The 72,089-nt window shown below is 38.0% G+C and overlaps 1 long non-coding RNA gene across 1 annotated transcript; it reads left to right on the top strand.

The window, feature by feature from the left end:
- Window positions 1-23,595: 23,595 nt before the first annotated feature.
- LOC149747834 (uncharacterized) lies at window positions 23,596-53,656 on the top strand. The gene is made up of 3 exons (XR_016395125.1): window positions 23,596-24,987; window positions 45,067-47,166; window positions 50,808-53,656. It is a non-coding gene; the product is annotated as an uncharacterized LOC149747834 (long non-coding RNA).
- Window positions 53,657-72,089: the final 18,433 nt, after the last annotated feature.

The following is a 72,089-nucleotide window of genomic DNA, read 5'->3' as shown; positions in this document are numbered from 1 at the left end:
TGGGCCCAAAAGGAGCCTTTGTTAGAAGGCTCAGATGAACTATGGGATCTGAAAACCCTTTGTAAATTACAAAGGCCTATAGAGATATTAACTGTGTTATTGTGACGGAAGAACACACAGAAACTTTTCTACTTTTATAACATTGTAAATGATGTCTGACAATTGTATTTACTCACCTATTACTAATGGTGGATCATTGTGTCTATTTCTGATTTACCGTTTGTAGTTTGATACACAGAAATCTCTGAGTAAAATTATCTTCATTCCTTTAAAATGTCTTCCCTGTGTGTAAAATTCTTTTCAAAACAATCCTATTTTTTAGATTTGAGGAAGTCCATATATTTGAGCAGGACGAAGAGAAATGATCTGATAATTCCTAAGAACTTTCAAAGCAGAGATATTTTACTTCCCTTTGCTTGCTCTGGTAGTGTTTCTCTCTTGGGACAAATGTTTTTAAGTAAGAAGTTGTTGCAAATGAATAACTTCTTAAGAGAAAGAAATAAAGTCATCTGAACAAAAATCAAAGTTTTATACTATAATAAAGATAGGAATAATACAGAAAATATGCTTTCTCTTAATGAGAAGTTTTATATACACATATTTGAAAAAGAAAAGAGAAAATAAAATGTTATTTTTATCTCAAGGAACAAGAATTCTTTCTGACATGCTTGGGATGTCAAAGAGGAAATTCTGTTTGCAGTAATAAGTAGGAAATTTATAAGATCAATTTCCAGTGCACACTACATTTTTAGAGGACATAATTATGCTCCAACTTTTTTCCTTTTTCCCCAAAAAGGGGCATCCCTATGTTTGAAAGGGGTGCACTTAGAGTGACCTGAGGTTAACCCAAGCCTCACTTTTCACATTCCTACTTGGGTCCCAAATGAAGGGCTTGCCTCTGCCATTGGCATCCAGGCACACCCATGCAGACTGTCAAATCCTAGTGAGAAATGGCAAGCAGATTAAAAGGAAAGTGGCATGAAAACCTCCCATTGGTAACCAGGAGTAGAGCCAACAGTGAAAGGAAGTGTGGCTGGGAGCAGCCCAGTGGTTGGCCAAGAAAAGAAGGGACTGAGAGACTCAGGGCCCCTTTGATATGTGGTCAGTCATAGGGCTTAGTCTGTGAGCCTCTTTCTCTCTCTCTCTCTCTCTCTGTCTCGGCATTTTTCAGTGGACTTAAAATGTGAAAAATATTTATGCAAACGAAAATGGTGTTTAGTGTCAATATTTTTGCTTTGATATACACCAGCTTGTTTTAACTGTCTGGGTTACTTGCATTTTGTGTCTGAAATAAAGAGGTTAAGAAAAGAATGCTTTTAATTCAAGAAAAACTTCAGGAGAGAGAGACCTCTTCGGTTGAGGATTCTTCTGATGAAGACTATCTTAATTGAACATTCTGATGTTTATTGACTTACTGATGACATTGATGAGCTGTCAATTTCTGAGAAATAGTTTGAGAATAACTTTGAGAATGTGACGAGTTTCAGTCACCTATGCTTTCTGTAACTAATCATCTGGCTCTGAGGCTTCCATTCTGGCCTCTGCTCTCACCTCAGCTGCCTTCTAAGGCCCCTACTGGGAGCCCATGAAATTTCTAAAGGTTGGGAAAGAATGAGCAAGGGATAGGGTCATTCGGAGTATTCTAGGCAGAGGCAGTAAGAGAAAGTAGTGGGTTTGAAGGTCTGAAGGAAGCTGTTGATGACTAGAGCCTAGAGATGGGAGAGGGCCAAGTCATGAAGGACTTTGCAAAGGAGTTAAAAGATTTGGACTTTATCCCCAGGGCCATGGGAAGGGTGTTAATCAGGGGAGTACATGACTGGATTTTCCTAGGCCAAGGCTTGGATCTTCTAGAAAGCCAATTAATCTCAAATGAGTCTTCACTATAAAATGAGGTTAAAAAAATGTTAAATTGCCACCACAGAATAGAGTACATGAATGTCACGAAGGGGTTCATTCTGGTCCCCTGATGCCCTCCCCCCACACACATCTCATGTGTCCTCATATTGCGATCCGCTTTGGAAGATGTGAACACAAATCCAGTACTCATTTGTCCCTCAGAACCACCAGGGCTCAGGTGGCAAATCTGAAGAGCAGGGGAGTTGAGTAAACTGCTCACAACAGGGAGAGCAGAATGATGGTAAAAGAGTGCCAAAGCACATTTAATTTGATGCAATGCAGCAAAAAATTTATTGGGCACCTATTTTGTTCTTGACACAGTGAAAATGCTATGGTTAGCAAAAATTTTAAAATCAATCTCAGTGTAACGTGGACATATCGCTACACAATTACAATTCAATATGATGACTGTTATAAACATGCCAAGAAAAGTTGTGAAATGTAAAACTATGTTTAAAGTTATTTTCCAAAATGGTTTGAAAATACAAATGGTAGTACTGTTAACTATTAAGAAAAAGAAAAACAAATGTTTATAAAAATGGCCAAGAATAAAGTGGAGGAAAGAAAATGTTTTTTGTAATTATTTACTAAACACCCTTCCATTCATGATTCAATTAATGATTCAATCAATCATTCACACATTTATTAATTTAATTAACTCCCCAATCAATCAGTTGAACAGTTAAGATTTATTTAATACCAAATATGCCAGGCATTGTGTTAGGTGCTAGTAATTCTGAGGAAATATAGCAAAGTCCTTGCTCTCATGGAAGCACAGATAAATAAGACCAGTCCTTGCATTTATGGGGTGTGGTAGTTAATTTTATATGTCAACTTGACTGGGCCACAGGTGCACAGATATTTGGTTAAACAGTATTCAGGGAGCGTCCATGAGATTGTTTCTAGATGAGATTAGCATTTGAATCTGTAGACTGAGTAAAATAGATTGCCTTCCCAGTGTAGGTGGACCTCATCCAAGCCACTACAGGTCTGAGTAGAACAAAAAGGAGAAGTAAAAAATAATTCATTCTCTCTGCCTCACTGTGTTCAAGCTGGGACATCAGCCTCTGCCTGGGACTCAGACTCAGACCAGAAGTTACACCATCAACTGTCCTGGTTCTCAGGTTGTTGGATTCAGAATGCAACTATCCCACTGGCTCTCCTGGGTTTCCAGTTTGCCAACTGCAACTTGTATATGTGTATATGTGTGTGTGTGTGTGTGTGTGTGTGTGTGTGTGTGTGTGTGTGTGTAGAGCTTCTCGTACTATAAAGTATTTTTTAACATCTTTATTGGAGTATAATTGCTTTACAATGGTGTGTTAGTTTCTGCTTTACAAAAAAATGAATCAGTTATATATATACATATGTTCCCATATCTCTTCCCTCTTGCGTCTCCCTCCCTCCCACCCTCCCTATCCCACCCCTCTAGGTGGTCACAAAGCACAGAAATGATCTCCCTGTGCTATGCGGCTGTTTCCCACCAGCTAACTACTTTACATTTGGTAATGTACATAAATTCATGCCAATCTCTCACTTCATCCCAGTTTACCCTTCCCCCTCTCCATGTCCTCAAGTCCATTTTCTACATCTGCGTCTTTATTCCTGTCCTGCCCCTAGGTTTTTCAGAGCCATATATATATATAGGCTTTCAATCCTGTTCCATTGATCTATATGTCTGTTTTTGTGCCAGTACCATACTGTCTTGATTACTGTAGCTTTATAGTATAGTCTTAAGGCAGGGAGCCTGATTCCTCCAGCTCCATTTTTCTTTCTCAAGATTGCTTTGGCTATTCGGGGTCTTTTGTGTTTCTGTACAAATTGTGAAATTTTTTGTTCTAGTCCTGTGAAAAATGCCATTGGTAGTTTGATAGGGATTGCATTGAATCAGTAGATTGCTTTGGGTAGTACAGTCATTTTCACAATGTTGATTCTTCTAATCCAAGAATACGATATATATATCTGTCCATCTGTTTGTATCATCTTTAATTTCTTTCATCAGTGTCTTATTGTTTTCTGCATTCAGGTCTTTTGTCTCCTTAGGTAGGTTTATTCCTAGCTATTTTATTCTTTTTGTTCCAATGGTAAATGGAAGGGTTTCCTTAATTTCTCTTTCAGATTAGTCATCATTAGTGTATAGGAATGCAAGAGATTTCTGTGCATTAATTTTGTATCCTGCTACTTTACCAGATTCACTGAGTAGCTCTAGTAGTTTTCCGGTAACATCTTTAGGATTCATGTCATATGCAACCAGTGACAGCTTATTCTTCTCTGATTGCTGTGGCTAAAACTTCCAAAACTATGTTGAATAATAGTGGTGAGAGTGGACAACCTTTTCTTGTTCCTGATCTTAGAGGAAATTCTTTCAGTTTTTCACCATTGAGAACGATGTTTTCTGTGCGTTTGTCAATCGGCCTTTATTATGTTGAGGTAAGTTCCCTCTATGCCTACTTTCTGGAGGGTTTCTTTCATAAATGGGTGTTGAATTTTGTAAAAAGCTTTTTCTGCATCTATTGAGATGATCACATGGTTTTTATTCTTCAATTTGTTAATATGGTGTATCACATTGATTGATTTGCATATATTGAAGAATCCTTGCATTCCTGGAATAAACCCCACTTAATCATGGTGTATGATCCTTTTAATGTGTTGCTGGATTCTGTTTGCTAGGATTTTGTTGAGGATTTTTGCATCTATGTCATCAGTGATATTAGCCTGTAGTTTTCCTTCTTTCTGACAGCTTTGTCTGGTTTTGGTATCAGGGTGATGATGGCCTCGTAGAATGAGTTTGGGAGTGTTCCTCCCTCTGTTATGTTTTGGAAGAGTTTGAGAAGGATAGTTGTTAGCTCTTCTCTAAATGTTTGATAGAATTCGCCTGTGAAGCCAGCTGGTCCTGGGTTTTTGTTTGTTGGATGATTGTTTACCACAGTCTCAATTTCAGTGCTTGTGATTGGTCTGTTCATACTTTCTATTTCTTCCTGGTTCAGTCTTGGAAGGTTGTCCTTTTCTAAGGATTTGTCCATTTCTTCCAATTTGTCCATTTTATTGGCATATAGTTGCTTGTAGTAATCTCTCATGATCCTTTGTATTTCTGCAGTGTCAGTTGTTACTTCTCATTTTTCATTTCTAATTCTATTGATTTGAGTCTTCTCACGTTTTTTCTTGATGAATCTGGCTAATGGTTTATCAATTTTGTTTTTCTATTCAATGAACCAGCTTTTAGTTTTCTTGATCTTTGCTATTGTTTCCTTCATTTTTTTCTCATTTATTTCTGATCTGATCTTTATGATTTCTTTCCTTCTGCTAACTTTTGGTTGTTTTCTTCTTTCTCTAATTGCTTTTGGTGTAAGGTTAGGTTGTTTATTTGAGATGTTTCTTCTTTCTTGAGGTAGGATTGTATTGCTCTAAATTTTCCTCTTAGAACTGCTTTTGCTGCATCGCATAGTTTTGGGTCTTCCTGTTTTCATTGTCATTTTTTTCTAAGTATTTTTTGATTTCCTCTTTGATTTCTTCAGTGATCTCTTGGTTGTTAGGTAGTGTATTGTTTAGCCTCCATGTGTTTGTATTTTTTACAGATTGTTTCCTGTAATTGATATCTAGTCTCATAGCATTGTGGTCAGAAAAGAAACTTGATATGATTTCAATTTTCTTAAATTTATCAAGGCTTGATTTGTGACCTAAGGTATGATCTATCCTGGGGACTATTCCATGAGCACTTGAGAAGAAAATGTATTATCTTGTTTTTGGATGGAATGTCCTATAAATATTATTTAAGTCCATCTTGTTTAATGTATCTTTTAAAGCTTGTGTTTCCTTATTTATTTTCATTTTGGATGACCTATCCATTGGTGAAAGTGGGGTGTTAAAATCCCCTACTATGATTGTGTTACTTTTGATTTCCCCTTTTATGGCTGGTAGCATTTGCCTTATGTATTGACGTGCTGCTCTGTTGGGTGCATAAGTATTTACAGTTGTTATATCTTTTTCTTGGATTGATCCCTTGATCATTATGTAGTGTCCTTATTTGTCTCTTGTAATACTCTTTATAGTCTATTTTGTCTGATATGAGAATTGCTCCTCCAGCTTTCTTTTGATTTCCATTTGCATGGAATGTCTTTTCCATCCCCTCACTTTCAGTCTGTATGTGTCCCTAGGTCGGAAGTGGGTCTCTTGTAGACAGCATATATACGGGTCTTGTTTTTGTATGCATTCAGCCAGTATATGTCTTTTGGTGGAAGCATTTAATCCATATACATTTAAGGTAATTATTGATATGTATGTTCCTATTACCATTTTCTTAATTGTTTGGGTTTGTTGTTGTAGGTCTTTTCCTTCTCTTGTGTTTCCTGCCTGGAGAAGTTCCTTTACAATTGTTGTAAAGTGGTTTGGTGGTTCTGAATTCTCTTAGCTTTTTCTTGTCTGTGAAGGTTTTAATTTCTCCTTCAAATCTGAATGAGATTCTTGCTGGGTAGAGTAGTCTTGGTTGTAGGTTTCTCCCCTTCATCACTTTAAATATGTCTTGCCACTCGCTTCTGGTTTGCAGAGTTTCTGCTGAAAGATCAGCTGTTAACCTCATGGGGATTCCCTTGTATGTTATTTGTTGTTTCTCCCTTGCTGCTTTTAATATCTTTTCTTTGTATTTAATTATTGATAGTTTGATTAATATGTGTCTTAGAGCAGTTCTCCTTGGATTTATCCAGTATTGGACTCTGCACTTCCTGGACTTGATTAACTATTTCCTTTCCCTAATTAGCGAAGTTTTCAACTATAATCTCTTCAAATATTTTCTCATCCCTTTCTTTTTCTCTTCTTCATCTGGGAATCCTATAATTCGAATGTTGTTGCGTTTAATGTTGTCCCTGAGGTCTCTAAGACTGTCTTCAATTCTTTTCATTCTTTTTTCTTTATTCTTCTCTGCAGTAGTTATTTCCACTATTTTATCATTCAGGTCATGTATCTGTTCTTCTGCCTCAGTTATTCTGCTATTGACTCCTTCTAGAGAATTTTAAAATTCATTTATTGTGTTGTTCTTCATTGTTTGTTTGCTCTTTATTTCTTCTAGCTCCCTGTAAACATTTCTTGTATTTTCTCCATTCTATTTCCAAGATTTTGGATCATCTTTACTATCTTTGCTCTGAATTCTTTTTCAGGTAGACTGCCTATTTCCTCTTCATTTGTTTGGTCTGGTGAATTTTTACCTTGCTCCTTAACCTGCTGTGTGTTTTTCTGTCTTCTCATTTTGCTTAAGTTACTGTGTTTGGGGTCACCTTTCTGTAGGCTACAGGTTCATACTTCCCGTTGCTTTTGATGTCTGCCCCCAGTGGCTAAGGTTGGTTCAGTGGGTTGTGTAGGCTTCCTGTTGGAGGGGACTAGTGCCTGCGTTCTGGTGGATGAGTCTGGATCTTGTCTTTCTTGTGGGCTGGACCTTGTCCGGTGATGTGTTCTTGGGTGTCTGTGACCTTATTATGCTTTCAGGCAGCCTCTCTGGGTGGGGTTGTGTTCCTGTCTTGCTAGTTGTTTGGCATGGGGTGTCCTACACTGTAGCTTGCTGGTTGTTGAGTGGAGCTGAGTCTTAGCGTTGAGATGGAGATCTCTGGGAGAGCTTTCGCCATTTGATATTACATGGAGCCAGGAGGTCTCTGGTGGACCAGTGTCCTGAACTCAGCTCTCCCACCACTGAGGCACAGGCCTGACACCCGGCCAGAGCACCAAGAACCTGTCAGCCACACATCTCAGAAGAGAAGGGAGAAAAAAAGAAAGAAAACTAAATAAAAGAAAAAGAAATAAAATTATTAAAATAAAAAATAAAATAAATTATTAAAATAAAAAAATTAAAAAGAAATAAAATAAAGAAAAAATAAAGGAAGAAGAGAGCAACCAGACCAAAAAAAAAAAAATGCCACCAATGATAGCAATCTCTAATAACTTCTTAAAAGAAAAGAAAGTGACAGAATCCCAGGACAAATGGTAAATGCAGAGCTATGCAGACAAATCACACAAAGAAGTATACACATAGACTCACAATAAAAGAAAAAGGAAAAAATATATATATATATTAAAAAAAAGGAAGAGAGCAACCAAATCCATAAACAAATCTATCAATGATAATAAGCTCTAAATACTAAACTAAGATAAGCATAAAACCAGAAGCAAATTAGATGCAGAAAGCAAACCCCAAGTCTACAGTTGCTCCCAAAGTCCACCGCCTCCATTTGGGATGATTCGTTGTGTCTTCAGATATTCCAGAGATGCAGGTACATCAAGTTGGTTGTGGAGCTTTAATCCGCTGCTCCTGAGGCTGCTGGGAGAGATTTCCCTTTCTCTTCTTTGTTCTCACAGCTCCTGGGGCTCAGCTTTGGATTTGGACCCACCTCTGCGTGTAGGTCGCCGGAGGGCATCTGTTCTTCGCTCAGACAGGACGGGGTTAAAGGAGCCGCTGATTCGGGGGCTCTGGCTCACTCAGGCCGGGGGGGTGGGGGAGGGAGGGGCACGGATGCGGGACGAGCCTGCAGCGGCAGAGGCCAGTGTGACATTGCACCAGCCTGAGGCACGCCATGTGTTCTCCCAGGGAAGTTGTCCCTGGATCCCGGGACCCTGGCAGTGGCGGGCTGCACAGGCTCCCCGTAAGGGGGGTGTGGATAGTGACCTGTACTTGCACACAGGCTTCTTGGTGGCGGCGGCGGCAGCAGCCTTAGTGTCTTATGCCCGTCTCTGGGGTCTGCGCTGATAGCCACGGCTCATGCCCGTCTCTGGAGCTCCTTTAAGCAGAGCTCTTAATCCCCTCTCCTCGTGCACCAGGAAACAAAGAGGTAAGAAAAATTCTCTTGCCTCTTCGGCAGCTCCAGACTTTTCCCTGGACTCCCTCCCGGCTAGCCGTGGTGCACTAAACCCCTGCAGTCTGTGTTCACGCTGCCAACCCCAGTCCTCTCCTGGTGCTCCAACCGAAGCCCGAGCCTCAGCTCCCAGCCCCGGCCACCCCGGCGGGGGAGCGGACAAGCATCTCGGGCTGGTGAGTGCCGGTCGGCACCGATCCTCTGTGCGGGAATCTCTCCGCTTTGCCCTCCGCACCCCTGTTGCTGCGCTCTCCTCCGCGGCTCCAAAGCTTCCCCGCTCCTCCACCCGCAGCCTGTGCCCGCGAAGGGGCTCCTAGTGTGTGGAAACCTTTCCTCCTTCACAGCTCCCTCCCACTGGGAGGGAGGTGCGGGTCCCGTCCCTATTCTTTTGTCTCTGCTTATTCTTTTTTCTTCTGCCCTACCCAGGTACGTGGGGGGTTTCTTGCCTTTTGGGAGGTCTGAGGTCTTCTGCCAGCGTTCAGTAGGTGTTCTGTAGGAGTTGTTCCACATGTAGATGTATTTCTGATATATTTGTGGGGAGGAAGGTGATCTCCGCATCTTACTCCTCTGCCATCTTGAAGGTCTCCCATACATCACTCCTCAACCATACCTGATGACAGGTGTGTGTGCTTGGTGTGTGGAGATGATTTTAAACTTAGAAGTCAATAAAGGATTAGTAGAGAGTGAATGTACTGCATATAACTCAAAACTCTCCACATATACATACTCATATTCTCAGATATAATCACAAAGCTCAGGTAAGTGGTAGTATAATCCTAGTACTAAATACAAATTTCTGTAACTAGAAAATTTTGGTGAAATTCATAGTATTGGATAAGAGAACATGTTTTCATCCCATGTATGTCCAGAGCTTGATTCCATGTGATTTGTGGTTGCTTATCTGTCTCCACACTTGTTCACATCTACATTAAAAGAGGTCCTTTGTTGTATCAGAGCTAAGAAACTCATTATACAGATTTCTGTGTGGGTTCACAATTATACAACATTCATAATGTAAGTCTAAGATTCTTCATCATTTTGTTTTGGTAGTTCTAGTTGCCGCACTTCCTAATTCGTTACTGTACGTAACATTAAAATTCTGACATTTAAGCAAGTTTACACTCCTTCAGTGAGCACTGTAATATTCCCTTTGACTTCAAATAGCTTCTTTCTCTACCTCATTATTGGGTGGTACATGACCACCTTAGTTGTCCAGCCCAGCCCAGCATCTTTTCTCTGTCTCTGCTCTTTCTGTTTCTTGGTCTAAGGCTCTCAGTTGGCCCTTTCTGTAGGGCACTAAGTGTCCTTCTAAAAGATAAAGAGGCTGCTTCCAAAACTCTAAAATGACAAATGAGTATTACACCTGGGCTGCAGTTCTTAGAGCCTGGGTTGGCCTCAGAGTAGAGCTGCTCTGGCCAGAGGCTCCAGAGTAGGGAACTATGGGAGATGGAGGGCTAAAGCCTGGATCAGGCCAACTGGCCTTTTCTGCTGAGGTATGAAGGGCCTGGGAAGTAAAACAGAGCAGGACAGGAAAGGCGGAAACTAGGACACAACAAGCTGACTTGGAATAGAAAGTGGAGAGTAGAGCCTGGAGACTGCCTCTAAGGGGCTGTAGCCACTAGACCTTTCCATAGGATACCTGCAGGCTTGCTCAGGGATGGAAGGGAGCCACTGAAGGGACTGAGACTTCCTGGACACCAGCTTTAAGTGAGGGATACCTGCAAAAAATGTGTTTCCATTGAGCCCGTCACTAACAAGACATTTTCTACGTTGAACTACCAAATATCCTTCATTCCTGCGCCAATGTAGAAATTCCCCACTGTACCGTCAACGTCTGACTCTCCAGGGCTCTGTCCCTGGGTGTTATTTCGTGTTTGTGCTTGTCCTATATCTCAGGGCCCGTGGTCTGCTCGTGGACCAGTGAGGTTCAGATATAGTTCAGTAGAGAACTGAGAAAGAATTTTTAAAGATCATTATCAATGAACCAAAACCAGGGTGGAGGAAATATTCAAGGCATGTTAGATTTCATGGTTTTAGATAATGAGAACTTAGCTTCAACACTTTGAGGATTTGTGAATTTTTATTTGGAAACTCTAAAGTACAGATTGGAACTCTATTGCTTCGCTGTTCTCTGACAGAGGTGAGGACACAACATGATCTAGCAATTCTTCTACTCATTTCTAGTCAGGAGGTCTTTTATGAGAAGTATGTCATTTTCATAAAACTCTCACCCCTCAACCTCATGTTCTATTTTACAAAGAGAATAAAAACCATTTAACATTTATTTTTTTCAACAAATATTTATTGAACACCAACTATATGTCACAATCTGTGTTACAGGCGAGGATACAGTGGTTGGAGGACACAGGTAAGTAGGCACCTGTAATAAATATGACCCAGTCCTGACTAATTAGACATAAAGAAACCTCTAAAAGGCTTCTGGGAGAGATGATCTCCCCTGCCAAAGGGCAAGGACACTGCAAAAGAAAAGTTCTTGGCATCCCTTCCCCTTGTCCCTGCTTTTGGTTCAAGTCAGATGTCTCTGAGGATAAGATGGGGTCCATTTTGCAAACAGTAGAGACAATATGGAGGATGAAAGTCAATACACTGATTGTGGTGAACCAGAAGGGTGGAAAACCCTGGGTCTATGTGAATACATTGAGTTGCTGAACTAACGAGGATCAGTCTACCTCTAGGCACCCCGAGGACAGGCATTTAATGTTCTTATGATTTAAGCCACTGATAGTTAGGTTTTCTGTTACTTGCATCCAGAAGCATCTTGACTGACAGAATGTCATGGGGGGGCTTAGGAAGGATGCCTACTTCAACCTTCCTGGAGAAGTAGTATCTCTGATGGAACCTGAGAATCGACTAGGAGATTGGTATTCCAAGGAGGGCCAGGTCTGAGGGGGAAGGATGTTCCAGGCAGAGGTAACAGCACTCAGAGGGGCTCAGAGGGAGAGTAAGAGCGAGGAACTTCAAGTAATTAGTGTGAAAGGAAAAAAGAACATGACGGGAGCCTTCCAGAGTGATCTTGTCAATCCTCTCTTCAAATCTCTGCAAGCACTCCCTGGTTCCCTCTTAGCAGAAGCCAGAACCCTTGCAATGAGTTTTAAGATCTCACGGTCCAGGGCTTCCCTGGTGGCGCAGTGGTTGAGAGTCCGCCTGCCGATGCAGGGGACGCGGGTTCGTGCCCCAGTCTGGGAAGATCCCACATGCCGCGGAGCAGCTGGGCCCGTGAGACATGGCCGCTGAGCCTGCACGTCCGAAGCCTGTGCTCCGCAATGGGAGAGGCCACAACAGTGAGAGGCCCACGTACAGCAAAAAAAAAAAAAGATCTCATGGTCTGGCTCTAGACGCTGCTAGGGCTTCACCTCCTACTATTCTCCCCTCACTCTTTCTTCTTAAGCCACAAGGACCTAATTTCTCCCCCTCAAACATTCTTAGCTTGATCCTGCTTCAAGGCCTTTGCACCTGCTGTTCCCTCCACCAGGAGGAATGCTCTGTCCACACATATCTGCGTGGCTTGCTCTCTCCTACTTTCTTCAGTTCTCTGTTGAAGTATCACCTTTCCAGGGATGCTGCCTCCGACCACTCCATGTACAGTAGCAACTCCCAATTACCTCTCCCAGCATTCCAGTCCCCTTTATCTTGTTAACTTTTCCTCTAAAGCATGTGTCGTTATCCTATCCTATATAAGTTTACACATTTATTTATCGTCATTCTTCCCCTGTGTGAGCAGGAATTTGTCTGTTTTGTTTTGCAATATATCTCTAGGACCCAGATAAACTGTTTCACTGCGCATCCCTACCACTCCAGCCCTTATCAGAGGCTCAAAGCAAATATTTATTGATAAAATGCGTGAATGAATAAGGGTAAACCAAATCTTCTAGGTTTTTGCAGGCTATGGTAAAGACACATTAACTACCTTAACTTGCCCCTTTCCTATGCATTTCCAAGCTTAACCAACTCTTCTTTAATCCTTTCCTTCTGAGAGGTTTGTAGGGAGGTTGTGGGCATGAGGATAGAGAAGTAGGCAGATAACAGCATATACTATGGTTGCATAAAGGAGCTCTGGTTTTATACTGAAAGGTTTTATAGCAAGACAGTGATGTTTATCAATTCACATTTTTGAAAGGTAACATTTCCTTCAGTGTAGAGAATAAGTTTGGAGTGGATACAAGTGTAGAAAATGAGACCCATGAGAAAGCTATTGCAATAATACAAGTGAGAAATTATTAGGGTCTTAACTAAATAAGGGGCATCTGGAATTGAGAAAAGGATGTTGATTGAGACTTGATGGTGAGGGAAATGATAAAGGATTTAGTGTAAGATTAGATGAGAGGGTATGAAATACAGGGCAAAATCTGAAATGCCCCCAGCTTTGGGTCCTGGGGACCTAAATGACAGTTCATCAAGATGGGCAGGTGGCAAGAGGAAGTGGAGTTCCAGGAAGTGACACAGTGAGCTTGATTTCAGACATGCTGACTCTGAGGTATCTGCAGAGATATTCTCAGGCAGCTGGATACGTCAATCTACAACTCACAAAGAATCAACCACTAATATCTAATGGGTGTGCAGAGGCAAAAGAATTGCTGAGAGACTAAGAAGAGAGCTTCATAAAATGAAGATGAAAGTGGGCAAAGTGCTGCACAGAAACCAGGCATGATGAATACCAAAAAGATATTACTGTATTTGACAACCCTAAGAACCCTAATGACATTTGATGGAAACATTTCAATAGACTAACACGGACAGAAGCCAGATTCCACTTGGTTGAAGAATAGGAACAGTAATAGCTAACATTTTCTACTTATTTATTGAGTGCCAGGCACTTTCCTCCATCCTCTTTAAGTATAAGTGCATTTGATCCCCACAACTGCTCTGTGAGGTCAGTCATGCTATCAGCATATCATCCCCATTTTTCTGATGAGGAAATGAAGCACAGAGATAGTGATTTACGAACATCACACAGATTAAGAAAAGTAGTAGAATTAGGGTTTGAACCGGGCCGTCTGTGCTCAGAGCCCATCTTACCACCATGCTCCACTGCTCTCTGATGAATGAAGAATAAGGAAACGGAGACAATAGGGACAGGGGTTTCTTCGAAATATCTGAAATGAAGGAAAAGAGAGACAGAAAATGTCAGCTAAAGAAGAAGGTAGGGTCGAAGGGTACAAGATGCCGTGCAGAGGGTGTGAGCTTTGAAATCAGAAAAAGGTAACTCCACCACTTGCTTGTACTGTTATTTCAAGAAATTAACCCTTATTCATGTTCTTCGTGTATAAAATGGAGATAATTACAATGAAACATTAGAAATGTTGCAAGGGTTAACTGAACAATAAATACAATGTTCCTAACATAGCTCTAGATATACAGTAGCTGCAAAGAAAAACTATGCATTTCCTTCCTTCCCCACACAACCAGCCAAGGGGCTGGTGCCCTGCCAATCACAACACCCGCTGATTTCACAGAGGTTGTCATGGTTTGCTCCTACTTGGCCACGAGCTCTTCTAATTCTACTAAAAGCATTCCTTTTTTTTTTTTTTTCAGACTCTTCACCTCTCACTGCTATCTCTTTCATACCAGCATCTTATCACCCTGGGAAAGCTGAGGGCCCACTAACTGCCTAACGGTGTCTGCCTCAAATGGCAGGCTGCATTCATGGCTCCAATTTTTCACCTACTTTGTGTCTGTGCCCTTTGCCATGGCTGGCCGTGCGATTGCCTTTGGCTAATGGGATGCTGGCAAACTCAATAATAGATGAGGATTAAAAAATGAGGTTTTGTTATCACTTTTGCCCTCTTGTGCCTCTCTGTCACCAGTGTAAGAATATACACGGGCCAGCCTGCCAAGGAATGAGAGACACATGGAGGAGAGCTGGGTCACCCAAGGTGCCTCACTGCCCCATCCATCTAAATTGCTAACCTACAGACCCATAAGCTAACTAAATGCTTCATATTTAAAGCCACAGAGTTTTGGAGGGGTCTGTTATCCAACACTACTTTGGCCACAAATAACTGATGAACTCTGTCCAATTTGAGCATTTTTTCAACTGCCAATAGGGTCCCGGTGAAGCTGAATTAGTTACAATTTTTCCATTGAAAACTTCTGGCTCTGTTCTGCCATAAATGGAAGCCAGACTTTACTCAGTAAGATTGAGGCATGTTCTTGGGGCCCCATCCTGGCTTAACGGCCCCTGATGCTGCAGCGTTCTCCCTCTTCTCTCCCCCTCCCCCTTTGAGGGCTGGGTGGGAGAATTAACTCAGCCTAATGGTCTTTTGCAGATCATACATTTCTACCTCTCCCAGTTCTGTGGTGGTTGGGTGTTAGACTTAAAATCTCAATTTCAGTGTTTTGACGACTCTCTTTTAGTAGAATGGCAGAGATCGGCACACATCCTCCTGTGGAAACTTCATTAACCAGCCTCTCTTTAGCCCCCAATACTCTGCGATATAAACAAATGAATAAACTCTAGAAAGACTGGGAGCATGTCCGAAGTTCTGGCCTCCACCCGCATGAGAGCTTTCAATTGCTGCTGGGTCCTTTGCCCTCGTATGTCTGGGAAATTATTAGAGGCTAACAAAATTCTTTTCCTACGGCTGGTGCAGGATAGCCGCAGTCACAGAAGGTTCCACTGTGAGAGGCAGTGAAGCCAGTGGATGAAATTACCTGCACTTCCTGACCCTCATCTAACGCGTTCCAGGCAACGCAACTCTCTCAGCAGTTGCCCTGGTGCTAGTGCTAGCCTTTGGTCTCCTTTGCTGAAAAGTAATATTATTTTTATACAAAGAGTATGTAATATAAAATAGGTAACGTCTAACTCTGCTGTCTTTGTGAAACTCAAAATGTAGAAATTTAAGGTCAGAAAGATGTCAGAATAATAGCATTTAAACATTGTGGCCAGTGTGTGCAATTCTTGGGCATCTTTTGGGGGGTGTGGAGCAGCTGGAGAGTATGTATGTGTTTCACACTTGTCACACCACACTTCGTGTCTCCTGTCTGTGCTGTCATATACCCACCTACCATTGAAATAACTCAGTAACTTAGCTTAAATATATTTGCAAGCTGTGCACCTTGGTTTCTGTTATGACAGGCCTCTCTGTTAGGCTTTCTGCTATTTAAGTAATGGCAGTTTTGCTTGGTAGGCGAGAAGAAAGTCATTCTTGATCTTTCTTTAAAAACTAGGTTAATATCTCCTAGATTAACAGAAATTTTGAGGGTACCATACCTACTTGGAGATTGTTTTGGAAAGGAAAATGGCATTCGTATAAAATGCCCTTAAAAACAGTAGGAAAGTTCTTAGACTAAAGACTGAATATTATTCCAACCTCAAAGACTAAAACTTAAAGTTGGAAGCTCACACACACACACACACACACACACACACACACACAGGACCAGTCTGATGTGTCCTAAACCTTCTTGGCTGGCCCCTAAGTAGAATCCCAGTACACTGGGGTCGAAGACAGGCCAAGATCAAGATCAAGAGCTAAGTTTTTGTTTTTAATTTTTTCCTTGAATCTCTTTATCCTTCTTCCTGTGTTTCACTTACAGGGAGGTGAATACAGTAACGAGTAACCTATATTCTTTATTTTCTTAGTTACTCACAGCGTGATTCCCCTTCTCTCAGCCCCCTTCCCTTTTTCTTGCTCTTTTTCTTCCCCTCCCTTAAACAAAGACGTTTCCTCCCGGAGAACTGCCTCTGCTACTGTTGCGGTTCCTCTCTTCGCCTCGCCTTCTGGAATGTTTTATGAAATGCCAGACAAGATGACTCAGGGAGAACAGGGAAAAAAAGCCTGTGAGTCCCTTGGTCTCACATCGCGTATGTAATAGAATACTATTTAGGAGAATTCACTTTGCCAAAGTAACTAGAATAAGATGCTGATAATATTTTCCACTATCAGGTACAATACCACGAGGACACGTAAATGATGAATGTGAGTGTGAAATGTCCCTGATGGCTGAACTCATGGAAGGAACGTGGACATGAGGTGTCACAGGCTGGCTGGAAGCTCCGTGCACATTTAGACACAAAAAAATAATGTGAACTTGGTCTAAGGAATGAGACCAAATGAGGAGCTACAGACTTCAGAGACGTGTGCTTTTCATTTAGTGCAAACATGCCCTTGAGTTCTCTCAGTGTAATTTGACATGTACCGTTTAGTATGTGAAGTTTTGCCTCTGTTTCAAAGAATCCTCAAGGATGGAAACTCAACAATTCCAGAAATCCCTTGATCTCAGTCTCCCCGTTTTCATGCTTCAGAAATATTTCCTTCTTGGGTGGAGACACAAAGAGGACCAGGGACAGGGAGGGCTGGGGTTGGAGGGTCGGGTGAAGAAAGATGAAAGATGAGGAAAACAAGTCTCCATAAATAGGCCTTGTTTTTGCCAGGCTTTTCACTAGGAAGTGAAAAATCACTAGGAAGTGACTTTTATTTTATTTTACTTTACTTTTACTGTATATTGAAGTTGACTTCATGGCTAGAGAAAAATAAGTTAATGGTTAGTTATGTCAAAATTTCACACTTTAATTTCCTTTTGTCATAACTGCTAAGATTATATTTTTGGGAGGAGGAAGGAACAAATTATTACTAATAATATCACTTCAGGTTATATGATGATTTTAACTTCTCAAAGTAATTTTATTATTGACAATCTTATTTTATCCTTTGTAAACCAGAAATATTTTCTTAATTTGCATAATGTCAAAACCCTGAAGGGAGAATCCTGGAATAATGAGCAGATCTGTAGGATAACCTAATTCCTTCCAAGAGACGTTGATGTACTGTGTTCCATGTGACATTCTACTTGAGGATGAAGTTCTCCATTTACTCATTCACAAAATCAGAGGGCTGGACTAGATGTCTTCCAAGAGTATTTTCCTTTGAAATTCTGTGGTTTGGTGACACTGTAAAGACACATGTCTCTCGCCTTCCATACCAAGACAGGTATCCTTCTGTGTGGAAATATCCAGTTTCTGGAATTTGCCAGAACACAATCAAGTTGCTGTCCTCAGGTAGAACAGCCTGTTAATACTTCAGTATATTCTTGTAGATGTGTATATTCTTGTTGTAACTACCTCAAATTCTTCATGGGTAAATCTGGAGGGAAAATAAATAAGAAACAATCAAGACACCTACTTCGCCAGTTTCCAGTGAGGATAAAAAGCCACAGTTAAAGCCACAATCCTTGACTGGAAGGGTAAGATCATGTCGACATCCTTGACTGACAGTTCCCAAGGAATATATGAAATTACTTGGAAAACAGGTGAGGATTACCTGTATCAAGAGAAAATAATAAACAGCCCACAGGGGTGCAGCCTTACCAGGTGGTTCAATGAATGGATGGCTTTTGGTAAAAATGTTCTTTTTCTGGAACACGTAGACAGGGAGTCAAACTGGTTGCCGTCAATGAAATGTGCTATCACCAGGAAGATAAGCTGGGCCTTCAGGTCTAGGCATGTAGCTCACTCGCTAGGGGAAGTCAGAGCCTTCCAGCTCTTTGGACACAGAGGACCCCACAGGGAGGCCCGGCTAAGAACACAGGATGCAGCGTGTGTGCTGCAGTTCTTCTGATGATCCTGCATCCCTTAACTCTCATTCCTTATTAAAAGGTGAAGAAACAGAAGCTCAGAGAAGTCATATAAATGGTTTACCAAAAGATGTTTACTAATTAATGACCAAATTGTGACTCGCAGGCACAGGCTGGTTTGAAAGTTTTAATACAGATGGTGGCAGGGCTCATCTAAGTACTTAGATGGAACTCTTTACACTTCAAGGACACTTTTAAAGCTCTTTTCCCCCTCTGCTCTATATTAAACTTAACTTCACATCCAGGTGGCTAAGTGGCTTACCTTAAATCTATTGACACTATTTCTCATCGGTTCAAATCATGCAAATTGCCTGGAAGAGGAAGGCCATGGACTTACTGGAGAAGAGATGGGTTAAAGAGGAATGACACAGGTTTTGAATCAGCCTTGAGGCTGATTCTTGACTCCACTGTTCACATGGGTGAGACATTTAAACTTCCAAAACCTCTCCTTTCTCATACATTTAATGGAAATAATAATACACTATAGGGCTGTAGTATGGTTAAAGAAGTATAGGAAAGATGTAGCACAATTCCTGGCAGATAATAAACAGTAGGTAACTCTCATTGCGATAAATGCTAAATCTGTTTACCTATCAAATCAGAGACAAAAACTGGGCTTGACAAACTTTTCCTATAAAGGGCAAAATAGGAAATATTTTAGGTTTTTCAGACCAAATGGTTTCTGTAATAACTACTCAAACTTTCTTGCTGTAGCACAAAAGTAGCCAGACAACAAGGAAATGAATGTATGTGGCTGCGTGCCAGTAAAACTTTATTTAAAACATGGGAGGTTCACCAGATTTGGCCCATGGGTATAGTTTGCCCGCCCCTGAGGTTAAGTGGTAAATAGATTAATTGTAAGAACATAAATATCTCAATATAATTGTCGAACTGTGTCTAACAGTCTCTAAATGAAATATATCCAGAGTTAAAGTGCATGTAACTTGACCTCCACAGGTAAGGCCCAAGGGTCTGGGTTGGAAGGCAAGCCTCGTGAACTGTACGTCACTTCCCTCGTGAGTCGTCCTTTGCGTGGGATGGCATTTACCATTTTATGTCTGTTAATCATTTTTGTTGACTAACTGCAGATGGACTCAGCTGTTCAAATCACATGCTTGGGTATACCAGGAAAATCTGGGATTCAGAAGATCAGTTTACATGGCATTTCACAACAAATCCATTACTGAAATGCCACATAAATTTTCCAGTTAAGGGAGTCCTTGGGAATTTGAAGCTTTTCTGACTGAATGTACAATTTGGCAGACCCCGCCTTGTTTGAAACCATGAAAGCCTGAGATATTTAAGTGATGCAGTGCAATTAATAAAGTTCTATTAATCTTTCTGAGTTTTGTCCAAAGCTTTTAATAACTCAGTTCTATTTTTTCTGATCACTTTATCTTCTGTTCCTATGGGAAGTTTTTGGGCTATCGATTATAATTTGATGTGATCAAACTGAATTCTGTTTCAACTGTGGAGGGAAAAAGTTGAATTGAAACACAATGCAATCAATTTTATATGTACAAACAGCTTAAAAGAACGAAGTAATATCTAAAAATAACTATGATTCGTCATTAACCAATTTAAATGAACAGTTTTATTAAATTGGTGTCTCATACTCAAATCTCAACCTCATGGAATGGGAACTATGGCATTGAGTTCTCAGGGGTTTCTGTACTTGGGGGAAACTACTTGGCTTCTCTGCTCCAGAGTGAAATGTGATTGCCCCTGAAATGCTGAGTTTTCTTGCCAGAAAGGCATTCTCACACCAGAAAAATAAAATATTCCCTATGATCAGCCATAAGCTAAATTGCTCACTTTGGAACGTTAGTTTGCTTATAAAATCTCCCTTTTTCTGCTTTACATCATAATCCAAAAGTTTCATTAGTTTTTCTTTGTTATCACCCTATGTTACCTCAATTCATCTCACTTCTGACACTGGCTACCTGGAGTTACATCACATCCCACACGTTAATATCTCAGTCCCACAAGACTGCCCCCAATTTCACTTCAGATGCCAATCACAGGTCCAGGTTGTTAAGACCCACTGGTGATAAAATCAAAGATTCCCACCTCCCCCCCCACACACACACTTAGGTTCCATTAATTTGCTAGAGCACCTCACAGAACTCAGGAAAACAGTTCACTTCCTAGATTACCAGTTTATTATAAAAAGATATAACCCAGAAGCAGCCAGAAAGAAGATATGCGTGTGGGCAGGTAAGACGGAAAGGAACACGGAGCTTCCGTGTTCTCCCTGGGTGCTGCCTTCCCAGCATCTCCACGTGTTCACAACCAGCAAGCTCTCCAGACCCTGTTGTTTAGGATTTTTATATACGATTCATTACATAGACCTGATTGATTAAATCATTGGCCAATGGTAATTGATTCAACCTACATCTCCTTTCCCATTCTCAGAGGTCAGAGGGTGGGGCTGAAAGTTCTAACCCTCTTAGTTACAGGGTTTGTTCCCCTGGCAACCAGTCCCAATCCTCGGGTTATCGAGGAGCTTTCCAAAAATCACCTCATTAGGGCTTCCCTGGTGGCGCAGTGGTTGAGAGTCCGCCTGCCGATGCAGGGGACACGGGTTCGTGCCCCGGTCCGGGAAGATCCCACATGCCGCGGAGCAGCTGGGCCCGTGAGCCATGGCCGCTGAGCCTGCGCGTCCGGAGCCTGTGCTCCGCAACAGGAGAGGCCACAACAGTGAGAGGCCCGCATACCGCAAAAAAATAAAAATAAAAATAAATAAAAAACCAAAAAATCACCTCATTAATATAAACTCAGGTGTGGTTGAAACCAAGAGACACGCATTTCACTTTTATTACTCTGTATCTATTTCAGGAACTGGAAACAAAGTTTAAGTATTGTAACAAAAGATGGCTCTCTGGCTTTTGTCACTTGGTGAATTACAAGGAATGTAGGAGCTGTGTGTCAGGAGCCATGGACGAAGACCACAGTATGCATGTCTTATTATAAATCAAAATATCTCAGGTATCTTTCTATATTATAGTAAAAATATTACTCACTGAGTTTAAATCAGCTAACAAGACTTAAACATCAGGAGATAAATTAGGAGTTTGGGATTAAAATATAGACATTACTATATATAAAACAGGAAACCAACAAGGGACCTACTGTAGAGCCCAGGGAGCTGTACTCAGTGTCTTATGATAATCTATAATGAAAGAGACTGCTCAAAAAGAATATATATATACACACATATATATGTATGTATGATAGAACTGAATCATTTTGCCGTGCAACTGAAAATAACACATTGCAAATTTTAAATTTACATTGTAAATTGTAAACTATATTTCAATAAAAAAATTTTTAATGGAAAAAAATTAAATGGAGACTTAAACATCAGTAAATTGTACATAAATACCCTGATTTATTGCTGTCTTGGAAAATTACGATGTCAAGAATGTTGGGATGGCCTTCCTTCTTGTGGTTTTTAAGGGTGCAGGTTTGTTTCAGTGCTGGGGGGCGAGGGGAGGCCTTTGGTTCTGGGGATGGTCTAGTTTTTGTGCTCAACTTGTATTGCAAAAACAAAAAGTGGCAGTCTTTGAGTAAAATCTCTGTAGGACTTTGTGATGTCTTGCTGTCATCAGTTTTGTTTTGCAATGAGGGACTGGGGTTCTCTCTTCTCCTGCAGACATGAGATTTGAGGGCACGTTTGTTGCTTTGGCATCCGAGGTGACAGGAGATTCCACTGCAGCAAGCAGGAATCGGGGCAGGGAAATGTGGGTGCTCATTAGTGGCCGAGGACACTACTGTATAGCACATTCTTGGGTGGGTTACACCTGCAGTTCCACAAACCATTGAGAGTGGCTTTTGTTTCTAATGAGAACTCCACAAAACCCCACAAGGAACTACTCATTATGATTCTTTTTTTAATTTATAGTTTGATGTAACTTGAGAAATATTGGGTACTTAGGTTCAATTTTACACTACCTCATCCATCTCTGATCAAAGGATTTCTTAAGGGCCACAAACAATTTACATTGCAAAAGAGTACCTGATACATGGTATAAATATATTAATTATTATTATTGTCATTACTATTTTAGCATTATTCTGCATTTTTAAAAGGACGGGGTGTGTGTAAACCTTCAGTCCTCAATGTAATTCTTGTATTCAGAATGTTAACAAAAGAAAAATCGCTATAACATGGACTGTCGAGATTAACTATTAAATTTTATAATAAAAAGTTTTAGTGCTTTTTGGGTGAAGGCAAGCCAATTTCAAGTCCTTATGTCTTTTGAGGTAAATTCTTACGAAGAACAGTACTGAATGCTTGAGGTTATTTAATCAACACTTACACAAATTTTGTATATTTAAGGACAGACTTTGCCAAAACCATGCTCATTAAGGTAGAGTTAGCATCATCATAGGATGAAAGAATTTGGTAGCGTTTAAAAAGTTGAGAATGCCAGTGGTATTGCTTCTGCAGACTGTTCTGCTCTTAGCGCTCTGACCCATTAAACACACCAGCAGCCTGCTGACAGACTGTCGAATAGAATTTCCTTTTCAAATTTCCATCTTAGCCAGCTAAATAATATGAAAGCTATTTGTCATGCCACATAGATCAAACACAAACTTGCAAAATAAATTACCTTTGAGGTTATTTGCAGACAAATATGATCCTGGAAAAAATGTGTATATGGAAAGATAATGCAAGTCAGTGAAAGAAATAGCTGATATCCAGAGTGAAGAACAAGTATTAAAGAGTTTTCCAAGTTGGAAAAAGTGTATAATTAAAAAAGCCTTTACTTTCCATTAACTCTCTTAAGGGCAAGAACTGTGTGGAGATACAAGTGAAGCTGCTGTTTCCTAGTCTAGCATCTGATTTTGTCGCTCACGCTTTGACAAATAAGAAGATGAGATAATTTTTTCTGCTGAGGCCAGGTGTTTCTGTGGTTATATCTGGTTCTGATGTTTACTTAAAGAATAGAAAAATTAATATCAACCATCCATACAATTAAGGTTGTTATGAAGTACATATGTGTATGTTATGATTGCTTGGATGTGTGTGCAATTAATTCTGCAAACAGAATTTTTAAAGTTGAAACATGAGGCTTTTGCTGTGCAGATTATGAAACATTTTCCCAGAAATTATTGCAATATTTTTGTGCTTGTGTAAGGCAGAGAGTTCCTTGAATGCCAGAACAGTGTTCGTTTGTCTTTGGATCTCAAGCACCAATAGAGTGGCTACCTAGTAGATGTTCAATAGATCTTCCTGATAAATAAATCCTGTGACCAGAAACTGCCGGTGAGGGACCATATGATAAGAGCATGGGTGTCATCTAAAAAATATTATAATTTGAGGTGGCACTATAATGGGGGGAAAATGGATATGAAGTGAAAAATAATGAAAAGAGCTGGATTCAAGTTCTGGTCCCCATAAGTTACTGCTGTATGGCCTAGAGGTGAGCATTGTGTCTTCAGTGGAAAAAAGTGGGGTGGGGAGAGGTGAGGAAGGGTTAAAAAATTAGAAGAGGATCACTGATTTTTAGGTAATTTTTTTCAGTCATTCCAAAAAATTTTTTTTAATTAAAAATATTTTTTAAATAAAAATAAATAAAAAATTTTAAAAAATAATAAACAAAAACAAAAGTTCTTACTATATGTCAGGCACTGTTGTTTACAGGTGATGGAAGGAAAGTTTCATTCTCATGGAGCTTACATTGTAGTGATCTATTATGTCATATTATGTTATACGTAAAATGTTATATTTTTCTACTTCATGCTACGTAGTATGCAGTATATTAGATAATATTGTATTGATTGATATCTTAGAAAATATGTTAACTAGTGCAATATTATAATAAGCAGTATGAAGAAAAATAAATAATCGTCAGGCAATGGTGCTGCCACTTTAGAGGAGCTTCTCAGGGAGATGACACTTGAGGAGAACATTGAATGAGGCAGGACAGGAAGTCGTGGAAGAAATAGGTCTGGAGTCCTCCAAGCAGAGCACATCTCAAATGAAAGGTCCTGAGGAACAACTCGGGTTTATTTCTTCAGGAAAAAAATAAGAAGCCCTGTGTGATTGAGGGTGGAGAGTCAGAAGAGCAGGAGAGCATGATAGAGAGCGAGGCAGAGGCCAGACCATGGAAGGGCTTTTCTAGAGTCATCAACCCTTCGAGACCAGCGAAAGTAAACAGCGAAGAACGATTTTCGATGACTGAACCCTGGAGAACAGCTGAATTTGGGATTTGGGATCCAGATGAGCATACAGCCGCGGAGACTCAGGAGTGGGCGTTGAGCTGGGGAAGAATGGGGAGAACGTGCCTCTCACACAGCAAGTATTTGAAGAAGGATGAGTCACCGTCTGTGCCCAATTCCCCTGCAAGACTGAGGAAGGCCAGGATTGAAACCACCCTTTGTACTCACGCCCTTCACAGGGAACAGTTTAGTGACGTGGTGGAGACAGAAGCTGCCTGCAGCTGATTTGAAAGAGAATACGAAATGAGGACTCTGGGACAGAGAAGAAAATACTCTCAGGAGAACGAGAGATGAAGAAATAGAGCTACGGAAGGATGAGCACGTAAAGGAAGAATTGTTTTCCCAGGATGGGAGATATTACACCATACTTGTAAGAAAGACAGACGGATGGGACAGATGGAGAGTGTGACGGGCAGAGTGTCTGGGAGAGCAAACACAGGTGAGCCATGGTCACAGGTACGGTGGATGCTGAGGGTGAGTGGAGAATAAGAGCCATATTGTCCGTGATCTTATCAAGTTTACAGTCTCAAGTTTCCAACCGTAATTGCTTCTGAAAGCGCTTTGCATTAAATCGAGATGCAGCTATAACCTAATACTTTCTCGGCTCTTTTAAAGTCATACCCCATTTAAACAGCTGAGAGTAGCATACCATAGAGACCAAAGACAGGGAACAGTCCCTGTTCCTCCTCTAAGTCAGTTTTTCTCACGACCAGTGGAGTATTGATAAATATTTAACCACCAACCCTCTGGAGGGAAAAACACCCTAATTTGTAGTAGAAGCTGGCTGCAGCATTCCACTGTCAGTCACAGCTTCAAATTTACAATCCCTCCATGACTCTAAGCTTCCTGAAGATAAGAAATGTGTCTGATCAACTTTCTATCTCTTTAAGCGCTAAGCACATTGATTTATCTAATAGAGCCACACACCAAATATTTGGGGAAGGAAAGAAGAAAGGGCAGATACTCTGATCAATAGCTGAGATAAACGACATCTGTGAGCCACTCGGCTTAGAACACACCTCCCCATTCTACCTGCCTGTCTCTTTGCCTCACATGTCTTATCTTAAATGCTGCCTTGATAGAAAGGCCTTTCTGCTGATTCTATCCAAGCAGTCCCCACAGTTATTTCATAACTCTGCACTCTGTTGCTTTTTTTCATAGTACTCATAGTGATCTATCATTTTCCACAATTTATTTCCCTCCCAATTTACCCCACCATACTATAATTCCCAAACAAGATGGGGCCTTGTTTATTGTATTCCCAGTGCTTAACTAGCAGTCTGAATGGTGCCCGACTCATACTACATACTTAATAAAAATATACTTTGAACAAATAAGTGATTTTACATGATTTATTAGTAAAAAGCAAGCTATTTAACGAAATGCTAATCTTATTGGTAAATTATTTTGATATCTACAATACCATTATGATACTTCGTTTTGCATTTTTCTTATTTGTCAATTATCAGAGTGGGAAGTTAGTGTTACTAAAATGTTCATCAACTTTGTTTTCTACACAAAGATGTCATTGTCATTTGGAAACTGTAATTTTACATGGTTTTATATTCGAGAATGTTATCTATGTTCTCTCTGCTTTTCATCTAAATTTACATACACACACTAACAGCCATACATGTATTAAAGATGGAAGCAAATACCAGTAGAGGAAAGTTTGGACTCATCCTGCTAATAATCACGAGGGAGTACAAATTTCTATATAGAAATAAAATACCAAAGACTCCTTTCCTGTTATATCTATAGTCCTCAAGCCTGTCTTAAATCATAGAGTGTTGCTTCTATGCCCTTTGCTCATGCTGTTTGCTCTGCACTTTTCTCAGGTTGTTTGCTTTGAAACATCCTCTTCATCGCAGTCTCCACTCATCAAAATTCTATTATCCAACAAATTTCATCTCTACTGCTCTCTCTAACCATGAAGTGTTTCTCATTTTCATATATCACTCCTTAAAGAGACATTTGCTGAGACTGCTGCGTCTCTGGCACTAAGCAAGTACTAGGTACTCAGAGATAAATAAGATACAGCCCTGCCATGCGGAGCTGACTGTGTAGCTGGGGGGTCAGACCAGCAAGCCTAGTGGGCTTCACACAGGGTCAAATGCGAGGCTCTGGTCAAGAATGAGTTGTCAGAGAATGCTTCCTAGAAAAGAGTGCCTCTCCTGAGTTACAGTCACGCTAGATGGATTTCCTCTTCATTCAGGTCCAGTAGGATGTTTCTTTTTCTTACGGCATTTGTAGAGTTCCTTATTTTATTATAGACATTATGGGCATTTTTGTATGTTATTGATGTATAAAATATCCTTATATTTTTATATGTGTGTGTATTTATTGTCACAATCGAGTTTGTTTCTCATTCATGTCAATTAATTGTCAGGTGGCCAAAAAGGTGATTCAGGGACCCAGGCCCCTTGCACATATTGGTTGCTCCAAATACTCCGTTGGCTACTCTGAGTCTGGCCTGGAGATGAGGGGAGAGAGATCAACAGCAGAGAATCTCAGGGACAAGTTCAGAGGCCACGTGCAATGCTACATACATTCAATTGGCCAGAGGTAGGCACGTGGCCCTAAGTAATTTGTACCTATTATCAAACTGTGAACTTGCTAAGGCTACTAATATATAATGTAACTGCAATACACTTCAAAATACATGTATTTACAATAATTTGAGCATTTTTTCCTCTGGAAAAGAAGTTCGGAATGTTTCATAATATACTTTTCAGTAATGTACCTGTGCACCATTTAATCTACACACCTTCAGTACCTTCCATGCTGGGGAGTGAGGCATCCAAGAGACATTTCTTCCTTGGGTTAAATGTGCAGCCAGGCCCAGCGCTAGCTATGGGTCACCAGAAGGCTTGCCTGTTGAACATAACTCTTTCTGTCTGCTGGTTTGTAAACCAAATTCAGCATTGTGAAGTGAGATTTTTTTTCCAGAATTTTATGGCATGTGGTATTTTTCAAAGCATTCATCCAAAAGAAACCTAGCTAAAAACTACCTATGATAATACCACCATGTCTCCCAGCTTTTGCCTTTAAAATCAAATGCGTTTGTGTTACCATGCCCCCCTAGGTAGAAACTGTCCCTGGGTACATTCCAGTAATACAGAGAAGGCTAGTGACAGCTGAAGGACTATTTTTTCCTAAACAACTGTGTAAATTGAGAATGGACATAACCTCTAAACAGTGCGTAACCATATTATTTATCATCTTGTAAGACTATGTAAATTAACATCCAGTCAGCTTATCAGCACAGTCAGCAGGAATTACACATTGTGAATTTGATAAATATGGAACAGACATGTGAGGTGAAGATCAAAGTGTGCAATTAAAATAGTAACAGAGAATCATTTGTAGCTCTAATCCAGGAAACCTCACATATTCATTAGGCAAGGTGGTTTAATGGAAGAAATAGGTGTGAGAGTACATAGCTTTCTGTTCCATTCAACTGTTTATAACCTGTGATCCTAAGGAAATCATTTAATTAATTCTCATCTAGACAGAGGTTTAAAACACATACTGTAATCGTTAATTATAAGGATGTAAATTAACCTGCAACAGTACCTGATACAGGGAAACCTCTTGAAGGAGATATAGTCCATCCTAACTAATTTTATTTATTTATTTTTATACATCTTTATCGGAGTATAATTGTTTTACAATGTTGTGTTAGCTTCTGCTATACAACAGAGTGAATCAAAGCATACACACATACACACACGCACACAAATGCAGACATTTTTGAAGAAAAAATAAATATCTCCTATGAACTCCAATACCAAAGAATGACCATTATAAGATTTTGTTATATTTGGCATATATTGTATGTATGTATGCATCTCAATATTTTATAAGTGGCAATATTTCAAAATATATTTTAAATAAATGTGGGCGTCATATAGTTCTGTATGCTTATTTTTTAACAACATTAAGAATTTTCCAACTTTTCAAACATGATTTAGTTGAAAACAAAACTTAGAGCACATCAAATAAAGTTCTTTTGTCAGCCACAAATACTGAATTAACATAGCAAATATAAAATTAAAGGAAAAATATGCATGAACATACAAGATCAGAGGGACTCGGGACAGGAAGAAGAAATAATATTCAAAATATTTAAAAACCTGAATAGCGTGGGGCACTGTATCTTTCAGAATCCACGTCAGGCGTGGAGCTGCTGAGCTAGGTATTACACCGTTATTTGCTCAATTTGGGGGCCGTCCACGGGGTCCTGCAGGAAAGGCTGAGTTAGGGGGGAAATGAAGGGCTCTCGGAGCAATGGCTGTTCACAAACAAGCACGGAAGCGTCAGGGAGGGGGAAATTTCCCCCTACCTTTCTTGAGTTCTTTTGGCTGGTGTAATAATTAAATTGACACGTGACAGATCAAAAGGAGAAAAACATTTAATTTGCTCACATGGAGGTCTCAGAGAAGTAAGACCCCAAAAGTGGCCAAAGCAGGCAGCTTTTATACTTTTTAGATGAAAAAACAAAAAATTTGTGAGGAATTGACTGGACAAAGAAACTTAGGGCCCTTCATTAATAAAGACTCTAAACAAGAGTTTGGGCTTGGAATAGTAAATTAGTAAAGAAGTAACAAAGTATGTTCACGTAGGCTTCTTGGCCCCAAATTCCCTATCTCTGGCAACAACGGTATGGGAGATTTGTTTCCTGCTTTCAGGGACACAGCAAGGAGGGTCAAAGTGTCCCTCTTGTATTGGCTGTTTCTTAAGTAATCTTAATTCAAAATAATCAATATACTGCTTTTGCATGTTTTGGGCTGGCCTGCCCTAAGCCCCAACAGAAGTAATTAAATATTTTGACAGCAGAAGGCAGAACAGTAGACCCAGCATGGTCTCATCCACGGCAGGAGCCAGGCAATCTAGGGGAACCTTATGAGCAGAAACTGCTCAAGTTCCTGTCTAAGGACCTGCAATGAAGTGAATAAACTATGACTATCTCATTCTTCTTTACATCGATCTGAAAATATTCAAATTTGACGGAAAGACTCCATTGGCCTAGCTTGGGTCAAATGTCTATCCTGTGACTAAGAGAATACAGAGCACCCAATCTCTTATGGGGAGAGATTTGGGGAAGTATAATTACCAAAACAAGATGGAATGAATATTGTCATTTGTGTGATATAATGATTCATTTAATTACTTCCCATTGTTGGACAATTAAGATGTTTCTAAATTTTGTTATTGTATATAACACGGTATACCATATTTTATATATATAATACTAATACGTATTATATATGTGTACATATATAATACGTATTAGTATTATATATAATTCTATAGCATCTTTACTCCCTTCTCTGATTTTTTAAATTATTTTCCTAGGAGGATATTACTAGATTAAACAGATATGAACATCATTAAGCTTTTCAGACATAATGGGAAATTGCTTTTCACAAAGATGGTACCAATTTGTATCCTGATGAGCAATGATCAAAAATGCTCTCAAGGGCACCTTGATACTACATTTAACAAATATTTTTTCGTGGTTGCAATGGGCCGGTAACCATTACAGTCTCCAGATAGACAGTGATAAACAGGTGTCTCTGCTAATGTAGAGCTTAAATTATAAATGCACAAGAGCATTTCAGAACTGAGGAATCCTATGAAGAAAATTAATCAGGGGAAGAACATTAAAAGGTATTGTCATGTGAGTGTGGAGAACATTAGAAAAAGTGGCCAGGAAGGCCCCTCTGAGGAGGTGACATTTAAGCTGAATTCTGAACGATAAGAAAGTTCTGTCACATAAGATCAATGGGAAGAGCTTTCTAGACTGGGGGAAGGGCAAGTACAAATGACCTGATGCAGGAAGGATTTTCCTATATTTAACGAAGGAAATAAAGGCAGTGTTGCTGGAGGTGAATGAACAAAAGCAGGATGAGAGAGGGCCAGATAACGCAGCAGCTTCTATGCCCAAGGAAGACGTTTAGATTGCATTTAGTTGTTGAAATATTTTAAACAAGACATGGACATTTTATTAGTTTGCTAAGGCTGCCATTACAAAGCACCATAAACTGCATGGCTTAAGCAACAGAAATTTAATTCCTCGCAGTTCTGGAGGCTAGAAGTCCAAATCAAAGTGTTGGCAGGGTTGATTTCTTCTGAGGGTCTCTCTCCTTGACTTGTAGATGACTATCTTTTTTCAACATCTTCTCATGGTCTTTCCTCTGTGCCTGTCCGTGTCTTAATCTCCTCTTGTAAAGACACCAGTTGTACTGACCCATATGACCTTATTTTACCTTAAATACTTCTTTACAAGTCCTACCTCCAATACAGACACCTTCTGAGGTCCTGAAGGTTAGGACTTCAGCATGAATTTGGGGTGACATAATTCAACCCGTAACAGATGTGACCTGATTCCCAATTAAAAAAAAACCAAAACTTCTCTACTTGCGTTGTGGAAAACTGATTGTAGAGAAACAGGAGTGGAAACAAGAAGATGAGCTAGAGGTGTTCACAGTAATTCAGGTAAAGGATGATAGAGGCTAGAACAAAGGCTGTGGCAGGAAATGAAAACTATTAAACAGGTTTGGGATATATGTAGAGACAATAGAACCAGCAACTCTTCTCAGTAATATAGTAACCTTCAGTACAAAATAGCCTCACGTAGAGAGAGTTAAATACAAGAGAACTTTATTTCTCACTCATGTACCAATAAGTATGTATCTGGTGAAGTATTTTCCAAAGCATGTTCTGTGGAATATAATTAACGGAATCCTAAAAAAAAAAGATTCTCTGATCCCTTAGGTTGAAAAATGCTGGTTTAAACAAGACAGTCTGATCTATTTACTGACACTTTTTGGAATCTTCAATTACTTTAAAATACAGCACCAAGAAAAGGCTACCTTTCCCAAAATTATTGATCAAGTAGTCTCCTTTGTTTAAGAAAACAGCGTGTGAGATTGTGCACCAAAGACAACTGCTTGGGAAGCAGTTGTCTATCTCTAATTAAGTATGAATCTGGCTATTACTTTAAGATACTTTTTATTATACTAGGTATGGAGCTTTCTAGTCCTACTTTAGCTAGTTTTGTTTTTTTAATAATGAACTGGCATTACATTTAATCACAAAACACATAAAAAACTATTGCTATTATCATATATCTATTCTTCTCTAATCTATTGATAATGATATACTATGCTAATAATTTTTGTAATATACCATCCTTTAACTCCTGGTATAAATTCTATTTTATTAGAGTGAATACTTCTTTCTAAGAACTGTAGAAATATACCTATTAAGTATTTATCTAGAATTGATGTATCACACAAGTGTAATTGCTCTGTAATTTTTTTTGTGCTATTGTCAGCTTTTAGTATCATGATAATGCTGATTCACGAATGATTGATTGAAGCAATGGCTGTGCATTGTTTTTAATCATTTGGAACAGTTTATTATATTTATTTTATTTTTATTTATTTATTTATTTTTTGCGGTACGCGGGCCTCTCACTGTTGCGGCTTCTCCCGTTGCGGAGCACAGGCTCCGGACTCGCAGGCTCAGCGGCCGTGGCTCACGGGCCCAGCCGCTCCACGGCATGTGGGATCTTCCCAGACCGGGGCACGAACCCGCGTCCCCTGCATCGGCAGGAGGACTCTCAACCACTGCGCCACCAGTGAAGCCCAGTTTATTATATTTAAATTTGAACATATGTCCTATCATGAACCTGGAGTTATTTTTATATGTAACTCTTTGAAAACTTTTTCAATTATTTATATGATTATTTCTATCTTTATTAGATTATCTCTACTTCTTTTTTTCTGATTTTGCTTTATTTTGACTAATTTTGAGTAATTTTTATTTTTAATATGCTTGTCTACTTTGTGCATCTCTTCAAATTAATGAGCAAAAGCCATTATCTGGCTTTCCTTACACTTAACAAATCTCTGTAACTGCTGATACCTTCACATTCTCCTTTCTGCTTTTGTGTTGTGTTTCTCCTGTTTTCTATTTTTCTTAATTTTATTATAACTTTCATTAGTTTTTCTATCTCATTGCTAGTTTTTTCTCAAAAAAACATATTTTGGATTTATAAATATTTAAATTTTCTCTTTGGTAATTTATTTGTCATATATTTTTATGTATGAAATCATTCTTTGTCCGCATTTATTTAAACAATATTAAGAGCTTAAGGTTATAACAGACAAATGCCTAGTGCATTTTCGGGCAGTCTGAATTATAAAACTCACTTGCCATTTTCTTTGACTTCTGATTTTTCTATATTAATTATGACTTAGTTACTTTAATCTTCTTCCATGAGAATCATATGTATGTAATATTTTAAATTATGTAATAGTAATGTTTAAGTTTTTGAGAACGAAGCTTTTATCCATATTTTTCTAATTATCAACATCAAATATAATTTTGACTACTGCATATATCTATACTGTTCAACACTCTATTACATTCCCATCTCTCTACTTTACAGTTTCAAGCTATGTAACCTGGTTATCTTCATTGGATTATTATTTCATTAAGCATATTTTAAAATATATTTTCAGTTGTATTAATGGTACTATCATCCTTCTATTTCAATAGTCCCTTTCCTTTTTTGAGTTTCTTCTTCAGCTCATCTTTTTGTTAGTTGGCATGTATGTTCAAAAAAGTTTTTCCCAGAGACATGCAGATGACAATGGAGTTTTTCTTGGAGTAGAAAGAACCCACTTCTGCCTCTTTCCTTACTGGTCATTTCATGCTCTCCCAGAGGCTTACATATAAACTAGCCAAAGAACATTTCTTAATCCAGCATGTTAATTCTATGGTTAGGGTGATTCCTCATGAAAACTAGTAAACCATTGGTCAATATCTTGTATTTCTAATTTTCTTGATATTTGTGAATTTTTTTTTTTTTTTTTGCCGTACGCGGGCCTCTCACTGTTGTGGCCTCTCCCGTTGCGGAGCACAGGCTCCGGACGCGCAGGCTCAGCGGCCATGGCCCATGGACCCAGTCGCTCTGTGGCATGTGGGATCTTCCCGGACCGGGACACGAACCCGTGTCCCCTGCATCGGCAGGCGGACTCTCAACCACCACGCCACCAGGGAAGCCCGATATTTGTGAATTTTTAAGTGAGTTTTAAACATGGGAAGTTAGAGGAATTAGCCTCAATCACACTCTATATTATAACTAAATGTTTAAGGTTAAAAATAAGACAATATCTGTACGATTGTTTCGTCTGTATTGTAAGGGTCTGAAAACCTTTTCTACAAAGGGTCAGATTGTAAGTATTTTAGGCTTTGTGGGACATACAATCACTGTCACCATGACTCAACTCTGCTACTGCTGTGTGAAAGCAGCTATAGAGAATATGTAAACAAGCAGATGTGGCTGTGTTCCTATAAAACTTTATTTTCAACATCAGGTGGTATGCCAGATTTTGTTCCAAGAGCAGTTTTTTTGCTGACCCTTCCTGTATACAATTACAATGTTGTGATTTAAATGCGATTATTCTGTGAAACAGTTTGTCATTAAGTTTCTGTGGCTGATGTGAGGCATTGGGATATTTATAATAATTCACAATTTAATAAAAGTTTCAGATTTTAGTCATGTGTATAGTCTGAAGACCATAAAGTGATTATAACCTTTGTTTTCAGTATAAATAGCTCAGCTACAATGCATTGACTCATAGTTTTTTACTGAAATAATGACAGACAAGATGCATATGATAAGTTTCCTATGGAATATATGATTGGCAGAGCAGCCGATTTTCCTTAATTACTATACTCAATGAATTCTTATTCTCAAGGAAATGAATCTTGGCTTGAGGAAGCCCATTGGTAAGCGAGATCTTCTGTACTGTTGCTAACTAATAAGAAGAAAGATTAGATTAAGGTTAAATTAAGTCACAAGCAATCCAAACATGTACTTTCTGTTTGGTTAAATGTGCGTTGATGCTCGGGGAGAGCTGTGAAGGCAAGAGTAAGATAAGATGCTGTAAAGACTGGAGTCTGCGTCAGGCCTCTGAAAGCATTCCCTTGCCCACTTCGAAAATTGTTTTACACCAATTCCATAAATGAACATACCTCGGGGATTTTTGTTTGCCTATTTGTTTTCAGGATTGTGTTAGTTCACAATTGCTGTGTAACATATTACCAGAAACTTGGTGGCTTAAAACAACACAAATTTATTTTTTTACAGTTCTGGAGGTCAGAAGTCTGAGATGTTTCACTGGGCTGAAATGAAGGTGTTGGCAAAGCTCCTTCTGTTGGCTCCAGGAGAGAAATCCTGTTTCTTTGCCTTTTCTAGCTTCCAGACGTCACTTGCATTCCTTGGCTTGTGGCCACCTTCCTCCATCTTCAAAGCCAACAATAGAGGGACGTGTTCTCACATCACATCAATCTGACCTTCTCTTCTGCCTCCTTCTTTCACTTGTAGGGATCCTTGTGATTACTTTAAGCTCACCTGGATAATCCAAAATAATCTCCCTATCTTAATGTTAGCTGATTAGCAACCTTAATTCCATCTGTGAACTTTATTCCCCTTTGTCGTATAGCCTAACATAATCACAAGTTCCAGGAATTAGGAGTTGGCCATCTTTGGGAGACCAGTATTCTGCCAAACGTAAGGATCAAATTATACACAAAATTAAGTAAACTGAATTGAATTTTCCTATAGAAGAGTTGATCAGCCCTGAGTCATCCTTACATCTGAAGATGTAAGGCCTAAAGAACAAGGCCATAAATTTGCTGGAGAGCTAGTATATGTACTATTTTTTTTTTAATACAAAAGGCCTAATTTGGATACATTATCATTTACTTAGTGGTTAAAAGGGTGGCCCTGAAATAATAGAACCGGGTTCACACGCTAGCACCACCATTTACTGGCTGTATGGCTTTTGGTAAATCACTTAGCCCTATGTTTCAATTTCTTCCTCTGTAAAATGGGCATGGTAAAAGGTCTTTTTTTATGGAGTTGTTGGGATGATAAAATGAGACAGCACTTAAATCTCTTACAAGGATGTCTGTAAGAAAGGGGCAAGGTCACAGTTACCAGGGGAATAAAAGGCACAAGTGCCTGACTTATTGAAAGGCTCTTTATTTCTCGCCTAACATTATTGAACTGGAGAACACAGAAAAGGAGATGGGGAGCAGACCAGAATGTGTTTTCTAATTTTAATATGGTGCTTGTATTGTTTTTCAGGGTGGATGAATGAAGGCTTCCATGTTTGATAGTGTGAATGCAAATTATTTTCCTAGACTTTGAGAACGATGAACAGATCAGTGGGCATGTTCCATGGACAAGAGCAGCATGGACACGATGCGTAAGACTGCTCTGCCTTGAGGTGGCTTGTGTCTCCTCATTTGGTGCAGTTGGATGTATAAAGTGATAGAATTTGGAATATTGGACTTCACCCATTTTCTTGGTACCCTCGGCCCCTCTGACATTCTCTTAGCCCCCAAATAATGATTAATATCTACATTGATAGACAGAAATATTTCTATATATTCTGACTAATATAACTTCGTTCTTTAGAGCTTTGACACAAAATCCATATCCTAGGCAATATTTCCACAGAATTCCTGTGCCAAAGGTGGTTATAAAATGTAGGAAAAAAAACTAGGGAGGTCTCAAATAATTAAAGGGTTCTCCTCTGAGTCTCTCTCTGCCATGGTTTACATTTTTAGACTCAAGAGCTATCAGGGGAGAGGTCATCTGAGTTCTTATAATCAGCCTTGGCTTCTTTAATACCTCATTTTAAACAACTGAATTAAATTCACATATTAATTCTAAGAAGATGGTATATCTGTGTTTTTTGTACCTTTTAATGAGAATTTATTACTTTGCATGCCTTTCTGTTGTAATTTGAACTAAATCCACTCATCTGAAAGATGATGAAAAACTAATATTAACATTGCTTATGGTACTTCCAGTAGCCTCACCAAATGGTTTTATGATTTCACGTTCTTCTGTTTCTCGCAACTGGATTGAAACAAAAGAACATCATTTTATTTTTTAATAAATAAATAACTTGAAAAGATACATGCACCCCAATGTTCATAGCAGCATTATTTACAATTGTCAAGATATGGAAGCAACCTAAGTGTCCATCAGTAGATGAACTGATAAAGAAGCTCTGAGATATATATATATATATATATATATATATATATATATATATATATATATATATACAATGAAATACTACTCAACCATAAAAAAGAATGACATTTTGCCATTTGCAGCAACATGGACAGACTGGGAGGGTATTATGCTAAGTGAAATCCAGACAGAGACAGACAACTACTGAATGATATCACTTATATGTGGACTCTAAAAAATACAGCAAACTAGTGAATATAACAAAAAAGAAGCAGACTCACAGATATAGAGAACAAACTAGAGGTTACCAGTGGGGACAGGGAAGGGGGAAGGGGTAATAGAGGGGTTAAATGGGAATAAGGAAGTAAAAACTATTAGGTATAAAATAAGCTACAAGGATATATTGTACAATAAGAGAAATATAGCTAATATTTTATAATAACTATAAATGGAATACAACTTTAAAAATAGTGAATCCCTATATTGCATACCTGTAACTTATAGAATATTGTACATCAACTATACATCCAAAAAAAAGAGCATTGTTTTATACTATTTTTGTAGCTAAATGGTATAAAAAATGTGTAAGGAAATAAGATTTATTGTTTAGCCTATATGTCTTAAACAGCTTATTTTATTTAAGGCTTACAACAATCATTCAACATCCCGATTGCAAATTAAGAAAATTAAGACCAAGAGGTTAAGCAACTAATCCAATTAAGACAGCTGGTGAGCAACTAAGTGTGTATTCCTGAGTAATCTTCTCTGAAGTCTTTGACTTCAAGCTCAGGTTCTAGTACCTGTACTGCTCTGCCTCCTTCAGATCCCATGTATCAGACTGAACGTGCTAGCCAGAGTGATGCTACCTGACAGGTATTCAGTATGTCAGTCACTCTTAAATCAATTTTCCTGTGGATTTTGAGACCCGTATATAGCACTCCCTGTAACCTGGCAGTGTATGATTAGAAAGTCCTTGTACACTGGCAGAACATTTCCATTACTCTGCTCATGCAAAATGTTACATAGACTTACATAGCAGGAGTGACTGAATTATATGTGCATGTCAGAGGAAGTTCAAAGAATATAATAAAATATACACTTAGGAAAAAAGAGGTATGACCCTACAGAATTCAATATTAAAAGTTGCTTAAAATAATATATATTTACCTTGCTTCAGTTATATTTTGTTAAAAAAAGTGAAACAAATCTATTTTTATTTGGTCAAAAATCATCTAGGGACCATTTGCACTCACCAAAAAAGGTCTAAAATGGATATGAAAAGATTAAAGTTAACCTATTTTACTTGGAATTTTATAAATTCCAAATAAATGATTTGTCTTGTATGAAATTATTTCCATTCTACTAAGGCTTTAAATTCTGCTTTTGATTATTACATTTTATTGAGAAAATGCTTATTCTTTTCCCTGAAAAAAGAATTCTACTGTCTCCACTTCAATAGTCATCCACAGTCTTCCATAGTCGCTTATAGTAAATATCTGGTATTTCTAAATGAAACATCAGAAACTCCCTGAATCATAGTCTGAAGAACTAATTAAAATATCAAATGCTGTATAATGATATACTTCACAGAATGGGAAAATAAAAATCCTGCTCAATAGAAGAGAGATCTTGAACAATGCCTACATTATTGATTCTGTGTGGAATGGATCCTTTATGGAATTAAAGGCCTAATTGTTCTCCCATTGATGCACATGTGTAACTTCCTTTAGAGAAACTGACAATGAACCCCTTAAGAGGCTTCAGCACTCATATCCTCCACTGTGTATGTGACAGCGAATTGGGGCAGCGAGCTAAGACTCCAATCGCTTACCACATGGTTCTGATCAATGTCTAAGAGACTTTTAAAACCCTACTTTTAGGAGATTGAGGGAAATAACAGATTCCTCTAGGTTCTCCACATCTTTTGCTTTTGGGCGGACAAAATGGGCAAAACTGTTTAGCTCCTTTTCTTAACTTATGTCAATAAAATTACATACTCTGATCCTATAAAACATAATCAAACTTGATACATAAAATAGTAAAGATCCACAGAATTCCTATCTTGGCACCTAACAATTACATTTTAAATTCAAATAATACAAGAACTGTTTGTTCATGGAACACATTTTCTTGACCAATAAAATAACCAGATTCCCACAGAGCACACCTGTTCCACCAGTCTGCACATATAATGTCCACAAAACCAATATTAAATAGTGAACCCCACTCACCTGGGTCCTGCTAACTGCCTGCCTGCTCCATCTTCCTCCAGATCACCCACTGGCCCTCAGAGGCCTGCCCAGCTGTACTTTCATTTGGGTACCACAACCCATCTCCCTTCCTGTTTCTGATGAGGAGGTTGTTTGTTACTCTTCACTTCTTGCTACACAGCCACTCTGTGAGAACTCATGGATTCTTCTTTGGGTGGTATTTCTGGAGTTGGACCTTTTTACAATGCTGTAAAAAGAAACAAAGAAAATTGCTAGAAAATCGTCTGCATCATATTCTTTCAAACCAGCAAATTATGCTCCTGCATGCAATGGAACGTAAACAGGATCGTTCTCTTGCAAGGTAGAGAAATGCAAATTATTTGCTTTAATATTGTAGATGGGTCAAATGTGTTTGTAATGGTTAATTACATTTCTGGCCACAGAAAGAGGTGTTGATGGTTCCCCTGGAAATTTAAACCACAACCCGGGCTCCAGCTCCAATATGCAGGGTCCAACCTCAGTCTAGCCTCTGGCCCTCTTAAGTTAACACGTATCCAGTAACTGAGCAGAGCCACTCTTGGAGGTGGAAGATTTGTACAGGGCTTTAATACAGTCTACCATGGTAATGGCACATGAGATTAGTCGTTCCCATTTAAGCAGAGGTGAAATTATTTTTATCAAAATTATGCACATTGATTATTGCATCAAACGAATAAATCTTCTAATTAAGAATTTAGTCGTTGGTTTCCAGTCAGGTACTCAGCTTAAGCACTTGATAAAAATGTCTTTACATTTCCATCTTGACTAATCTTTCTACAACCAGGGCCGTTTATTTCTGCTTCTATTCAAGCCCTGACAGTCACTGAACCACTCTTACTTTTCACACCTTCTTTCATTTTCCCATTCTCACTAATGTAAAATGACCAAGGGCTGGGGACAGTGGACGAACAGAGACATCTTGTTCTCAGCCCTTCCCCAGGTGCTTCACTCTCTCAGGGAGTCTTTGCTCCTGCTTTTTTTTTTTTTTTTTGCGGTACACGGGCCTCTCACTGCTGTGGCCTCTCGCATTGCAGAGCACAGGCTCCGGACGCACAGGCTCAGCGGCCATGGCTCACGGACCCAGCCGCTCCGCGGCATGTGGGATCTTCCCGGACCGGGGCATGAACCCATGTCCCCTGCATCGGCAGGCGGACTCTCAACCACCGCGCCACCAGGGAAGCCCTGCTCGTGCTTTTTGATTCATCCAAATTCCATGAGTCCTAGCTGCTCGTGCCCCCTGCCCAGCTTAATCCTATGGGCTGTTTCTTTCCCCAGCCTGAGGAAAATGCCTGTATCGGCCAACTGCCTATATTGCTTTGACTGGGACCTGGGTGGTCTACAGAAATTCTTTGCCTGTTGTTAAACCAATTCCTCAAGGGTGTTTGGTTAGCAAGAGGTTCAAACATGGCTCTAAGAGCTTGGTTACGCGTAGAGTAAGAGGTAACCACAAGTAAGTCACCATGTGACAGGTTTGCATTTGCCTATGAGGCTGGTGAAATTTAGCAAAGCTGGACTACTACTACTAATTTTTTAATTTAATGTTAACATGTGTTCTGGTTCTATAAATATACTATGTTATTTTTGTTTGAAATTTTCTATAAAATTTAGGACCTCGGAAAGGGAATTTGAAGTGAAGTATCTGACCACTAGAAACCTTGTATTTGGTTTTAATCCAAAAGTATAAGCAGAATGACTGTGGTTTGTTAATGTTTGTGCTTCCTATATGCTGAAGTATTTTTTCTAAAAGGCTTCATAAGTTCTTTTTCTAACATCTTATTAAATGCTTGAGTTAGTGACAAATCAAGATTTCTGTTTATGACACCTAAGGAAAATAGAACTCTGCTAATCGTTGCCAAGTTTGAGAATTCATAAGATGTTAACTTCAGTTACAGTAATGATCATGAGATTTTCAATTTATTGTTCCATGGAATTTTTCTGATATATATATTCTGATTTTTCTGATGAATGATTTGATCTGTTTCAACGTGCTTTAAAATTGGAAGAAATAAAGAATAGTTATGATAAGATCAATGGAAGCAGCACAGTGCTGTAAGGTAATTCAAATTTAGGTGTATCTATTCCTTGGATAGAATTTTAAATGTTTTGTAACATTTACATTTTTTGGTATTTAATTAAATTTTGCATTTGTATATAATTTTATATCTTTGCTAGCTTTTCACACAACTCATTTGATCCTCTTAACAAATTTGTAAGGTAGATAGAGTAGGTATTTTTAATTCCATTTTGTAGATGAGGAAACTAAAGTCAGAGAGGCTATATGGCCTTGGATTAAGGTGTTATAAATTATGCCCACAGGCACTATTCATCCATTCAACAGTCTTTGTGTGTTGCCATTAGGTTCCTGTCACTCTTCTAAACAACGGGGACATGGCAGTGAACCTATGTTCCTTAACTCTTATTCTACGGCTTTATCAACTAGATCACATGGGCAAAGAAAATTGATTTTAAAAAAAAGAAAAGCATAATGATGACAGGCATTTTACTCTACTCTAAATATCTAGGTACAGCCCAAAATTACATCAGAAGCTAAGATTCTATTTGTATTTCTCTGTCTGACCTATTTCAATAAGCATAATACCCTCTAGGTCCATCCAACTTATTGCAAATAGCAACAGTAAATAACTGTAAAATTTTTAAACAGAGGAAAAAAATAAAAAGAAGTTAAGGTTCTAAGGCATTAAAAACAAACAAAAAGACTTAAAACGCTTGAAAACCACTCTAGTAACATCGATTGGCAGGAAGATAATTTACTTTCAACCCTCTGAGCTACTTTACTAGGGGGGTGGTGACGCTTTCAAGTCATACGTTCCTCCTTCATTTTGCTGGGGTGATCTACTGGGTCAATGGTGTGAAGACTGCTGAATGCTGAGACAGCTGGGGTGGCCAGAAACACTATTTAGAGGTTCATATACACTTCTTCCAGGTAAAGATCTTCTCACTCTTTTTGATCAGAGATGATTATATTGTTATGTGTTTGGTAATTGGTACCCAAACTAAATGACTATCTGAGCCTTGGATACCTTATTAGTACGGTGATCACTTAATTTATTGTCCAAACTATGACACTTGATTATGAAATGTGGAGCTATTAATAATTATGCTTTTTCAAGAGGCATAAACTGGGGACTATCTTAGGTCAACTAGGACTAACGGCCACCCTTCTTATGTGGCAGTCCCTTGATAAGCAGAACACTAGAGTATACCACCCTTCCTATTTTAAATGTTCCAGAGCAACAATTATTTCAAAATCTGGCCTTCATTTTCAAAGGCACCAAATAGATAACCATAGTTTACAGACTTCTCAATATACTACATACTTTCCTCTTCCAATTAAACAAGAAATTGCTGGACTAAATCAATAAGAAGCTTTTGGTTGCCAGAAACAGAAAATCCAGTTCAAACTAGCTTATTCAATACATAGAATTTATTATCTTCCATTCCTAAAAGATTCAAAGACTGAGCCAGCCCAGGTAGAGGTGAATCCGGTGGCCCAACAGTGACATCAGGACCTGATTTTGTTCTGCCTCTTCCTTCTACACTTCCTGGTGTAGGCTTCATCACAGGCAAGTATTTATGATCCCCAAATGGCTTTCGTCATGTCTCAGTTCCACACGCTTCTGTATTAGTATCACACAGAAAAGAGCGTCACTGTCTCAGAATTCACAGAGAAAGTCCATAGATTTTCAGTGTTTATACTGGCTAAGGTTATGTGACCGTCTGGGAACCAGTCTCTGCATTCAGGATAGTAGGTGCTGATTGGTCGTGTGCTTTATCTTTAAAATAAAAGGTGGCTCCAGATTCTCTGAAATCCAGATGAAAATGGAGAGTTACTGGGCCGGAACGAGCAAAGACTGGGTGGGAGAGGGTGAGTGGTGGTGATGGTGGTTGTAGTGGGGTAAGGGGAGATAGGGCAGATATAAAAGCGGAGAAGGTGATAAAAATGACTACTACCTGAACATCAAGAAATCTCTCTAGGATACTGTGAGTAGGGACAGATATGACAGATAGAGAAACTGAAGCTGCAGTAAATGAATTAACTCAGAGTTTGCGCGAGAGATTGGGATCTGGGATGTTTCTAGCATTTCTGGTTTGGGTGATTGACAGGATTATTGACTATATTATTCATAGAGATGGATCCACAGCAAAAGGAGTGGGTATAGGAGGAGAGGAAGCTGGATTTGGGACATGTTGAGCTTGAATTGATCTTGGACTTTACACACATAGGCTCTCCTGTAGGTTCTTTTACTTTTGTGTTTCTGTTAGAGTCTGCTAGCTGCTTTACTCTCCCCTATATTGTCAAGGTGACCAACGTACCTGGTTAGAGATATAAATTTCCCAACATCAATTGCAGTTTGAGGTGACCAATGAGATGTGAGAAGAAGCTTCTGGAATTCAGAAAAGTTCTTTATAACTCTGGACCTAGCTGGCAACTGTACTTTGGGATTTTGCCCCTTCCTCTTTCTTATCCATTTACATGATAAATTAAATGGTATACATGTGAATATAAACCTGGAGCTTTGGGGATATATCTGAGATATAAATTCTTCATATTTCAGCACAAGTTAAAATATATCTACCAAACAATATATGCAGTATCAGCCTGGAGCATATATTGTATTGAAGGATACAGGAATGATGAATATAGAGTCTTTGCCAACAAGAACTTAGTATAGAGGGAAGAGTAATTGTGAAAGCAATATTTAAATTATTATGACGAAGGTACATGTTATGGGCTATGAAGGGGTAGATTTCAAAGACAGCAAGATAATATTGTGTTGGGGGTTCTGGGGCATGTGTGGTGGCACTTGAAGAGTGAGCCAGTTTTCAACTGGAAGTTGTGAGAAAGGAAGGGTATTTCAACTGGAAGAAGCAGCTTAATTAATATGTGACGTTTTAAAAGGATAATCAATTACCCACTTTATTCAAAGGCAAATTCTCACATTTAGGAATTCAGAGCTGTTACAAACAGTAGGAAATTAAGTCTATGAAGATTTGGGACCCTCTTGATGGAAATGCAGTCAAAATGGTTAAACTTTTTTATTTACTGAACTGATCAGGTTTTTTGGCCCAAGTGACCTGATCATCTGACTATTTTAGCATCAGCTGGGTACATTAACCTTTTCTTTTCTTTTTTAGTTCACCGATGATCTCATCTCTGAGTTTGTAAAATCAGTAACATTAACCTCCTACTCACTTATTTTAATGCTTGCCTGTGCACTGGTTTCTCAATCTGTAAAATATGAAACACTGTGTTTCTTGGCTACATGTGGTAAATTAGTTGGTACAACAGCCAGCTTTGAGATTCTTGAAGGAGAAATGTCATATTCTATGTTTCAGTATTAGTATATTGTGAAACATTTTCTACAAAGAAAACATAGGTAAAACAAACTGAAACAGAATTGTAAAACTAATATTAAGCCATCTGACACCTTTAAAGAGAAATTGAAACTTAGATATTTCCTCCTAATTTTAGTCTAATCCTTCAGTCATTTAGAATCTGACCCAGTTGTGCCAGACCAAAACATAAAGTAATTTCCTTCAAATGGAATGCTGAATAAGATACTGACATTAAGACTGAATGTTTTGTGGCCACAGTGCATGAACCAAGACTGAAAAATGTACTTTTTATTCTAGCCATTTAGATTACCTGCCATATTTGGTAATTCAACTTCTGTACATGTGCGTATGTACATATAGATAGGTAGATATATATATGCATAGATATATTTTATTTCCAACTTTTTTTAATTTTAGGAAAAGAGCATTGATCATTTCAAGCTTTAAAAGAATTTAAATCAGTGGGTTTGTTATCTCAAAAAAGTAAAAACGTTTTCAGGAGACAGAAATTTGAAATGATTTTTTTTTAATTATAAGAGTAAATGATAGATAAAATAATCCAAGAGGGAAAATATGTACTTCACACATGCAAACACACATTCAAAACAAACACACACTACATGATCTTTTGGTGCCTCCCATAACTTTTGTCCAAATGGTCATTCCATTAGGAGATATTTATAGAAGTTTCTAACTCATAGCATGTTATTTATCAGTTGATAATAGTAACTTGCATTCATATGATATTTTACCTAGCATTTTAACATTCAGTCTTTTATTTGATTCTGATCATAGCCTTGTGAGTTAGATATTACAGATAATGCATCTCCTTTTTATATAGGAAGACACTGATTTGGAGACGAGACGACAAGTAACTGCCCTGAGGCCGCACAAGAAGCAAGCAAGTTTCTAATGCCTCTTTGACAACTCTTTCTACTGCAACATGATAGCTGCCTTTTATTGTTATGAATACAGTTTTAAAACCCTCTACAGACCAGTAACTGGCAAACAAGGAATCAGACAAATATTGAAAAACTTGTGGACACAGTTCAGTCAAAAAAGTGGATATTCCTCAGGAAAATATAATAATCATATTTTTCATGATTAAGACATGGTTCTAAAATTTCTCCTAGACCCTCTTCTATGAGAATTAATAATATAGCTAAATGTCAATAACCACACAATACTAGGTTCATGTTTTAAATGCAAGATAGAATGCAAAAGCAGATGGGATGCCACGTACCCAAGACAACTTTATCCATCTCCTAAATCAACAGCCCTCAAAATACCTCATTACCAACCCATTTGCAAGGTTCCCCCAGACATGACAACTCAGGAAACCCGAAACCCCAACCAATTTGGATGGGATTTCTAGGTCAAATCCTGAATCCTTTCCTTATTTTCTCTCTGCCATCACAAAGTACACAGAAAATGTCTGGGTCTTTTTATGATACGAGCCCAGAACCATTTCCAACCTACCCAAAATGGCATTCCACATGGTAACTTGAGTGGAGTGAAAGAGATGGCAGAGAAATTATTCATGCCTCAAACAGCAAGCTAAAGGCCTCCTACCCTGCAATTTGGGCTTTACTTAAGGTCCTACAGAAAGAGCTGCATTCAGGAGCTTGGGTGGTCCCACGTTGGCAGAGGCTAGGGGAAAAGTGAAGCAATGCATGAGGCAGAGAAGACAGGCCTATAGAACTAAATGCAACTATGACACCAACACATCAGCCAATATCCACCCCTTTCTATTGTAATGCATGCTCTTTTAAATGTAGTGATTTGTTCCTGGCCAAAATGTCACAAAATATGTTCTTCCCTTCTTGAGTTTTCCGTTCAGAACACTGTGTCCTAAAGGAGACTAGTTTCCACAGTGAAAAATAATTGGGTATGGCTACATGAATGAAAGAAAAATAATTTAAATCTCTTTCCTTCTACTCATAAATTAACAAGGTTTCAACATGTAGCATAAAAAAGGAACAGGACAAGAACAGTCAGTACACAAAGGAAAAAATACAAACAGCCAACTGTATTAACAGCCAAAGAAATGCTAAACAAACCAATAGTATTTTCACCTATTGTACTGGCAAAAAATTTTAAATAATTTAAAATATCTAGTGTTGTTTTGGATATGAGGAAACAGATTCTCATTAACTGCTAATAAAAGTGCAAATTGATAAAATGTGTCTGGAAAGTAATGTGGAAATTTATCAAAAAGATTTAACACATGCATGGAAGAACTTCTGAGTCAAAGAATATGATCTATTTCAACATTATCCATCAGAAAATTTGTAAGGCTTTATGCTTCAATCAGAACAGAGAGCTGATTGGTTGGATGGCTATTCTTTGGTCAGTGCCATACTGTGCTACTTGTAAAATATTTTGATTATCATCCCTGAATATGCCAGCACTCATTTGAATGTATCTCCCATACTAGATATTGGTGTATTTTTTAAAAATTAGTGATGTGGTAAGAGGTAAATGCTATCGCTCTGATTTAATTTTCATTATGTAATTGTTGGTAATATTGAACATGTTTTCATATATTTATTCAACACTGTAATTTTTATGGAGAACTGTGAATTTCTTCTTATACTCCCCTTTTCTGTTAGAGGAATTATAGCAAGTAAGGTAGGTTTGGGGAAAGATACGACAATTTTTCATTCTTTGGTTGTGACAAACTGGTGAATGAACTAAATAACAGAACCATAACTAATGAATTATTACCTGCCCAAAACAGGGTTGTCATGGTCTTAGATACTGAAAACATTCCAAACATTTTTAGTATTTGGTTTTATTGTATATGCTGTTTTTAAACAAGATTTCTCATCTTAATTATTTTGTTCTTGGCTCAAATGAACAGCAGTCTGGAACCACTGAACACACATCAGCCAACATGGGAAGCAGACATCTGGCCCAGGAGAGGAATCAAAACAGGAAGGTAAAATTCACCCCAGTTAGTTCACAAAATCAAAAATGTCCACATGAAAGATAAAATACCATCTTCTCGTTCTGCAACTTTAGTCTTTCACTCAAATAGCAGGATGCAAATTCTCATACTTCAAGATTTATATATCCCATAGCTCAAGACAGACAAATGACCAGATGACAGTTTCATAGCATAATACCCATTGTCAGCTACTAGTTAAAAATTAACTCATGGCAAATTGATGTCATATATCTGGAAGAAAACTGCTTAAGTTTTCTTTAAAGCATCCTTGAGAACAAGCTTCTGGCATGAAAATGGAAAATAGGTTGAAGAATATTAATAAATGTTAATAAAACTTGTAAAGTACTAAAGTATAGAAAAATTGGGTGGGAAATTTTTTTGCTCTGAAAAACAGCTAGAATTGCTTGTCCCTTAAAACTCCATAGATGATTTCCATATTCACATCTGTATTTGTCATGCCAGAAAAGGATGAAAGGGAGAAAGAAAAGGAATGTTAAGTGTCTGGGAAGGAACAGGAAAGCCTGATGTGCTTCAGGGATTCAGGTTTTATACCATACATAGTCAAGACGTTACTCTTACCAGAGATAGATCGAGTCCTCCTCTTATTTACATAGATACACTATTGCGGAAAGATTTTCACAATTAAACTTAGGGTTTCTTTTCAGTATTCCTTCAATATATTTGACAAATCCACAACTGATATAAAATTTCAGATGGAAATGCTTCTATAAACATGCCATGTTTTCCATCTATTCTCTGATTTCTAGATACTTAGACTTGTGCCTTAATCTCTTAATAACTCAAACAACAAAGACCATAATACCACACAGGGGAAATAATGAGTTGAGAATCAAAAGTTGCTAAAGAGCAGAACTGACTTTCATGTTTATTTAAGGACTTTCAATGGAACAATGATTTTTTTTTTTTTTTTTTTTTGCGGTACGCGGGCCTCTCACTGTTGTGGCCTCTCCCGTTGCGGAGCACAGGCTCCGGACGCCCAGGCTCAGCGGCCATGGCTCACGGACCCAGCCGCTCCGCGGCATGTGGGATCTTCCCGGACTGGGGCACAAACCCGTGTCCCCTGCATCGGCAGGTGGACTCTCAACCACTGCGCCACCAGGGAAGCCCTGGAACAATGATTTTTTAAATTAAGTTCTTATCTCCTTTATTATGAGAGTTTCCTGGAAGAATTACAGTTGGTAAAGTGGCCACTTTCTTATGATTAAGCTCAGTCGTTCACCGCAGCATGCTGCAATCATTAGGGCTTGTAAAATCCCTTTTGCAGATTTGCAAGGAGGCTCAATTACATTATCTCCATCAGAGTTTATGTACCTAAAGATAAAAGATAGACTCATTGAACTCATAGAGTTGCAGAGTTCAGTGGAATTAGGTTATAGAACTACTACTGCTAACAATGAAATACTGTAAGACTTCTATTTTCAATATTACTGTGAACAGCAAAGCTAGAAAGAAACTTTCAGATAATCTATGTAAATAAAATATCCCTCATAAAAATTAATAGAAAATGACTTTTTTCTTATTATGATCCATATTCCACATGTAAGCTACTGTGATAAAATCTTCTTCTATGAAAAGAAGTAAAATTATTTTTATATTTCTAATGTTTTATTTGGCTCTTACGTAGTCTAATATATGGATCATTGATCAAAGTTTTTATTTTTAATCCAAATATTTTTTATCATGTAGTCACAGCATAAATTTTCATTATTAATTTTTAGCATATCGGAGAACGAGGAAGAAAAGAATTTGAAAAATAAAAAAAAATCGACTTTTGCAATTGAAATGCTGCAAAACTTATTTAACTCCTTTAGAGCTTACTGAGTTTATTCATTTCCCATTCTTTTGCAAAAAAAAAAAGATAAAGTAGATACAGAGAATTTAAGATAACTAAATTTATAAAGAAAATTTGAAAACAGATTAAGAGAAAATGATACTGAAAACAGTAACCAATACTTTCAACAAGACATGATAACACATAAAACCTGGTCCTTAACCTCGAGGAACCAAATGTAGTGGAAACCAACACCTTTTTCCTTTTCCTGCTGGACATACAGCTACAGTATGTTTCCCACCCACCCTTGCCCTGAGAGTAGTCAGATGACTGAGTCCTGACCAGTGAAATTTGGGCCACAGAGATGTGCAACACTTCCATGCCTGGCCTTTCCCCATCTGCAAGATGAATGGACCCTACTGTAGGACTTAAGAGAGGATGGACCAGCAAGCTAGAAGGAGCCTGAGTTTTCAAATGACCACATAGGTGACCTACAACCACATAGGTGACCTACAGCATCATTTGTGTGAATGAGAAATAATTCTTATCGCATTAAGCTGCTGAGATTTTGGAGTTTATCACTTAGCATAATCAATTCAGTAAAGCAAAGAGAAATTTTAAAATGTTAATAATTTTACTTCAATACACATATACATACACATAAACACAAATGATAGCATGCATAATTGGAGAAATCTGAACAAGCTCTGTGGGTTGTACCAATGTCAACTTCTTGGTATTCTTACCATACTATAGTTATACAATATGTTAACTTTGGGGGAATCTAAGGGGAAAAGTGCAGAGACCATCCTGTACATTTACTTGCACCTTCCTGTATATCTATAATTATGTCAAAATAATTTAAAAATTTCCCTTGATTAGAGGCAAAAAACTGTATCAAATATTTAGGGAAAACCAAATTTGATTATTCTTAATTGTTTATTATATAGGTACAAACGAGGTATTTATATCATTAAAAAGGTTGTAGAACATAGAAAATGTCAAAGTGGAAATTATATGTCTAATTCTTAGAGTAACTTTTCATAAAAACTGGAAGACCATAGAAGTTGAAGCATTATTTGGTAAAGATGATATGATAATGATCGAATATGATATGGTCCAAAAGTATAAATGCCTATTTGAAAAACTGGATTTTAAACAAATAAAGGAGGGTGTAACAGCCCAGAAACGTTCAAATATTTCTCACTTTGATTCATACCAGATAATGCTTGCACAACACACACCATGTGTATCAGATACAACTTCCCTCTATCACTCAAGGAAGATAATGGAATCAAGGGCATAAGAACAACACAATCATGAGTCCAGCTTTGACTTTGCTCTGACTTCCTTTTTATTATACTATAAATTATTTGTCAACTTCAGGACTTTCCTATTGTTAAAAAAATAAGTAGTAATACACTGTGGAAGAACTCTTTGCTGTGGTTAGAAAGAATCCATTAGAATGAGTTTCTTGGTCTTTCAGACAAAGCCGAGACCAGTATTCTACCCCTTTTTGACAAATAAGCAAGGTGTCACGCTGCCTCTAAAACTAGGTGTCTCTGCCATCTCCTCACTAGAGTGGGTTCCACATGGCATCTGCCTCTCTAGAGATGTAATGCCTGTGATTGCTACAGCAAGAGTTCCTCACTTTTACTGCAAGAAGGCTGCGCATTTCAGCCTTGTGCCCCATCAAAGCAAGAACTTACAAGGTGAGAAATTTCTTATTATAGGAAAGAGGTTCAAAGAATGAGGCAGCCAAACAGAGTGACAAATATCTGCTACACGGCACATGTGTAGATTAACATTATGAATAAGATGCTATTTTTCTATTTGGCAGTAAAGAATCCTGGCAAACACTGCCTTAGCCAGGTGATGAAGGTCAACCTCACCCCAGTGATAAGTCATGTATCCCCAACATGCACCAATGTGATGTCATGAGAATGGAAGTTCATCTCTGTGGTCACCCTCCCCAAAATGCACAACCCCCGTTTAATCACGAGAAAAGCATCCAGCAGGAGACAAAAATACCTGAAGAGCTTCTGTCAAAAGAAAGTCATCAAAAATAAGCAAAGACGGAGACCCTGTCACAAAGCAGAGAAGGCTAAGGAGACATGACAACTAAATATAACGTCCTGGATTGTATCCTGGAACATAAAAGACATAGGAAAAAACTAGTGAACTCTGAATAAAATGTGGAGAGCTCCGCAGACTTTTGGCTAAGATCAAATGTGAATAAAATGAGTTCAGTTAAAAGTAATGTACCAGTGCCGGCTTCTTAGTGTGACAAATGTACCATAGTAATGTAACACATTAATAACAGGGAAACTGGGTGTGTGAAGGATATAGGAGAACTCTCTGCACTGTCTTTCCAACTTTTCTGTAAATAAAAAACTATTATAACACAAAAAGTTTATTTAAAAAAAGAATACTTTTGCACCAGCTGGTTAATGTTCTTATGGACACTAGTGTGAAAATATTCCCCCATTTTCTCCCTCCCCTTTACATAAAACAGTAATAACTGGTAAAGTACTTTAAAATAATACCATTGTCATTTGTGGCTTCTTTTCATTTTAACTAAGATTGATTCAAAGTATTTAAAGCTTGTACTTTTCTATTTCTACAGCATCTCACAAATAATCACAAGCAAGCACAACTAACAATTTCCTTAGATTGTTAGATCTGGGAAACATTTCTTTGCTGAGGTTATAGCTGGATAGTAGTGGTTCAAAGTTGCATATCCTGATAGGATCTGGGGCTGGGAATATTCTTATCCATATTAAAAGATGGGATTTAGCCTGTGATTGTGAACATAAAGGGGCTAAATCAGTTATTGAATGAAAGGCATATCTCTTCTCCATATGGAGGTAAGCTGTGGGAGATTTACCTCAGGAATTTAACAAACGATTATAAAGTTGTTCTGAACATTTTCAAAAAAATATTATTACTTATAAAATGATGTGTAACCGAAATATATTAGGTCCAACCCTTTAATTAAAGTCAAATTCTTACTCAAGAACATACCTGTGCGTCTGAATTCTCAGCCACTGACGAGTAACTTTATTAAAAAGTATTATTTAAACCCGATTAGCTGCTGACTCCACCAGAATTTCAAAAGAGAAGGAACTGTAAACCTTTTGGGCAGGATATGGGTTTTGTGGGAAGGCTTTTTAGCAAGCCTGTGTTCACAGACATGCAGTAAACATTCTGTCTACCCAGAAAGTACCCAGAAGGTACCCAGAAAGTACCTCTCTGCCAAAATTCAAACTTGTCTGATGTTCATGATGTTCATAATGTTTCAAACATCCAACTAGTTCTGATGTTTATAAAAAATAAAAGGGATTTAGTTATAACTTCTAGTGATACTGGCTGTTCTTTAAAGGACTCTCCCAAAGACACTTTTTTCATGAAAACAATTATTAAAAACAGCAGAATGATAAGTTGCAAAGGAATGTACTTATATGATGTTGAAGGAAAGGTATTTTTATATCTTAATGATGAAAATAATACTTAAGGACTTCTTTAAACTATGCTGATAAGAGTAATTTATCCGAAGTAGGTCTCTGCCAATGGATCTTTCAAATGAAAGCTACTGAAAAGAGTCTCAAAAACTGACATGAAGATTTCTGGATCATGCTGCTACCCTAAAACTGGACCCAGCCATAGGATATGGACAACTCTGGAACAGAACTTGATAAGCAACCTTTAATACACAAATTTCCAATGCCAAGACACCTGATTAATATATGTCAAACTTCTCTGCATAGCTAAATACGCCCATTATTTTGTGCTTCCTCATAAAATTTATTTTTCAAACTGTCGAACACAGTTGAGTCATCACCTCATCATTCCTATGTTATCTTTTCTGTCCTTTGGGAGCATTTTTCCCCACTGCTTAGGTGAGATTTCTTCTGTTACTTCTATTTCGTGAGATTTCTTCTGTTACTTCTATTTCTTGCCCTATTCATAGTTGGACTCTAGAGGGTCACACATAATTACCCCAGAGAGCTATTTCGTGGTATACAAAACTGAAAAGTAAAGTGATTTTAAACAACTCCACACGGTAGTGTGGTGTGCCTACACATAGGCATACAGTCATTCATGTTCTGACTGGTGTGGCTGCAAAGTAGGCATTGCCAAAATGGGTGCTGTCTATATTCTTGCAATAGGATGAAATGGAATGAAATTAAAGGGAATTTAATTCTAAATTAACTTCGTATTCATCTAATGCAATGCCTTACATTATTAAAAGTAGAATACATATTTGTTGATTAATAAATGACTGGGGAATTGTTGCAGTTGCAGAATCTGGATTATGTCTTTTACATTATATTTGTTTAGTACTGCTTTTACTTTCTTAGCCAGGATTAATTTTGCACATAGACAAATGATGGCCAACTATGCAGCATAATTTTAGTGTGCAAATATTATTTGACAGAGAATAAAGGCTTAAGACTCTAGTCCTCTTGCAGCAGCCAGAACCCGAAGCCTGGCGGGCCCTTCCCTCCTCCCTCTGGCGCGTGGCCCGTGTGCGGTTGCAGCAGGGGCCGCTCTGCCACTCCTTTGCTCGCGGGGGCTGCGCCTAGCCCACCAGACTGTCCCTGCGCCCACCCTCCCGCTCACTGCGCAAGCAGACAAGGGGGACCTCTGCTCTGGGGACACCAGCCCCCCGGGCCGCCTCATTCATTCATTCACTCACTGGTTGACCGGTGAAGCCATCGGCGGGCTGAGCCCACGGCGCACCTCTCCACACCCACCAGCCCTGAGAGCGATCCCAGGGGCGGGCACGTCAACTGCCTCCACGTGGCCGCCACGGTCTCCGTCACTTGCGGGCCTCGCTCCACCACGAGACGGAGGACAGCGTTGCTGGAATGGCTGGGTACTTCTTCAGACCTGGCCTCTTTCTGGTGTTACATCTTTCTGCTTCTGGTGTGGTAGCTGCGAGGCAGGCGAGGGCTACAGCAGCCCCGCTCAGCCATTGGCTGGCGCCACAGTGGGCCCCTCCCCAGAAGCGAGTAATTGTCTACCAGCGACGTTAGTGGTCCCGCTCAGCCATTGGTCAGTGCCACAGTGGGCCCCGCCCCCTTCCCCTCTTGTACATAAAAGGAGCCCGAAGTCAGTCAGAGGTTAGGTGGTTTTTGGAAATGCTAGTCTGCCATCTTCTCAGTCTGCTAGCTTTCCGATTAAAATCATTATTCCTTGTTCCAACAGCTTGTCTCTCGATTTATTGGCCTGTTGTGTGGCGAGCAGAATGAGCTTGCGCTCGGTAACACTATCCCATTAATCCAGTAGCATAAATTAGATATCTATATCTATACCTGTTGGACTTTTAACACTCTTAGAAAGAAGGAAGTGACTTACTTCCTGAGTTAATGAGACGTATGTCCAAATAGTTTTGATGGAGAATTGGTGATATTGAACAGGAAATGACCTGGGAGAGATAGACTTAAAGGCAATAAGATCTAGGGTTTTTAGCAACAGCTGAAAAGTAGAGGGGCATTATGTATATGAAAACGGGGAGCCATAAAGAGATAATGAGCTCTCTTGTGAGAAAAACTGCCAAATTCACAATATAAAACTGATCATATTTGTGATTTCATGGCAAATATAAACATGATTCCTAGAAGTCATATCTTATGCTTTGCTCTCACATGAACTTTATAGCTATGCTTTGACTTAGAGAAGATTTCAATCTTCTGTTTTTAGCTTCTACCTTTCAGTTAGAGTTCCCTCATCTCAAAAACAGTCGTAAAACATGCTGATCATTTTACCCACTGAAATGGTTATAATGGTAATTTTAATGGTTTTTAGCTATCAATGGCTGTGTGTCAACTGTTATCCCTCTGGCCCACATGTCTTTCTATTCCAAGACTCAGACTAAAGACAGCACACAGAATATATCTGATAAGGACTCATATTTAGAGTATATAAAAACTCCTATAACTCAATACTAATAATAGAAATAACCCTATTAAAAGAATCTGAATAGATATTTCTCCAAAGAAGATGACAAAGGACCAACAAGCAAAAGAAAGGATGATCAACATCCTCATACATCAGGGAAATGCAAATCAAAAATATAATGAGATAGCACTTTGTATCGACTAGAATGACTATAATCAAAAAGATAAAAACAAGGGCTTCCCTGGTGGCGCAGTGGTTGAGAGTCTGCCTGCCGATGCAGGGGACATGGGTTCGTGCCCCGGTCTGGGAAGAACCCACATGCCGCGGAGCAGCTGGGCCCGTGAGCCATGGCCGCTGAGCCTGTGCATCCGGAGCCTGTGCTCCGCGATGGGAAATGCCACAACCATGAGAGGCCCGCGTACAGCAAAAAAAAAAGTAAAAATAAATAAAAACAAGTGTTGATGAGTGTGTATAGAAATTAAATCCTTATTTAGTACTGGTAAAAATGCACAACGATGCAGCTTATTTGGAAAATTAGACTTATTTGGTTATTTCTCAAAATGTTAAGGGTAGAGTTGTCATATGACCCAGCAATTTCACTTCTGCATATGTATTTAAGAGAAATGAAAAAAACTTGTCCACACAAAAACTTGCACACAAATGTTGATAGCAATGTTATTCATAATAGCCAAAAAATAGAAACAACCCAAATGTCTATCAACTCATAAATGGATAAATAAAATGTGGTATATTCATATACTGTAATATTATTTAGGAGTGAAAAGAAACGAACTACTATTACATGCTAAAACACTGGTGAACCTTGGAAGAAGCTAGTCAGTAAATTTGGTGTGTCTGTGGGTGGGGGTGAGCTCAGAGACTTCCTACTCTATCATTCTGGCCACACTCTGTACACATTAAATAGATGAATTGTACGCTATGTGAATTATATCTAAGTAAAGCTGTTATTAAAAATATATAATGCGGGCTATTTAAATCAAGAATTTAAACAATATATGTGGACAAATTGAAAGAGCAGTTGCAGAAGCTGGTCAAGCAACAGCTTTTCAGTAAGTAAAGTCTCATGTTGTCAATGGACTATTGGTAACGCATGCTTCTGGTCAGTCAGACAATAGAATTAAATTTTTCCTTAAATGGAGAAAAAGGTGACTTCAGAAAAAGAGATTAAGGTCTCTGCCTATTTGAATGGTTGTCTGAGGATAAATTGCTTAAGAATTAATATATGGGTAGCAACATCTCACCAATATCAAAGTGGATCTAAAGAACATATCTTATGAATATTTCACTCCATAAATACAAAGTCACTTCACGAGTTTAATAGGACAATCTCATCTTCAGAATCTTTGGCACAAAAATTGACTGAAGAATTTAAAAGTCTTATTTGAACCAAAAAAAAAACTTTTCTACTTGTCAAAACAAAAATGGACTTTTGGGGATATTTTATTGATTAAAGAACTCCCATTCCAATATCAACATGTTCCAGCCTTACTAGATATCATAATCTCCATAGATCCATTGATCAGGGAGGCATGGACAAGGAGAGAGGTGTGAACTTGTATGAAAGACCTTAAGAATGGACCTTGAAGGGGGAGTAATGGCATATTATCTCTACTTCTATTCAAAGGAAATCTGCCTCCTTCTTCACCAAGACCGGAGATATCCACTGTGCATAATTAACTGTATCTATAAATCCTCAGTGTTGAGGTGTGCTTGTGTGTCTGCCTATGAATGAAATCTCATAATTGATGAATCTATTGAAAATAATTATTTCCATATTTTATTCCTAGATATTATTTCCTAAACTTTTCTTCCCAAAGCCTCCTATTTGTAGAAATAACATTCCTCTCTTCATTTGAAAATAGGCCTCAGATCTTTTTAAATATTAAATTATAAGTATTATTTGATCAATATATATAAAGGAGACCATCTGAGCTAGTTCATACATCTTGTCACGGGAACTCATCATCAATATAAGATTACCTAGTCAGAAGATGTAATTCACTGAAATATGTACCTTAGACACACCTGTTTAAAATAAATTTTGGAATAATAGTTGTTGAAATGTGGTGCATCCCAGAAAGTGTCAAAAGACAGACATCACTGACAGTGGGCCTTTCTACTGAGGAAAAGTTAGTTCAGAGATTAGTCTTAAAATTGTGTTCAATTTCAGCTTCATCCCCCCAAAGTAATTGACTACATAACTAGTTGACCATAAGAGCAATTAAGTCACAGTCCTGTCACAGAACAGTTTATGCAGTCTTTGGCAGTTGATAGATCTGATGAAACACTGCAATTCAGAAGTCTGTATTACATATTTTTTCTTATGGAGTGATAAACATATCCTGATTACATTTCATCTTGGATTTTGTAACATATTATTGATGATTACAAGCCTTTTCTTGTGGTTTGAGAGTTTCTCGGGTACCATGAACCTCATCTGCGATCATTCTCCAAGTTTAGTTTAAATAAACCCAATATGAATGGTTTACCTTATTAGGTAAAAAGGCTAAAAATGTATTCAACCTCAACATTCCAAATGAATGAAGTTGGCCCATTAACTTACATAAAGCAATGTCTTTCTTAGAAGAGTGAAAAAGCATAATCCTCTCTGAACACATAGTTTGGATTTTAAGTAGGTTATCACCTAATACTAATATTTAATTAATTCTGTAAGTACTCTTTAAAGGAGAAAAGAATACATAAGTTTCAAAATGTTTAAGACTCTCCCCTAAAGAGGCAGATTTCAATAAATAAAATCCTATATTCTAGAGTCTGCACCTTACTGAAGACAAGGTACTAGGTAGCTAGAAATCTGGATGATAATAGTACAATACTTCAATTTTTGAATGAAAATTTACAAATAAATCTGTGGAACAGAATAGAGCATATCCCTGTGTAGCTAATTAAGCATTTTCAAATTATCCTAGAACCACACTCATATTAAGCCCAAGCAATGTCAAGAATCAAATCAAACCCATATTACAATACCATACTAGAAACTTCATGTCTAAACTGAGAGTCATGTACCACAGTGGTCACTGCAGCTCTATTTACAATAGCCAGGACATGGAAGCAACCTAAGTGTCCATCAACAGATGAAAGGATAAATAAGATGTGGCACATATATACAATGGAATATTACTCAGCCATAAAAAGGAACGAAACTGAGTTATTTGTAGTGAGGTGGATGGACCTAGAGACTGTCATACAGAGTGAAGTACGTCAGAAAGAGAAAAACAAATACCGTATGCTAACACATGTATATGGAATCTAAAAAAAAAAAAAAGAAAAAAAAATGGTCAGAAGAACCTAGGGGCAAGACGGGAATAAAGATGCAGAGCTACTAGAGAATGGACTTGAGGACACGGGGAGGGGGAAGGGTAAGCTGTGACAAAGCGAGAGAGAGGCATGGACATATATACACTACCAAACGTAAGGTAGATAGCTAGTGGGAAGCAGCCGCATAGCACAGGGAGATCAGCTCGGTGCTTTGTGACCATCTAGAGGGGCGGGATAGGGAGGGTGGGAGGGAGGGAGATGCAAGAGGGAAGAGATATGGGAACATATGTGTGTGTATAACTAATTCACTTTGTTATAAAGCAGAAACTAACACACTATTGTAAAGCAATTATACTCCAATAAAGATGTTAAAAAAAGAAAAAAAAGAAAAAGAAATAAATAAAAATAAACTAAGAGATCAGTGAGAACAGTGCCTTGTGTGTCTTATTCAATAGTGAAGCAAATATTTTGAATAAATAAATATAAGAGCATGAGTTGTGCAAGATAAAACAAATGCAGATCTGTGAACTAAAATCTTACCTACTTACAAATGTGATAAAAAAGACAAATCAGCAATGTATGCAAATATAGCCTACATGTACCCAAGACAAAATTTGGATGTTGTTAAGCATAAAGAAATTTTGTGATATCTGTGTTCCTGCTAATTGGAGTCTGACTGAAATAAGGAACAAACCAACACCACTCCACACACATAAATGCTCACACATACACAAACACCTCCCCAACACACACACACTTTTAAGATCCCAGTATGTTGACATGGCTTCCACTGATGTCTTCAGAAAGCCTCAGATAGAAAGTAAGTAATTCCTGGTGTGACAAGTAAATTCCTGATCAGGAGGACCCAATTACTAAGACTCTATTGACAATGAACTTGGAGCAAGTTTCTAAGTAGCTACATAAAATAAACATTGTCTTTCACTGCTGACCACATAAGAGCATGTAAATATATTTCACATAACCAACAGTGTGAAAAATAAAGTTGAGCTACAGCAAACAAAATGTGCCATGAACACATGTTGTTTGAAGCCATGATGAGTGGTCCACATAAAGAAGATCAATAGGATAAGAATAACACAAGAAGACAAATCCATATAGCGCTCAAGAAGAAACAATGGCTTGACAAATTAAGAGATTTGCATGAATTTCTTGTGTGAAAAACTTGAAAATAAGTATGGATGCTCATTTTTTTTTTTTTTTTTTGCGGTACGCTGGCCTCTCATTGTTGTTGCCTCTCCCGTTGCGGAGCACAGGCTCCGGACGCGCAGGCTCAGCGGCCATGGCTCACGGGCCCAGCCGCTCCGCGGCATGTGGGATCTTCCGGGACCGGGGCACGAACCCGTGTCCCCTGCATCGGCAGGCGGACTCCCAACCACTGCGCCACCAGGGAAGCCCTGGATGTTCAATTTTAATATCATTTCATAGTAAACTATAAAATTTTTTCCTCAAAACTATCCGATCATTTCTATTAATTATAATTCTTATAGATTTCCAGGTTAAATAATCACAGTATGTTGTTCTAGGTAGATACAAGAAGGAGAATATCACCTCTGACAGTTGTACTCAGGAGTCTGGTTCCTAGGGTAGGAAAAGCCAGAAAGAAGTACCCCTAACAGAATGGCAATTTATTTAGGCTTACTTCTGACTAGAGAAAAGGAGATTGCTGGAATGACAATAAAATAATAGCGATTTTTATGAATTCTTACTAAGTGCCAGACACTGTTCTAAATGTTACATACAACTCATTTAAGTAACAACCCTATGAGTTAAATATTATTATTAGCCTCAGTTTATAGAAGATACTAAGACACAGAATGTTTATAGAAAAATGAAAAAGAGGATGTCCTAATCTAGTCTATGCATCAAAGGAAGTTTCTTTCCAAAGAAGTTTAGCCTCTACTTTCCTATAATGGTTAGGGAAAATGCTTAAAATCATTTGTACTTTTATATGTTGACACCTGGTTAAGATGAATCAATTGCAATGGTGACTTGGCATTCTGGATCAGACAGAATTTCTATCCTTCTATATTCATGTAATTGCTATAAGTTATATATATGAGAGAATCTGATTAAAAGATGCAGATATGCCAGCAATTAATTCTAGATATTATAACTTCTGATGAGATAATACAGATGAATTTATAACAATTTTAAATTCCACATCTAATCTTCGTTTCTTCTTACACATTCCAGTGGATCACTAGCTTAGCATCATTTAAAATATTTATCATATAATATATAGTACAGTGGTTTTCAAGTCTGGCAGTGCATCAAAATCAGGCTGGGAGTGTATAACATTCAAGATGAAATAAGTCAAAATGTCTAGAAGAAGGGTCCCAGAAATTTAAATTTTTAACCACCTCTTTAGGTAATTCATATGACTCTTAGGTTTGCAAACCAAAAATCATGTACTAGACCTAGACTAACCTAGGGTGTCTGACATGCCTACATCAAAGTTTGGAAGGGGCCTTAAAGAAGAGTAAAACAAAAATTTTAATCCAAACAGTTTCCTGGAAGGATTGTTAATGAAGGAGGCAACATAAATGTTTTCATTTAGCTTAGGCTTGGACCAGAAACTGAATAATGTAAATTGAAATATGTTGGTGTCCAGATGTGCGAAGTCACACATACAGAAACATGTCAAGACTACAGTCAAAGCAAACTTTAAAAGGAGACTCAGAACTGGTTTTAAGTCAACATTTATTGGGCAGAAATTATTTAAGTGCCAAAATCATAAATCTAACAGCTGGAACAAACTTCATGACATGATTGTAGGCGATCATAAAGAAGGAAAAGTTTTATACAATATATAGCTAGCTTTTTTCGAAATACTGAAGATTTTAGGGTTCCCTGAAAAATTAATTTCTATCAAAAGGGAGAAACATCTTAATTTTCACTGATACCAAGAAACCCATTATTCTGTTCACTGTATATATTACGCAAATATACACATGCTATGGAAGGGAAAATAATGTATTGTTAAGTAGTGAGATTTCTTAACCATTTACAATTCTGTAAATTAAAATTTTTTTAACATTTTCTCCGTAGCATTTTCCATTGTGTATATTTCTTTCCATTAAGAGGCTCATGGTGAAGTCTGTAAATCACCACTTGCTATTTACCCCCTGTTGGATATTTATAATGTACATTACTACATAGTCTTTAGACAGACCTGCCATGATCTGTTCAATTTTATTTAATTCAGTGTTTCTCAAACTTATTTCACAAGAGACTCCATTTAAAAATTTTAAAACATCTATTACCCCACACGGAACATGCTCTGGAAAACACTGGGTAGACAAATTTGAAAATATAACTTTATGGGGAAACGGCTTTTCACTAAGAAAACAACTTCACAAACAAAACAGAAGGAGTAGTCTCAAAGATTTTTAAAATAGTGTAATTGTTCAGACAAATTAAGATAAAGATACCCAGCAAGTTGTGCCTTCTTAAGAGGGGTACATGTTTTAGCTTTCTCTTTTCATTTTATTAGCTATTTTTCAATAAAACATGGCATTTTATGTAATCATATTTTATTTGAATTCTTCCTTTTTTAAATCTTTGGATATTGCTTCATATATGTGACCTCAGTGCTACTAGTCAATTTCTAAATATAGCAAAATGCATAACAAGCTAGTTGGGAAAAGTAGACTAAACAAATGGTTGTAATAGGATCTTCAGTTTTAACTACTAATTTTTGCATCATGTAAGAAAAAAAACCTGAAACCCTAGGCTATATTTATATAGCATAAATAAAAGCTAACAGTCAGTCAAAATTTAGGATGCAGTGCAATATGTTTCTATATAGGTGACGTCTATGTATTTTTAAATTACCTTTTGCAATTTACCAATGCATAATAAAGTAGTTTTAAAAATGGAAGGAATTTTAGAGACTGTTTGTTTCAAACTCCTCATATCATTTATGAGAGAAGGTGGTCCAAAGCAATAAAGAATCTTAACCAAGGTCATAGCAGGTTAAAACCTTCTCTGGTAATATTCAATTCTATTTCTTAATGTAATTAAGTTCATCCAACATTTATTAAGCACTTAATATGAGACAGGCTTATCCAGTTCCAGTTATAAGTACAAAGCTCCTGAGACTGCAGGATGTTGCCATCACACAGCAAGCTTATCCCAGAGGAAATGAAGGAGACAAGGCAGAATTCAGTTCAGAAACCCTCAGATCACTTAGAAAATATGATTGTAAAGGGTATCCTGGAAAATGGGCCCCCAAATGCAAAGTGTTTACAAATTAAAATTCCTTCTGGGACTTCCCTGATGGTCTGGTGGTTAAGACTCCGGGCTACCACTATGGGGGTATAGGTTCCATCCCTGGTCGGGGAAATAAGATCCAAAAACTGTTCCTTCTCAGAAACAATAAATCCCCCAGAAGAATTCCCCCATAGTTCTCTGAAGCAGCAGCGCGTGGCTTCTGTGCGGCCTTCAGAGATTTGCTGGTCACGCTAATAACATGCTTGAAAACCTGAGAATGAAGTAGCAAACTCTCTTCTCTCTCCTTCCCTCCCTTAGGGAAGAAATTTCAGTAAAAAGCTAAGGAAGGTTACAAAATTGGGGACTTGGGGATTTGAAAGCTAAAACTATAGAGTTTTGCTAAACACTGACCCTCTGTGGGTAGAAGGCCACAAGTGCCACTCTGGCTGAGCCTCCTATTTACACAGCCGGTGTCCACAGAGACTCTGAATTCCAGGGGGCTTGAGAATGTGGGATGCTGTTCGGGCCTCCGGGATGCCCAAACGAACCCAGATCCAACCAATGTATTGTTCGGCTACAAGGAAAACCCAGATGTGTGGCTCTTACCCCTTGATTTCACAGTGGGGAAAAACAAACTTTAAATCTTTGGGGATCAAAATATGAAACATACACATTTAAAATACTCTTCACTCTTTCCCACATTCAACAGCTTTTGTGCCACTTCTAGATACTTGATATCCAAAATGTCCATTATTTAGATTTTACTGAAGGATATGCATACATATGCATATGTATATAGAAACACATTTTTTTTTGTAATGGTGATGGGCAGAACATTTTACAGCTTGTTATCTGTATGTTTAAAGACGTCCTCACACCCCCTTCCAAACAACAGTGTTACATCCCGGGTTGTGTATCTAACTTATAAAGCTGTATAGTATATTTATTTTGTGTATTCACAAATGTTTATTTTACTGTTTTAGAGCCTTCCACTCTTTGTGGTTCATTTCTCTTTGCCTTGTGTTAAAAAGAGCACAGTTCAAGTCACACACGAAGTCCACTGGGGCTTGGCAGTGAAAGACCTAGATAGTGGACCTGTGTAGATATGCCAAGACAGTTCCAAGGCCTCCACATCTAATCAAGATGGGAAGCAGATCAAACTTTCCAAAATTCACAAAGGTGAATAGTGACCTGGAGCAACTGATAGAAGCTACTGAAGCAGGTTTCCACTTCCACTTTACTGTTGTTCTTACATGTTGTGGCCAGAATTGGCTCTGCACACAGGCAAGTGAGTCCTAGAATAAATAATTATTTTTAGCAAAGTCATAATTAAAAATTCAATATAGGGCTTCCCTGGTGGCGCAGTGGTTGAGAATCTGCCTGCTAATGCAGGGGACGCGGGTTCGAGCCCTGGTCTGGAAGGATCCCGCATGCCACCGAGAAACTAGGCCCATGAGCCACAACTACTGAGCCTGTGCGTCTGGAGCCTGTGCTCCGCAACAAGAGAGGCCACGATAGTGAGAGGCCCACGCACCGCGATGAAGAGTGGCCCCCGCTTGCCACGACTAGAGAAAGCCCTTGCACAGAAAAGAAGACCCAACACAGCACTCCTACTCCCAAAATCTTCTTTAAAAAAAAAAAATTCAATGTAAAAAAGTCAACACTTTCTATATACTTATAATGAAAAATTGGAAATTGATGTTTAAAAATAAAAACATAATTTGTAATAGCATAAAAATATGAGATGATTATGGACAAGTTTAATAAAATACTTGGGAAGTCTATACCCTAGAAATGACAAAACACTGCTGAGAGAAATTAAAGACCTTACTAAATTGAGAGACATCCCAGGCTCATGAATGGGAAGACTCAGAATTATGAAATGCCAGGTTTCCCCAAGTTGATTTATAGCCTTATCAAAAGCCTAAAAAAAAAAAAACCCTAGGTTTTTTTTGTTCTTGTTGTGACATACACAAGCTGATTCTAAGAGTTTTTATGAAAATGCAAAGGGCCTAGAATAACCGGAACAATTTTGGCAAAGCAGAATGAAGTCAAAAGACTTCCATTACCTGGCATCAAGACTTAAAGATTATAGAGCTAGAATAAACAAGACAATGTGGTATTGGTGTAGGATCAGACATAGATCAATGGAGAAGAATTAAAAGTCCAGAAATATTCCTCACATATACAGACAATTGATATTCAGTAAAGGAGCAAACACAATTCAATGGATTCAATGGGAGGAAAAGATGTCTTTTCAACAAATGGTACCGTGATAATATCTATGCGTCAAAAAAAAAAAACTTAGCCCTCATATTACACCAGTACTACTACTACAGACCCATTCTTCTCAGTATTATAAACTCGGTGTTACTAACCCATTCTACAGATGCTGCCTATATAAGGTAGTTGAAAGAATTCAGTGTTTGACTTTGGGCAGGTCACCTCATAGATCACTATCAGTCAAATGAGGGACAGGAGACTTTCTACTCGCCTATTTTCACTAAAAAATGTATAATGTTCTACAAATACAATTAATGTTTGTATCTATTATGGACATAGACATTAAATATGCTACATTTATATATGTTTACATGCATTAGAACTTTAAACAATTTAGTGTAAGGTAGATGTGAGACTTGTTATAGCAAACAAAACTGATCTAAAGGGAGATTTAACTATGTACAATGTTTAATTCACCAGGTGTTTGAAAAAACAAAACAAAAAAAAGTGAGTTAATCAAAAACTGTGTGTATGTGTGTGTATTCCTTTGCAATTAGTAATTTTGGCTATTTCATGGCATAAGTAACAAACAAGAATTGATTAGTTCTTATGACTTGGTCAAATGGGTCTGATAGTTCCTTTATGGAATTTAGACTTATTAACTTCCTCATACATACTTGAGAATTGGTTATTTTCTGAAGATGTACAAGAATTTTGCAGTATTTTGTGGTTGATTGAAAATTGGAAAACGATGAAAATATATTGGATGGACTAGGGCCCTGGGAGCAGCTAAAAGAGAAAAAAAGGTTTCTAAAGTACTTAAAAAGACATTTACGAGATGGAAAATTACTGTGGATTTTTATAGAAATCTCCTTATTAGAATTCTGCAACATTTTTCTTAAGGAATTCTTCCTTTTAAAAGTGTGGTTAATACCCATATTATGCTGTAGGCAATCAGAGTTTAAGATTTTTATTTAATGCATAAATATATTCTTCAAGGAGTGTTTCCACTCCAGTGAATATTTAAATATGCTCTAAGGCATTTGGGGTATTAAGGAAAGCTCGAGGAAATATATGAGCATTTGTTTTTCCAGAAAGCTATACCAGGAAAATGCATGAGGCATAAAGCTTGAAAATACCAAATTTCCAAACAAAAGAAAGAATGTGTCTTCCACTCCCTCTTTTTCACTATTAGAAAGTGAATAAAATAAACATATCCTTCTTATAGACTTAAAGTTAAAATTGCTGTATGAGTCAGGCTGTGATGATGTTCTCTATATCTTTCAAGTTATAATGAAATATAAGCAAACTACTATGGAAAAAATCTAGCCACAAGCTCCTTTTTTCTCCCTCTTCAATATAAATTAGGTTTTTTAAGCCAAAGCAAACCCTCATGCATGGGTTACAAACTTTATTTTGATTTCATTTTTAAATGACCCAACCAAAAATCCCTAAGCCAAATACCACAAGGAACTCTCTGCCTCCTCCTCCCCAAAGTAAGATTCTGGAATTAAACTCTCTTGGTTACAGTTACATAGTCACTTTAAAAGCATATGGCAGTCCCATTTTTGTCATTGAGGTAACTGATATACTTGAGCATAATATATTATTAATATTTAGCTCTTTGGCTCCTAAAAGAAAATATTTTTCTTTAAAAATTGATGTCATCAATCACTATAGAGTACAATTTGGCAATATTGATCTATTTATCATCTATCTCTTACAAATATACCTATTCTTCTACTGAGAAATTCATTTTTAGGAATTTATCCTGCAACTGTATTTCAAAAATTTTGCAGAGATTTATGTACAAAGATATTTACTGCAACATTGTTCTGTAAGAGCAAAAGATTGAAAACAACCCAAATGTCCACCAACATAAGGCTATTTAACAAATGAAGGTAGGTCAGTACAATGCAAAGCTATTCAGAAGTTAAAAAACAAAAGGCAGCTCCAATTTGACCTATATAGAATACCCAATGAGATATATTATCAAAAGAAAAAAACTAGGTTTTATAAAAGTATGTAAGATATACAATTGCCTGCAGTTATAAGTGCATATATACACTCATAAATAAATACAATATCTCTGGGAGCGTACATGAGAAATTGGTAATACAGTTTGCCTGTGAGATAGGCTTAAATATCAACTAGTGTACAGAGTGGGCAAGAGAATTACCTCTCACTGAATTCCATTTTATTAGTTTTGAATATGGATTATGTGCCTATATTATCTATTAAAATAATCATCTTAAAAGGTAATATACACCTAAAAAGCATTCTTTATACTGAATATGATGAAGAGAAACACTGCTTATGGGGAAAAAATAAACACGCTAGAGAAAAATAAAACCTAGCCAAAGAACACAAATGATTTTAAACTGTTAGTATTTGGTGCTAACATTTAAAAATATTACTGAAACAATTGCAATGTGGTAAACATCTCCATTGTTTTCATAAATTTTGTTGTGGGAAGAGAATACTTGTCAGCAGCAATTAGAAAAAAATTAAAAGTAAAATATTGTTGGCTGATTGAATATTTGCAAACCACACATGAGGAAATAGATTTATTTAGAGTGGTTGGAGTCAAGGAGAACAAAGTTCCTAGAAAGAAGTTAGACTTTTCTTTCATGAGTCAAGAGCAATACCTGTGTCCAGAAGCTAATAAATACAAGTCAGGACCCAAAGGTCAGTTAGTAGGTCTACTTGATGAGAGGTCAAATCACTTATCATACAATGCATTGAAAGATCCTCTGATGGACTGTAAATCTCTTTATTATCACAAAGATTTTTGTCAAAAGACTTTATCCAACTGTGGGAGATGACTGAAAATGCTGTCTCTCATCCATCACTGTCACCATATTGAGCTCCAGACAATGAGTTCCAGAAAAAGAGCTATCATTGTTCAACTCAATTTTATTTTCTTTGCAAATATACAATGAGTGCAATAAAAGTATGTTAAAATATATTTTTGATAAGCATTTTTCCCTGGAAAAATATCTGCTAAATAATCTGTTTAAAATTTTAAATTCAAAAAGTAATGGCAAAGAGTGGGTTCCACAGGCTTCCTCATTTCTCAGCTACTGTTACAGGTTGAATTCTGTCCCTTTCAAAAACAAATTTGTATATTGAGGTCCTTAACCTCCAGTACCTCAGAAGGTAACCTAATTTGAAAATACAGAGTATTTGCAGATAATTAATTAATTAAGATGAGATCATAATGGAGAAAGTTGGGCCCCTAATCCAATATGTCTGGAACCTTTATAAAAAGGAAACTTTGGGCACAGACACACACACAGGGAGAGCACCACTTAGAAATAAAGGAAGAAATTAGAGTGATGTTTCTATAAGCCAAGGAATGCCAAAGATGGCCAGCAAACTACAGAAAGCTAGGCAAAACTCACAGAACGATCCTCCCTCACAGCCCTCAGAAGAAACCATTCCTGCTGACACCTTGATCTCAGGCTTCTAGCCTCCAGACCGAGAGACAATATATTTCTGTTGTTGAAGCCACTCAGTTTGGGGTCTTTGTTCCCACAGCCCTAGCAAACTAAAACACCCACCAGTATGACGAATTGAAGGAGAATTCCAGCTACATATGTAATTTTAAGATGTGCAGCTAGCAACACTGGGGAATTAGGAGCAGAAATCACCAAGAAAAGGAATAACTGAGATAGAAAGAAAAGGAATAAGGATTAAGGACAAGAACCCATATAGGATGAATGAAAGGAAAACTTCCTGGTTGAGAGTTAAGAGTATGTGAGATCCTCCATCTTCAAAGACATATCAGAGGGTCTAGTCCTCCCCACATCACAGCACTGTGCCCTATTAGCAACCTTAATTCCACTTGCAAACTTAATCCCCATTTGCCGCATAACCTGACGTATTCACAGGTTCCAGGGATTAGGGTGTGGACATCGTGGTTGGGGGTTAGAGCGTTATTCTGTCTATCAGATATGGTAAACGTCAATTCCCTCATCTCTCTCTCCCTCTTCACTCCTAGAATACTTTTTTACTGTTTTTCAACATATTTGTGAAATATGTGTTTTTATAGTATTGTTTTGTGTATTTAAATTTTTCAATGATATTATATTGAATGAGAATTTACATTCCAGTTTACTCAGGGTAGTCTGGTTTACATTCATTGCTCTAACATAAGTACTAATAGCATTCTTATTCTCAAAAGCAGTTCAAGTCATATCATTCATACCCTGTCACAGCTAGCATTTTTCACTCAGCATATTTTATTTTATTTTATTTTATTTTATTTTTGCGGTAGGCGGGCCTCTGACTGTTGTGGCCTCTCCCGTTGTGGAGCACAGCCTCCGGACGCGCAGGCTCAGCGGCCATGGCTCACGGGCCCAGCCGCTCCGCGGCATGTGGGATCTTCCCGGACCGGGGCACGAACCCGTGTCCCCTGCATCGGCAGGCGGACTCTCAACAACTGCGCCACCAGGGAAGCCCCATCATATTTTTAATATCCATGTTTTTGCTCATAAATCAACATTATAAGAGACTGGTTGTATTCTCTCTGTTCTCACTTATTTTAAATGTCTCAATTCATCAACACTTCCCCTACACTCTTTCTCAAAAGAGATGTGCAAAAATTCCCTCTATGACTGAAGTTTTTCAGTTTTCCTTTTCCTTCTGTCAATTTCTCCTTTAATGTATTTTAAAGTTATATCATTAAATGTACAAGGTTCAAAATTGCTTTACTCTCAAGTTTTTGAGAGTAAAGTTATTGCTTTTATCACGTTTTTCTGATAATAAAATATAACTTTTCTTTGGTTGGTATTTATGTAGCTTATCTCTTCCATCTTTCCAGTTGTTTTAAAATTTTTGTCATTAACATTCAGATAATGTCACTAATAACTTTTATTTTGTAATTTTTTAGTTTAACCAGTAAAATTAATCTCTTTACATTTGCCTTAAATACTATTTTGGGACTTCCGTGGCAGTCCAGTGGTTAAGACTCCCCACTCCCACTGCAAGGGGCATGGGTTCGATCTGTGGTACGGGAACCGAGATCCCACATGCCACATAGCATGGCCAAAATAAATAAATACAAATTAAATACAGATATTTTGCATTTTTCTGCCATGCAATATTATGCTTTCTATATGCCGTCTTTTTCCTTTGCTTCTTTAACATGTTTAATTTAGAGAGAATCTATATCCCTTCTCTCCTCATGAATAATAATGAGAACATTTTAACTCTGGTTAACATCTTTCCCTTAACTTATTGCTGTCCAATATTTTAGTTCCACATTGTTTTTACCCTCCCCCATTATTTCCTATAATTATTATTGGCTTTCACATTCTGTAGTTTTAGGCTGTCTTATATAGTCACAAATTTCTTTGTTCATAACTGCTTCTTGCCAACTCACTTCATATTGGATTCAGTTTCCTGAAATATATCTTGTTAAAGATCCTTCAGTATAGGTCTGCTCATGGTCAACTCTCAGATTTTGTTTGAATAAAGGTAACTTTATATAGAGTTTTCAGACTTAAGAGTTTTTTTAAAATTTTAGGTTGCACTTGTTACACTTCTGCCCTGTAGAAATATTTCTTGTGACCAACTATATCTTCCAAAGCTTGACATAAAAATGTTTCCCGGGCTTCCCTGGTGGTGCAGTGGTTGAGAGTCTGCCTGCCGATGCAGGGGACACGGGTTCGTGCCCCGGTCCGGGAAGATCCCACATGCCATGGAGCGGCTGGGCCCGTGAGCCATAGCCGCTGAGCCTGCGCATCCGGAGCCTGTGCTCCACAACGGGAGAGGCCACAACAGTCAGAGGCCTGTGTACCACAAAAAAACAAAAAACAAACAAACAAAAAAACTGATTATGTAAAAAGCGAGGTGTATAAATTACCAACTCCAACAATGAAAAGGTATACAACTTTAATATCCTATCAATATTAAAAAGGATATTTTGATGAGATGGACAAGTGCTGAGAAAAACATAACCAATAAAAACTGACAGAAGAAGAAGAAATTGAAAAACTTAGTAGTTATATATCAAAGAAATTAATTAAATATCCTCCCACAAAGAAAACTCTAGTCACAGAATGTTTTACTAGTAAATTCTTCCAAACATTTTAGGAAAAGAAGCAACAGTCTTACACAATTTTCTTTGAAATTAGAGAATTGGAAAAGAGAAAACACTTCCTGACTCACAATGTGACCAGCATAACTCTGATTTCAAACCATGACAAGGACGGTATAACAAAGGAAAATTATAGATCACTCTCATAATCATAGGTGCAAACTTAAATAATCAAAATATGAACAAAATAAATCTAGCAATACATAAGAAAGATAACACATCATAACTGAGGGTTTTTAAAATTATTATTCCAAGAATGCCATTGTCTACCCTTAGAAAACAATCAATGTAAATGCTATATTGTTGAATAAAAGGGAAAAAAAATCTTATGATTATCTCAATAAGTCCAAAACAGGTGACAAAATTCATGGTTCACTCATGATTTAAACATAGCAAAGAAAAAATATAATTTCCTTATCCAAATAATGTTATCTACTAATGTTACTACTCTGGGTAAATGAAGTTTAATCCCAAGGGGGAACTCTGAGAGCTGGCGTAAAATACAAACTTCAGAGGTATCTAACTGATAAGCAAAGGAACTGGGCTATACAACTCCTATCAGTCGTTGGTTGAGTTCTCCTAACAGAGTTAATTCCTTGGAAATTCTGATTTGCTACTGCAGGCAGCAAAGAGTCTCCAGGGGACTGAGAATGCTTTCAGCAATAACAAAAAAATGTGGTTGCTGTCATTTAGAAACTGGGCTGGTGATGTGCACTAAGAGATGAGGGCAAGAGGATCTGATTGGGTTCCAATGAATCTATTTCTGAACACCTAAAGAAATGGAAAGGTATGCCATGTTCATAGATTCAAAAGCTTAATATTGTAAAGGTGTCAGTTATCCCCAGAGCAATAGTGATTCAATGAAATCCAATTCAAAATCCCAGAAATTTTTCAATTAACAGGCTATTTCCAAAATTGATATGGAAATTTAAAGAGTTAAGGACAGCCAAAGCAACCTTGAAGATGAACGAAGTTAGAAAACTTATGCAAACAGATATCAAGAATTATTTTAAACTTACAATAACTAAAATTATGTAGTATTAGCACAAGAATAGACAAACAGACAATGAAACATCAAAAGGAATCAAGAAACAAACCTACATATACATAGACACACGCTTTGAAAAAATTTATACTGCACAGAGAAAAAGAATGCCTCTCTTAAACAGCCACAGCTTAGCTGGATATGCACACGAAGGAAAATAAATGAATCCTGAGCCCTCTACCCAGTTGCAACAACCAATTCCAGACTGATCATAGATCTCTGTGTAAAAAGTAAAACAATATAGCTTATAGAATATATTAGAATAATATCATCATGTCATTGGAGTGTGCATGGATTTCTTAAATGGTCAATAA

Source organism: Delphinapterus leucas, chromosome 12 (genome assembly GCF_059928025.1).
Source record: "Delphinapterus leucas isolate spDelLeu-1000000601 "Yukka" chromosome 12, BTC_Dleu_Yukka2, whole genome shotgun sequence".
In the NCBI taxonomy this organism is placed as follows: domain Eukaryota; kingdom Metazoa; phylum Chordata; class Mammalia; order Artiodactyla; family Monodontidae; genus Delphinapterus; species Delphinapterus leucas.
This window is presented reverse-complemented; position numbering and strand designations above follow the sequence as displayed.